Genomic DNA, 72,089 nt, shown 5'->3' with positions numbered 1-72,089 from the left:
ACGTGTCCATTCTGTTATCTGGTACCTTCAACCTTTGTCTGACTTCTTAAAAGTAGCAGTCTGTTTCTATGCAGATGGTGGAGGACCCTAATCCAGGAATTCTTCATTTCCTATTAGCTGATTCCTGTGGGGTCGGTCACCTGATCTGTTTGCTTGCTGTTTCTTCGTTCTGTCAAATTTCCTCTGCGACTAGTGGTCCTTTGCACACAAATGAAAGACTTGGTTGACTGGAACACCGAATGCCCTTTTCTCTACAGTCTGACCCCTCAGGTAGCTCTCTCAGGTACCAGGCTCTTGTCTGAGCCTCTCATCAGTAGGTCTTCAAGATCCTTCTGAGTCTGCGCAGAGATGAGTGTTCCCAGGTCCCACGCCTTCGCACTGTCTTTCCCTGCAGGACAGATCTTGCCTCTCTATTCTGTATGTCAGCATTTCACACACTGTTCCAGTTCAAATGTTTTTCTGGTCTCAGCCTTGTGACTTTGCGGCATTATTTTTGTTCGTGATCTCCTTCATGGACTGACTTTGAGATTTATGATAGGAGAGGCTTTAGCAGCCAGTGTTCTTATATTCCTCTTCCTCCTCCTCCTCCTCGTCTTTCCTGTCCCTTTCCTCTCCTAGGGGCTTTGTCATCAGTCTCTATCAGGAATCACACGGAGGAAGAGGCTCCTTATGACCCAGGACACTCCTCCCTCTAAGCCCTGGGGTTTCCTCCTCCAGCACAGTGTGTGAATGGCTCCAATGCGAATCCTGGAGACATGTTTGTGAACTTGACAGTGCTCTCTAAGAGGGAAGCTGACCGCTATTCGGCAGTTAAAGGATTAGCAGCTTTTGCAACTCATGTTCCCGGAGATTTCAGGAAGAAAAAGGACATAATAGTTATATCCAACGCCTACTATCTTCAACATTAGAAATATCGATCCGCATCAATTCCCAAATTCAGTTTGTGTTTCCATCATCCAGATGAAATACTCGCTAAACCAGATTCCCTGCAGAAAATTGCAGACTGTGTCTAGGCAAGACCTCATCAGCCCTGCTTAGGAAGCTGGCAAAGCTCGAACTCTCAGAAGACCGTGATGAAGTCTGTGGAAGCCATGCGCAGAGGAGTGCCTGACATTAATATCTGAGGTTAGGCTCGTCTCGCTTTCTATATAATAACAGCTGACATTGATTGAGTGCAAGCGAGGAGCCAGGTACCTGCTTCGAGTACTTTACAGTTAATCACTTTACAGTGACTGCTTTTGAAATCTGCACACTCATTCCCACAGGTCCAGTATTGTTTCCACTGTCTGATAAGAAAACCATGGTATGGAGACATTTGTCGAAAGCTGTCTGAACATCAAAGTAGTAGAGATTGCAGGAGGACTCGAACCCCAGAACCTTGGGCTGCTGTGCTTACCGTCTCCCATTATGCGCACCAGATATATGGTACACCAGAAAATCTTGATCTCTTAGTGCAAATGTGAGCACACTTACTAAGAGATAGCAACATGGCACTTTAAAACTAACTTGTGAGAAGAAACTGCTCATAGGGTTGAAAGCTATAACCGTGGATAGCTGTTGAATACAAAGCCCATGCAAAACACCTCTTTTGTTCATAGCCCAAATTCCTTACCAAAATAATAGTTAATGTTTGTTAGGCTCCGAAGTAACCAGTGTTCCACCGGGCACTCTGTGGGCATTCTTTCATGGAAGGCAGCAAGCATGAACTTCCTGTCATCACGCTGTTACTGCCGAGGACATCTGTTTAGCATGCCCCAGCTTCTGAGACAGTTAATACTCCTGTCAGCATTTGAAGCTCAGTCTATCTCTGGACTCCTGTGGCAGACAGATTTTTAGCTGGCCTCTGACCTTTGCCCTCTGGTGGTACTCCCAGGACTGTGATGCATCACATGGTGTGCTGGCCAGTTATTTTGTTAACTTGACACAAGCTAGAGTTATCAGGGAAGAAGGAGCCTTCCCCGAGGGGTGGCCTTTGTCAGATGGCCTGTAGGTAAGCCTGCGGCTGCATTTTCTTCATTAATGATTGATGTGGGAGGACCCAGCCCACTATGGGCGGTGACACCCTTGAACAGATGATGCTGAGAGGTTTAAGGAAGAAAGCTGAAAGCAAGCCCGTGAACAGCTCTCCTCCACGCCCCTGCCTCTGTTTCTGCTTGAGTTCCTGCCCCGACTTTCTTGAATGATGGATTATGATCTGAAAGTGGAAGGTAAATAAACCCATTCCTCCCAAGCTGTTTTGGCCGAGGCTTTTATCACAGCGACAGAGAAACAAACTAGAAAACGTAGAACAGAAACTTCATTTTCAATTTTGATTTACACAATATATGCTGATCATGTTCTTGTCCCTCTTCCAACTCATCCCGGATCATCCCCACTTCCCTTCCTACCCAACTTTGTGTTCTCTCCTTCTCTAAGAAAACAAAAGCAAACAAAAATGAAAGTCAAAACAAATGAAAATCCATAAGACAAAAATATGCAAAAATGAAACAAAAGCCCACAACAACAAAACATGGAGTCCATTTGCAAACAGGAACTTTCAGGGAGATAATCTGAGTGTGACAGCTATAATCACGTAAGCCGACACGGTCACAGAGACGCGGGGTAGGAGAAGAACTTCACCACAGGTGCTCTAAAAAATGGAGAGGGACACACCTGAAGGAAAGTGAGTAACAGAGAGGAGCTGATGCTGACAGCCAGCAGACAGGCAGCAGGGAGCTAACAATCGCGGGTCTATAATCCTCAGGAAACTGCCACTATGATTCTGGTCTTGTGAGACCCAGAGGACAGGCACCCCGGATAAGCTATCCTGGGCTTTGGGCATACAGACAAGTGAGCTGAAAATGGCAACTGTCTGCAGACATGGAGTCTTTGGTGAAGTCACGTGTTCATGCTACGAAGCTGAGGCATATATTGCTCATACTGGCACATACGGTATGTGCCCCTACGCGTGGAAGTCTGAGGTCAGCCTTGGATGTAGATCCCCAAGTGCTGTGTGCCTCAGTTTTAAGACAGGGTCTCTCACTAGTCCTGGCTGATTGTGCTAAGCCAAGAGGTCATGAGCCCCAGGGACCTGCTTGTCTTGGTCACATCAGTGCCGAGGCCACCACAAACACCAACACATACCAGGTTTGTGCAGGGGATTTAACTTGGGCCTCATGTTTGTGCAACAAGCACTTAGCACTTTACAGACTGTTTCCTCAGCACCCACAGAAGTCTGAAAGAAGAGAAAATTAGTTGACTAGGAACCAGGGTTATCACCCTGGACCGAATGTAGATTGTCCTCCAAAGGGGCCATGTGTCAAAAGCTTGATTCCCAGTGTGCCGTGTGGTAAACATGTGGAGATGGGACCCAGTGGAAGGTGCTTAGGTCACCGAGGACAGCAGGGGTCACAGATGACTTCCCAGGGTGACTTCCCAAAGAAGTTGTTTTGAAAGAACAAACCTTTGCCCCGGAATCTCTTCTCCTTGCGTGTGCAGTCCACTCTAGTGTGATAGAGCAGAGGTGGCCTTCCACAGAGGCCAGGTCAGTAAGTCACTTGACACTAAACTTTTGGTCTCTGGAACTGAATTAAATGAACTAAATAAATTTCCATGTATTTATTTCTTTGTTATTTACTTGTTTTTGTTAACCCAAAGTCTACTTATAGCCCAGACTGGCCTTGAACTCAGAATCCACCTGCCTCTACCTCGCCTCTAGTGCTAAAATGACAGAAATGGTCCTCCAAATCCTGCTACCTTCTTTCTTTATAAATATGTAAGCCTGGGGGTTTTGTCATTGCAATGGAAAGCAGACTAAAATAGAAACCAAAGGTCAGCCGAGCTGGGACCAGTATTCACTTCTTATTATCTATTTGTCCGGTTAGAGTTTGATAGTAGATGTATATGAAGGATGATATTTAATATCCCTAAATCATGCACCCATGACTGTTGAATTCTGCAATGAATTATTTTGGAGTTATTATCTCATGGAAGTGGTTTATGATTATTAAGATCTGTAAGATTCAGACTTTTTAATCATAGGGTAGGAAGGTACAATTTAGGTGGCATTTAGGTGAATTTTTATCCAATAGTGCTTTTCCTCTGTCTGCACCAGCAAATTGTCAGTAGGACTTATTAAGAATATTATCCTATTATAATATTAATGACAATACTATAATACTGATACACATTAAATGTGGTGAAATAAAAAAGAATAAATTGAAAAGTTAAAAACCATTATACTAATTTCATTATATTTAAACATGTGGATATTATGCGTGTATGTAGTCTGTGTACTGGTTCCTGCAGAGGCCAGAAGAGGTATCAGATCCCCTGGAACTGGAGTGATGGACAGTTGAGAGTGTGGAGCTGGGAACTGAACTCTGATCATCTGGAAGAGCAGCCAGTGTTCCTGACTGCTGAACTGTCTCTCTGGCCCCTTTTTAAAAATAAATTTATTGTATTTATGTTTATGCGTGTTTCTTGTGTGCAACATACATGCAGAATCCTGCAAGAGCCTGCAGAGGCATCGGAGACCGTGGAACTGGAGTTACAGGCAATTGTTAGACGCTAGGTGCTGAGAACTGAGCTCTGGTCCTCGGAGGGTGGTAAGCACTGTTAGACACGGAGTTATCTCTCCATCCCCCCCCCCATGTTTCTATATTAATGTTAAATGTACAGGGACTTTCATTTTTTGTGCTTCATCAGGTTGGCTCACCCTGTCCATCAGTTTTAAACTTCCTTTATCTATACTACCTTTTGCCAAAGCAATTCTCATTGTTTTCCTACTTCTTTCTTAAGTTTCTTTGCTCAGTTTCATCTAGGAACCCTGACCCAGTTGGAGCCTCTACTTTGTCGCGTCTTCAACAGACATTGATTGAGACTCTACTGTTTCCAAATAGGAGACAGACAAATCAGAAGGAGCTGCTTGTTTTCTTGGTTCCACAGACCCCTTCTGTGCAGTGTATTCTGAGACTGTGTCCTGATCTGATGTCTGACAATGACAAGGAAATGCACACACTTATGGACACTGTTGTCTTCCCAGCACTGACTGAGTTTCTGAAGGTTGGCAAGCTGGATGTTGGTTGAGCTGCTTGTTCGTTCCCTGCTGCCCGGCTAGCTTAGACCCGAAATAACCACACAGAAACTTTATTAATTAAATCACTGCTTGGCCCATTAGCTTTAGATTATTATTGACTAACTCTTACATATTAATTTAACCCATTTCTATTAATCTGTATATCACCACGAGGTTGTGGCCTACCAGCAAAGTTTCAGCACATCTATCTCCAGCAGTGGCTCCATGACGTCTCTCTGACTCTGCCCTTTTTTCTCCCAGCATTCAGCCTAGCTTTTCCTGCCTACCTAAGTTCTGCCTGGCTACACCTTGTTTACACCAATAGAAAGGGATTTATTAGAAGTACTTGGAATAGATGGCAAGAGCTAAGGGCAGATAGTAACATATAGCTTTGTTAGCAAAACATTCTCAGGCTGGCGTTGTCTTTTACACTAAAATTATAATCTTTGAACTATGGTATTCATCCCCGTGTCAGTCCAAGTTCTCGTACTTAGGTGGAGGCGGTTTCACAATAAAAACAGGTAAGTACTGGAAACCTTCTGGAGATCATAGAAAAACAAAAGGCAGAAGTGGGGAAATGCCTGCTTTTATGTCCGAGTTCAGTCCAGCAAGTGTGTTGGCTTCTGAATTTCCACAAAGGCAACAGCAAAAGCCAAGGAAGGCTGTGATCTGCATCCCATAGGAATCACTTGCTGCAAGGAGCACTCCTTCAAGGAATTGCTAATTGCAGACTAGGGCAGGCTCAGACTGCATTCCAATGCCTCTGCCCCACCCCCCACCTTGACAACTGTTGTTTCTCCTCCTCTTCCTCCTCCTCTTCCTCCTCCTCCTCTTCCTCCTCCTCCTCCTCTTCCTCTTCCTCCTCCTCTTCCTCCTCCTCTTCCTCCTCCTCCTCTTCCTCCTCCTCCTCTCCTCCTCCTCTTCCTTCTTCTTCTCCTTCTCCTTCTCCTCCTCCTCCTTCTTCTTCTTCCTCTTCCTCTTCCTCTTCCTCTTCTTCTTCCCTGTTGTTTTCTGTGTTATTCTTGCTTTTCTATTGATTCTGGAGGCATGGGCCTTTTGACGGCAGAACAAATACAAAAGAATATTTGAGGAGTAAAATGTTATGGCTTCCTAAGATGCCGCGACCATCTGACTGTAAGAAACACAAGAAGCTTCACTGGTGGCCAAGATTTGATTCACAGAGCGAGCTGAGCTGGTATGCAGGGCCCTGAAAGCTGGTGGGAAAGGAGAGCCCACAGGCACGCATGCACACATATCCCCAAGTCTCTTCTCTGCTAATACCAGCTCGACGCTGAGTTTCCATCCATGCCTGTACGTGAAGCTCTCTGTATTCACTTATGGGATAATTTAGGAGCGAAGCTGATAGCAACTGAGATAGGTCATAAATTGAATTAAATTTTAAAGATTCAGCCTTTCCTTTTATATTGGTTTGTTAATAAAATCAAAACTTGCCAATTAACAAGCAGCATTAATAAATCCAAACAGCTTCCCTTCATACACGATGGTGTCCCAAGAAGAGAGTGAACTTTGGTTTTTGGCTTGTCCCTTGGCCCCAACTAGCTGGACTACAGATCTTAAATCGTCTTTTAGAAATAATTGACTGTAAGCAAGACAGTTGGTGGCTAAATTTTTTCCCAAAGCCATTTTTCAAACTCCTAAGTATATACTTACAGAAGAGAAGGAGCTGGGGGAGTGGGGGGCTGCTGACAGTATAATTTACAAGTGGCCTTGGGGGCTTTGGGGACTACAGCACTGAACGGGAAACTGGAGATCCTGGCTTCTCACTCCTTTAGTAACCTCAGGGAAGTCATGGTTCCTTTCCTCTTGGCTTGTTTTTCCACTGGCATGGAGACAGAGGCAGGGTGTGTGTGTGTGTGTGTGTGTGTGTGCGCGCACACGCGCGTTGGGGGGCAAACTAACGAGATGGAAGGTGCTAGAAAGGTGCAGAATATCACAGTCCTTTTCCACAACTCTCTGGTTTTACTTTTCATGAAGATTGTTAACATTTGGCCAAGAATCGTTACTCAACAATTTATTATCCTGTTCAAATCCAGGTAGGTTAAAAGTTTAAACTTTTTATACTCAAAGTCGGGTCTCTTATGCTTTATAGAAACCCCAGATACCACAAAGTTAAAAAAAAATAGGAAGAAAAGCCCTCCTGAATTTCATTTGCAAAGCCTCTCTTCTGGCTCGCAGGCTCTGCATCAGAATGAAATATTCCATTGAAACGTCTGCTCTGGCACCGAGAACGGAGAAAAGTCTCGTGTTTGTGTACTCTGTGAAGTCGAACAACAATTTCCAACATATGTTAGGAGAGGCTGCCCTCTTTGGAGATGGGAAAACCGATCGCTCCGGAGGGGAAAGCAAACCGAGCGCTGAAAAGTTTTGTTAATCTTTCACTGGTGAAGCAGAGCTGGGAACACAGCAGCCCGTTGGCTGCGGAGAAGGCTCGAGCCAAAAGGCCCAGCCCACAGGAAATGAACGTTGTCCTCCTCAGCGAGGCTACTTAAGCAGAGAGAAAACATTTACAGTACTTGTAATTACGATGGTTTTCGGCACCTAAATTGTCATAAATCACATTTATAAAAGCCATCTTCGCACTAGTCAGAATTTGAAAGCTGCAAAATATATTCAGCTGGTGGGTAGTTTGAAATGGTGGTGCATATGTTTGGAATAAATACATGTTATAATTATGGTTTTTAATACTGGGAGGTTGCTTATGAGGATTTATGTTCACATACTGATGATAATGGAGTACACTGTGAACATAATAAAGTGGTGATGGGTGGCGTTTGTTCTCGCGTTTCTACAGAATTCTGCTTCCAGCTCCGAGGGATATGTTCCTTTGTAAATCCCCATACATCGAGATAAAAATACATTTCTCAGTGTAGCTCCTGGAGCAACTACCCGGAGAGAAAATACCTGCATTTTCACGACCAGTTCATGGATCTTAAAACATAATTACGTCTTATTGCGTTGTTGATCCCAGAGCAGTATTTGAATTAAAAAGGAGCGCCAATAGAATTGGTGGAAAGCAAAGAGCTCTATCTTATAGCCGAGTTCGTGGTGGAGTGAAATCTAGTTTTAATAAAAGAGTAGTTTCATAATAAGCAGACGAGTCTAACCGGTAATTAGAGTTTTTATTACATATGTATTACCTAACACTGAAGCCAATCCCACCAAGTAGAAAATAAAGGGGAGACACAGTGATGAATTAAAGAGCCTGGTGAAATCTGAATTAACTCTTTGCCCAGGTCTGATACATAAGGTAATTGTGTTTTGGTCAAGAGGGCAAGACCTGAGATGTCTGTCTCTATATGATTTTTTCATTCAAATATTTAATGAATCCTTGCTAAATACCTCTATGCCAACCACTAACCTAGAAGCTGGAAACAGAAATACAAATTAGAGTCCAGTCCTTAGGAACTCCTGTCTTGGAGAAAGCCAAATAATGAGAGCCCAGTGTATTATATGCATAAATAGCAGAATGAGTAACGACTTTGGTCTTGACATGAATTCCGTGGTAAACACTGCAATAAAGGACACGCTTTGTGGGGTTCTTGTTGCTGGCACTGGCCAGAGTTTACAGCTGTCTAGGTAAAGAGCTTGGTCAGCACACAGAGAGTGATATCCTGTAGCTCTTGGTATGGCTTTTTTCCATAAACATTTAAAAAATGGGGAGCTCTGTTTTTTGTGGATGTACATATCCACCGGATCCCTTTGCTCTTCTGAAAGTTTGTGTATTCAAGGAGAGACTGTGACTAGACTGTAGAGTTATCTGCCTTCCCTGGGGTTGCAGACCGTCCCCACAGGTTAAAAAGCGGTTGCAGGGTGAGTTAGTTGCGAGGCTTAAGTTGTTACCACATACTGCCTCCGCGTCAGAAAATTTTTTGGTAGAATCCTCCTATTGACATCTGTTTTTCATGCCTGCTCAGCTGTAGGTCTTTTATTCTTAGAATCATTAAGGTTAACATTTAATCCCAGCACTCAGAGGCAGATGCAGGCAGATCTCATAGTAAGATCTGTCTCAAAAAACAAAAGGAACAAAACAAAAACAAAATTTAGCTTCTTTCTTCAGAACAGATTGTCTGTGGAAACGAGAGGAAAATCATCAGACTGCAGGCTCTGGAGATATGCCTCTTCTTCATGATTGACAGACCCTCATTCCCCCCAGATGAGCAGGCCCAAGACACACTGCGATGCTGATGGCAACACTCTTTGTTTAGGGTAACACAACAGCTTCTTCTTTGCTTATTTCACAAAGGCGTGTGTGTATGTGTGTGTGCATGTGTGTGTGTATGTGTGTGTATGCATGTGCATGTGTCTGTGTGTTGTGTATGATTTAAGTGTGTGTATTTGGTGTGTATTTGTAAATAGAGGATAGAGGCCAATGTTGGGTGTTTTGTTCAATCACTATTGAATATGAATTTTTATTGATTCACGGTCTCTCACTGTCTCTTGCCTCTGGATCCCCAGCACTGGAGTTTCTGGCTCCTGCTATCATGCCCAGCTTTTTTTTTTTTTAATTTATTTACTAAGTATATAGCGTTTTGGGCGCCAGATCTCATTATAGATGGAGCCATCGTGTGGTTGCTGGGAATTGAACTCAGGACCTCCAGAACAGCAGTCAGTTCTCTTAACCTCTGAGCCATCTCTCCAGTCCCATGCCCAGCTTTTTACATGAGTTCTGGAGTTTGTGCTCAGATCCTCAGCTTATGTGACAAGCACCTTATGAACTGAACAATCTCCCCTGCCCCCTATACAAAGTTCATTAATAGATTATATGTTTAACTTAGAAGATCTTCGTCAGCTCAAATGACTCTCACTGAAGTCTAAGGCTCTTCCTCCCCTCCACTTCCTTCATCTCCCTCACAGGAGGCAGACCACCTACCATGACTAAAACCCTTGCTGTCATTTCTAGCTCTCTTCCCTTTCTTTGACAATGATCCCTTCACCCCCACTATTTCTGTTTCTGCTTCCCAGAGAACAGGAAGTATCTGTTGTCCTGAGTCACCTGACGAAGCAGCAGTGCGATGGGATGGAGTGTACACAGTCACCCTCTGACAGAAAGACAGCATCCTGAATAGTGGCTGGGATGCAGGTAATCCCTAGGCTAGTCGGTAGTTTCTTAGTGGCACAGTGAGGCACATCCTGGTGAACAATGTTGGGTTTGACAAATGTTCAGAAGAGAAAGGGAGTCGTGTTCAGATGCCCGATGGAGATGACTGCTTATCGCCCAGCTTTCCTGCACGGGGTTAACAGACTCCGAGGGCTGTTACTGGGGTTAAAGGCTAAGTCTGAGAGCCAGACTCTTTTAATAGCTAGCAGAGATGGCCTTATCTCCTTCAGAGGAATAGCTGTCATAACTGAGATAGGCAGATACTGATAGATAGGAGATCCAATAGATGGAGCTGCTCAGACACAGAGATGTTTGGTGTCTGAATGCCCAGCTGAGGCAGTGTGTTTGCTAAAGTCAAAGCTAGGATCAGGGTTTCTCAGGCCCCAGATACTGCATGGGAGCAACAGGCAGGGTCATCTTGGTAGATCCCTTCAGAACGTTAACTCTGGACCCTTCCCTGCACACTCAGGGACCAAGAGGTGCCTGCTTTCGCCTAGGAAAGAGGTGGAGCCTCTCCCCAACTAGAGCTCTGGGTAAGAGGCCGAGCCTCTTGGGCTGGAGCTGTTGCAAGAGCAAGACTTCTTCCCAGAAAGGCAAAAAGCATCTGTCTTGGAAGCGGCCTTCATCTCCTTGTCACATTCCCAGAAAATAACTGGAGTTCAATTTTTAGCATAATCAGCTAGAGATATGCTAGCCTGATAAAGGAAGAAAAAGCTTCCATACTGAAGCCTCTGTATGCACTAGCTAACGTAGACAGCAGGGGCTGGGGAAATTCTCCTGAGGTTTGATTGTGTAAACATTTAATCAAAGGGGCAGACTACATAACCAAAGAAGCAAGAATCTGTTGATTTCAGGACATAAGATTTAAGATGTTGACAAGAACTCCAGGAAGCAGGTATATTTGCCGCTAGTACGTTCTTCAGTGCATAGGAAAGGGACAGCAAGTGCTGAGCGAGTTGAGGATGCTAGTCTGTCCCCACTGCTGATGCAGGAAGGAGCAGAGCCCGAGAGGAATAGTCATGCTAGAGTGGGTATCTTATGTCCAGTAAAAGTCTTACCAGGAGATTATGTTCATGAGAGGGCCCAGAGGATGTGCTACTTGCCAAAATCATTAGGAATGAGCTGGGGGGCATGGAGGGAGGCATCACTAAATGTTTAGTGTGACAAGGCCCAGTGGGGAACTTGCATTTCAGGCCCCTGGGATCTGGAACAAGATTATAACAACCACAGCAGAGACTTATACAAGTTTTGATAAACCACCCCTGCAAGTAATGCCCTGCCAGAGAAGAAGAACTTCGCCATGAAAATCGATTGAGCATGCATCTAGAGCTGCTAGATACGAGCAGGTCCACCAGCTCACGACAGCAGACTGGCCAGGAGCTGTAGCTGCCTACTGTAAGATGGAAAGGGCACGCCAGCATGAGATGCATGGGCAGTGGCCCAGACCCCTTGCCACTCACAGGTGTTATAATAGCCCCAGTTTCTTGCTTCTCAAATCCATAGTTGCAACAGAGGAGAAAGTCCTACATAACCAGCTCAGGAGAAAGGAAAACACTCATTCAGTCTTTGAGAGCAAGCCAGAACAGGGGCAGCTGTTCATAGCCACGGCCAGTGACTTGACAGACAAGGAGAGGAAAATGCCTTCCAATAGGCAGAACTGTAACGAGTGTGCCTGTTTATCTGGATGCAGGAAATGCTTATTTGGTGCCCAGTGAATGAATGAATGGTAGCAGGGTACTGGAGGAACTGAACCCTATTGGTCATTTGTGGTAGCCCATGTGAACTGGCAAGGAGAGGACCATGGGAAAACAGAAGTTGAGGCTCCAGGTTGTCTACTCTCTAGCCGTCAGCTCACTTGAATAAGACAGAAGGAACCATTTGCCCAAGCTCTCTTCAGCTGATTCCCAAGAGAAAGGACTCCATGAGGACTCTCCGATGCTTCTTCCAACATGCAGCTGTTTCTGTCAGAATGAAATATGCAGAGGGGTCTTCCTGTGCTTCTGTGTATGAGGTAGATCAAGTTGGAGCAAAATAAAGGTACACTGAAAACCAGAGGAGGAAACACCTTTCGCGAGAATCTACTTCCGACAGTTCAGAGCAGAGTTCGAGACAACGATTGAAAGATGAAGGCGGGTTGTTTGGAATTTTAAAGTCTCCTGCCTCAGACTCTGTTCACAAAGTTAGTACAGGTAGGCAGAGTCAATGGCGCTTCAGGCTCTCTGACGCTTTAAAGGGGATTTCGGGTAAATTGGCACCATTCAAGCCAGTCCTCACTCAGTTATCAGACTCTCTGGCCTTCCTTTAAAGTAGACACTGCTGTGGGGAGAAGGGAACTGGGATGCTGGTTCCTGCATTTGCAAGGCAATGCACATGGCGCACGTGGGGGGTGGGGTGGGGGGAGCCTGCCTTTTAGGAAAGCATAGGTTCACACTTTCCAGTGCTGTGTCATGGAGTCCTGAGGGTCTCTCTTTCATTGCTGTGCACTTCACTCACCTATTAGAGAAAGACATCTGCTGTCAGTACATCCTGAAGAAAAGTAGCAAACAAATGTGGCAATATAAATTGCTAGTAACAAAACTAGTGATGTATCTGGTCAGAATATTGGCATAGATTTTTTTTAAAAACCATCGGTTAGACTATTCTTGAGCTCTGGATAAAAGTATCCCAGAGAGAACCAAGAAATATAATGCTAGTTGCAGAGTTATTTGTCAGCTGCTGCAGGAAGGCTCATTTTGAATATTTCAGGACTAGTGAGATGTAAGGAAATATTAACCAGCTGATGATTGAATCAGTTTTATTTTTAACGGCTGAGAGACAAGATTTACAGCCACCGATTCTTGTCTTATTTCACAGTACCTTTGCCACAAATGCAGCCAATAACCTGGTGCCATAAAACTCTAATGACTGCCTAAGATCCTTGGGGCATGCGCACGTGAAATGACTCCCTGGACCCAGCTCTTCACTTTGGTTTTCACGTTGCTTCCGCTCAAGGAAAGATGAGATGTAAGGACTGCCTTCTGTTTGACACTGTAAAGTCAAGATCTAATCGAAGGGGCAACCTTAAACTACTTGTGGTTCCAAGCTGATCCTATTTGCAGAAAAGAGTTCCAAATAGTTCCATCTGGCAAATGGCCCCGTCTGTCCCAAGCAGCAGAACCTTTGTCCATTCCATGGTGAATGACTAGGAAGAGCACCAGCCGCGAGGAGAGTGTGTGCTCATTTCTTGGTATACTGAATGATGCTCTGGTTCTCTTCCCAGAGCAGTGTCCTCAATGCCCGCTTAAAGCATGCCTTACAAGAATAAAGTAAAACACACAGGATTCAAAGACAGCTAGCTACTAAAATGTAAGTATCAAAATATCAAAAACGATTTTGTGACATTGTTACAACCATGCCTCTTTATGCATGTGTTAAACTGGGAGGTTTAGCAGCAGGTCCAGGAACTACCATCATTTCGGAATAGCAAAGAATGTAAGTAGCATTTGAAATATCTGTGATCGCCACGGTATATTAGGCGTGCTATAAAACACCAGTGATTTCTATTAGTGTCAACATCACAGGTTCTGTACATGCTAGCATTGCTTACACGCACAATTTAAGAAATACAACTTACCAGTTAAGGGTCAGTACCAACAGTGCTGTGACACCCATTCTGTGGAAGCCTCAGCCAGGCAGAGAGGGAGCTGAGCAATAAACAAGGCATGTGTTTACCAATGTTCGAAAGTGAATCTACGCACTTTGGGGAATGGCATGGGGTCTACTTGTGTGTTTATTTTGCTTTGAGACTCTCTCACAGGTAGCCCAGACTTGTTGCACACAATCCTCCCAAGTACTGGGATTATAAGTGTGCACTTCCATGTCTGGCTCCAGACCACAGATTTATTTTCTTCTTTTTCTACTTCTGGTTCTTATGTTGTCTAACAGAAATGACCTTTGACATTCACTCTTCCACCCAATAATGAAAATCCTTATGCTGTACCGACACAAATTGCTTTCATTCCATTCTCCTCTAATAACCGTCTCTCCCACTTAAAAGTAAATGGGGGGCTCTGCCCCAATAAAGACTACAACCATTCTCAAGTCAGACTTTGGCCTGATCCCCACATAGGCCTAATCTCAGCCTCGCCTGAGTCGAGTCTCCTCCGAGAGGTCAGTCTGCCCCCTAAGTTCACTGCAGATCTTTTTGATCAGAGGCTACCAGTTTCAAAGAACACCAAGTTATATGAGGGTTTCTTTCTTTCCTTTTTTTTTTGTTTTTTTTTTGTTTTTTGTACTGTGTACTACTGCCCACCAGGGATAGAGCTGAGACCACCTAAATAACTTAAATAACTCTATGTGATAACCTTGGTCTAACTCATATTTAAGAGAAATATTTGGATGCTGAATGTATTTTTGCTTTAGGCTGGAACTCTTAGCAATCCCCAGATGAAATAGTTTATGTTACTTAGAGGAATCTTAAACATGATAAATGTGTCAGACACACATCTCGATGTCAAGGATAGAATTTATCTAATATAAGAGCAGACAAGTTTAATAAACCACGTAAGCGTTACAAGGCGTGCTTCAAATGGCAATGAATTATGTCCCTATTTGTGGCTCAATGTATATGTTTTATCATTTTGAATATTGAATAAAAAATTCTTGTATAAATAATGTAAAAAGGCTGATTTAAAGCAACAGATGCTAATCAAGTCCCGCTAAGGGCTGACAGGCCCTGCGGAACACATAGATTCTTTGGAAAGGTGTAACGGAGCCGGTGCTGAAGATGGCTCAGGAGCCACTTTAATCAACCAGTCTAGCATCGTATGGAGGAGCCGAAATTTCCCAAAGACAAGCCCACTAAATCTGAGGACTTTACCCATCAACAATCTTATTTGGTTCACGGCATTTGTTTTTAATAACTAGGTTTTCCAGAAAATATGCCTGCTTAAAAGGCTCATCCTTTAGTCAGGTTTTTATCTGTCATCTCTGGAGACATTTCTTACTCTACGGTGCTTCATTTCTCCAGGAAGTTTCTCTAAGGTAAGGTTGTTTAATTCAAGCCTACCTGACTTCTTTTTCATAGTAGAACAATAACGCGGTTGTGCAATTCACCGGTGGGCAACTTGAAGCCCAGCTTCTCCTAACTCTCAGGTAAGGCTTCTTTCCTCTATAACTTCCTGCAAACAAGTAGTTAAGAAAACATCTAACTGCTGTTAAAAAACCAAAAACCAAAGAGCAAGAAAAAGAGCTTCCGTGGATCACAGGCAACGTTCAGACTATTTCAGAAAAACCTTGGATGGTTACATGAATTTTGGGAGAATTGATCAGTAATTTTGGTTTTGTTTCTGTCTTGCTCCTATCTTGAAGGACTCTGCCCGCAATTGTACCAGGGCTCCACTTTCTAGAAATGCCGCCCCAGCACCTATAGCGTCGGGGTCCATCCTAATTACAGGAATTGTCCCTACCTTTCGAATGCAGGAACCATGCTTTATTTGCAGTGAACTTTTCATCTTTTTGGTCCTTCAACACATATTTATCTGTTTCACTGTGTAGAAAAGCTTCAGCGCTCTGGCTCACATAGCTAGACTCCAAGCTGAAGCAGAGCACGATTTCACAAAACCCTAAATCTTTTCCATCGTAGCCTCAAATTGAGCAAAATCAAGCAACTTTATCTGAATGAATGGATAGCAAGCATCATTAACCCACTTTCAGTCATTCGGAGGACGGGGTCTAGTGAGTTCTGGTCTGTGCTAATGAGGCCAGTGTTTTCAAGAAACAGGCAGAAGGAACACATTTACTGAAGGGAGGCTTGCTATGTAAGGGGGTCCCTTTGGGAAGTCATATACTTAGTCAAATAGTGATTTTGTTTCCTAAAATATTTTCAGAACTTTTCTTTGGCTTTGAAAGAAAGAGAGATGGGGGGAGGGGGGGGGAGCGGGGCAGTGGTGGTGAACACAAACTGGTTGCAAAGGTAACCAGGTCTTATTTCTTTATAGCTGAGCACGTTTAGTTTGAACTGTAAAGCCAGCTGAGGAAAAACATAGCTATTTTTGCCTACCTGAACTTAATTTCAGTCATAGTCCGCGTGTGTTAATCTTTGGTCATTCATTTGTTGGGTCCATTTTCCTGGTTGGCCTCTTAGTTCTGGGGTCTTAAGCCAGATCCCAGAGTCCATGGGGAGCTGACCATTGGGACCTCCTATGGGGGCTTCTGCCTTGCTGATAACCTTGGCATGGCCTCTTTTCGGATCCTGATTCTAGCACACAAGTCTTTGCAAGACGGCTAGGCTGCACAGTCCATGGGCTTCCTTTCTCTCTCCTCTGAAGAGGGAGGGTGGGACCCAGGCAGAGCTGCATGCCCCCATGCTGTGGTGGGACTCTGGGCACTCCGCAGAGGCAGTCATTCCCACACGCCTTTGATATGTCTGGTAAGCTCTGTGTTTATTTACCCTGCTGTTGTGTCTGGAGCAATGAGAATCCTGCTGCCTCTTCAATCTCACTGGAGAGACAGAACGGGATTCTTTTAATCCAGCCCTACCCAACTTGAGGAATTTCTCTGTAGCTAAGACAAAAGTTCAGCGGGCAATAATCGCACGTAGCATCTCCTGGTTTCTAGGCCCTAGGCCTTGGACTTAGAGCTATACCATTGTCTCTTCTGAGTCTCCAGTTCATGGGCCTTCTTGGCCTCCATAATGGCATGAGGTATTTTATTAATATATATCTTTATCTATAGATAGCCATGCATCACGTAACAATGGAAATGATTTCTAAGAAATGTGGGGACTTTATTTTAGAGGTATAAGTTATACTTGTTTCTGTTCTTTTGAGTGATTTGGTCTGTTTCTCTGAAGGATCAGTCCTCCAGGGCTGCCATTCCTTTCCTCCTGTCTCAGATGACGAAGCAAAAGGATGCACTTTCAGGAAATGGGTATCTGTGTGGTCCAGGGAAGGCCATGGCTGGTCCCCGTAGCTTAGGGGTTGTCTTATCTTCGCATCATTGGCCTTTACAGTGCATCTTATTCTTTCCTGGTGTTTGGCGCATCATCCTTGTGTTGCCCTTGTTCCTCTGTGCTCTGTAGCCCTTTTGTACTGGACCCTGTACCTCTTCTGGTCTTCTCACAGCCTCTGTTTCTTCTCACTCAAGTGAGAGGGGTTTCTAGATTCCCACTGGCAGTAAGATACTTGTTAATATTTAATATATAGCCATGCTGAAAAATTCAACGTGGCTTATTGAGAAGAACACAGACAAAGAGTTCCAGAACCTGAGCCCAGCTGTGAGGATGGGAAATCATTGCTTAGCTCCCTGCACTGTCATTCTTCCATCTCGATTGAAGGAACCACACACTCGTTTTGAAGGGCTGATTGTTGATCAAAATGTTTTTTATAAAACTTCTTAATCAAAATCAGACTTCTTACCCAGTTTTAAATTAAATCGTATGATTGTCTTGAGTGTGTGTGTGTGTGTGTGTATTATGTGTATGCATGAATGCCAGTTTATGGGAGCAAGAACAGTTCTTGGAATCAGTTTTCCTTTTGCTATGGGAGCGGAGGATTGAATTTAGGTTGCTTTGCCCAGTAAGTACTGGATAAACTGGGCCACCTTGCCAGTCCTCTACTGTTTTTTAGCAGATATTTTTTTCAGTAGTTATGGTATGTACAAAGTTTAGGGAAAATAAAATATACTTGTCATTTAAAGAAATGTGTTGCTGGGCCATTCCCTCATTGTGCAAACTTCATAGAGTGCATTCAGAGACCTGGATTGCATAGGCTCCTGAACACCTGGTTGGTGTGGTATCAGCTATTGCTCCTAGGCACAAACTTGTACAACATGTTATTGTGTTGCATACTGCAGGAAATTGTAATACTATATTAAAAAGTATTTGCATATACAAACATATCTAAGCGTATCAAAGGCAAGGTAACACTGCAGTATAAAATAGTTTCTTAGGTGAGTTAGCAAGTAATAACCAAACATGAAGATCTGGGATGGTGCTGCATACCACTCTAACCTTTATACACACTACATACTTAAGCTACAACAATTTTGTTTTAAATACTCTTTTTCCTATTTTTTTAATATTTTCATTGTGCACACTCATTGTTCCTGTGCTATGCTACATAAGAACATTTTCATGCAAGGATATACTATACATTGAGAATATACCCCGCATCCCGACTGTCTTCACTTCCCCTGACTTTCTTTAGTCTTTCCTAGTTATCTTCAACAGTTTTGCTTCTATTTTGTGTGTATCGATAGTTGCTTGTATGTGTTCATTTGTGTGTATGTGTGTAGGCCAGAAGTTGATATCCTGTGTCTTCCTCAATCACTTCTATTGTGGGATAATGCTCTTGTACGTTCAACCTAAATTCAATCCTCTGTTCCCATAGCAAAATGAAAACTGATTCTAAGAACTGTTCTTGCTCCCATAGACTGGCATTCATGCATACACATAATACACACACACACACACACACTCAAGACAATCATACAATTTAATTTAAAACTGGGTAAGAAGTCTGATTTTGATTAAGAAGTTTTATAAAAAACATTTTGATCAACAATCAGCCCTTCAAAACGAGTGTGTGGTTCCTTCAATAGAGAAGGAAGAATGACAGTGCAGGGAGCTAAGCAATGATTTCCCATCCTCACAGCTGGGCTCAGGTTCTGGAACTCTTTGTCTGTGTTCTTCTCAATAAGCCACGTTGAATTTTTCAGCATGGCTATATATTAAATTTTAACAAGTATCTTACTGCCAGTGGGAATCTAGAAACCCCTCTCACTTGAGTGATAATGTTACTTGTATTAGTTTAATAAAACACTGATTAGCTAATAGCCAGGCAGGAAGTATAGGTGGGGCAACCAGAATAAGAGAATTCTGGAAAGAGGAAAGGCAGAGTCAGTCACCAGCCTGACGCAGAGGAAACAACATGAGAATGCTTTCCTGAGAAAAGGTACCAAGCCACATGGATGAACATAGACAAGAATTATAGGTGAATTTAAGTAAGTGCTAGTTAATAATAAGCCTGAGCTAATAGGCCAAACAGTTTATAATTAATATAAGCCTCTGTGTATTTCTTTGAGACTGAACAGCTGTGGGATTGGGCGAAACAGAAACTTCTATCTACAACTTTCTGTCTTTTTCTTGACATGAGGTCTCTTCCTGGTCATGGAGCTTTCTGGCTCATTTAGCCTGGCTGGCCAGCAAGTTCCAGGAATCTTCCAGTCACTGGCCTCCTATCATAAAGATTATTAGTGTATGCCACTTATTCCAAATTTTTATGTGGGTTCTGGAAATCAAACTGTTGGGTTATCTTTCTTGAGTGGAAAGTGCTTTACTGACTGAGCCATCTCCCCAGCCCCATAGATTTTAATTTCATGACATATATACATAAATAGTTTTATGTTTCTATATGAAATCTAGGAGGCACGAATGAGGAAAAACATGATATGTATCCTTTTTAGAGTAACTTAATCCACTTAATATGATTATCTCTACCTGTGTCTGTGTCTTTTCCTATAAACAACAGAGTTTTGTGCTTTTTGTGGCTGAAAACAATCTCATTGTACATACACACACACACGCACACACAAACATACACACCATGTTTTCTCTACTCATTTCCCTGTTGTTGGACACCTAGGTTGGTTCCATAATTTCCCAAATTTAATTTGGTTCATAATAGACTAATGATACAATAAAATTAATGTGCAGCACTCTGTGTGATACGTTGACTTTGTACTCTTTGGGTAAACACCCAGAGGAGGTATAGCTGAATCCAATGATAGATCCAATTTTAGTGTTTTCAAGGAAACTCTATATTGATTTCCATAGTGGCTGAAACAGAGATTGCATTCAACCAACAAGGTGTCTGCTCCTTTCCACCACTGTTGCTTCTTTTTACGACTGTCGTTCTGGCAAAGGTATGGTAGAATCCCAATGTGCTTTTGATTGACATTTCTCTAACAGCGCATGCATTAGCTACTTTTCTTGTTGCTTTAACCAAAGACTCAACAAGAAGCAACTTAAGGGAGAAAGGGCTTGTTCCAATTTACAGTTCAAGATGATCACCCCATCATGCCAGAGAAGATGTGGACACAGGATGGAGGCTGGCTGCTCACATCGTATCTGCACTCAGAAAGCAGAGAGTGAACAAGAATTGAGACTGGGTTGTAAAACCAAGATTCAGTCCTAGAGACCCACTTTCTTCAGCAAGTCTGTCCTTCCTGAAGACTTACACTACCTTCCCAAACAGACCATCTACCTGGGGACCAAATGCTCATATGGGCATTTCACATTCAACATTATCTAGTGAGGGTGACTATTTTTCTTATGTTTATTGGCCATTTGCACCTTATCTTTTGAGAACTTTCTGTTGATCAGCGCATTTATTGAAGTTGTTTGCTTGTTTTTGGTTTTGAGTTCTTTGCATCCACTAGAACACTGGTTCTCAAACTTCTAATGCTGCGACCCTTTAATACAGTTCCTCGTGTTGTGGTGACCCCCCCAACCATAAAATTACTTCCTTGCTACTATGTAACTGTAATTTCACTACTGTTATGAACCATAATGTAAATATATGATATGCAGGATATCTGATACTCAACCTCCAAGTTGAGAACCATTGCTCTAGATATTATCCTGAAAACTGTGACTATCCTTAGTTTAAAGCAGGGGCACAAAGGTCTGTGCCTATTTGGAACCACCCCTGTAACTCCAGGATAAGAACTGTTTATGTCAGGAACATGAAAATTTCTGGTTTTTTTTTTTGATGTGTGTGGGGGTGTAGGTGATTTATTTTCAGCAGAGACTTGAGATAAAGTATGTGATTTATTTAAGATAGACATTTATTATTGGCAATTTCATGATTGCTCAACATTAGAAGTCTCTGGTTTTTTTTTTTTTGAGATCCTATTTGTCAAATAGCATCTGCTATCTTGTATTTTTATCTTGCTTCTGTGATTTATAATGAGGACTGAAATGAAGAACCTGCTACGTCCTAATCCTTTCTTCGTGCTTTGTCTCCTTGTGGTTTTTGGCACGCCACTTCATCTCTTCTTGATTCAGAGTCTCCATCAGTAAAATGAAGCCATTAATACTGTTTGTCTCCTACAGAACTATCGTGGCGATTAGTCAATTACCGTTTGTAAGAAATCTTTTAACCACAGAAATAGCTATGTCACCATGGATGAGTAGAGCAGGTGCTGCTCCCATTATCCGTTTGTACAGTGGGCTATCTTTCAAACGCTTTCCCAGTGATCTTTGTAGAGAAACAAATTAAGTGTTTTGTGTGAGCTAAGTGGCTGATTTGGGGCGATTTCAGAATTTATGGAATTCTAGAGCATTGTTACATTCCTTCTTCATTTTCCCCACAATGCTTTTTAGATACATTTGGGTGCACATGTTCAGGCACACCTGTGCATTTATTTATCTGTATATTATTTGGTGAGGGGTTTTCCGATAGCTTTCATAATGGACAATATAGTTATCTGAAGATAATATTTTTAGTTATTCATCTTTCATGTGTGATGCCAGATTTTTTTCAGACTCTAATAAAGAAATGCTGATTTGTTTTTTAACTTTATTTAAAGAAAAGCAAAGACACATAGGAGTAAAATAAAATAAAACCTACATTTAGGCCTATGATTTAGCACAGGTGGGTGAGGTGTCAGCAATTGCCCTTCTGTTTCCCCCACAACTATTTAAAAGGAAAATATGGAAGAAATGGTCTAAGATGAGCTTTGCACTTGGGTTATTGAACACCTTAGGAAGAGGCTGCTGCATACCAGTGGGACCCATACCAGCCTGTCAACATCCTCATTTCACCCCGTTACGAGCGTTCCGAGTGAGACTGAGCCAACAAATAGGATGAAACTTTCCCCTAACTCCATTATCGACTGTTTTTCTAGCCCACTCCATCAAGGCATCCTGTGTACACATTTCCATCCGCTATCGCACTGAATTAGATCAAGAGGCAGGAGGACCCATGCTGTATTTCCCTAGCGACAAATGGTGCAACTGTCCAGTGTTTATTTGGAGGAAAATTTTCAATAAAATATCAAATAATACTTGCAACTGCTCACATCATTGGCTTCTAGAAATAACAAGCTCAGGATAGAAAAAGTTACTTAGGACCTAATTTATTGCTTGGATTTTTATTTCAAAGATGCCATTTATAGATGACTAATGAATAAAGATTAAAAAATGCCAAATGTCAGCTTAATATATACCTGTAATCATAAAATATCCATATGTAACAATAGACTATAATACAGGTTTTTTGTAGAATGTTCATCTGATATAAAAAAAATCTAGTAATTTTCACTTTTTATTTTGTTTTGCTTTTGTTGAGTTCTCTCACCCATGAATTTATAAAGGTATATCATATAGATCAGGACATATTAAACACCTACCCAATGTGACACTTTTAGCAAAGTAATTTTTCTGACCTTGAGTATATAGGTCATACATACTATATGAAAAAGTCATACAAGTGAGAATTTTACTAATAATTATAAATAATCATAAAAGTAATTATTTAAGCAATTCTTGGTTTTTGACATATAATCTTATCATTAAAGAAGCAACTTTGTAAATGAATGAGATGAACACACTTCTTATTTTTTAAATAAAAAGGTAAATTTTGTATAACTACTTTATGTTTTAAGATGTAGGGCACTTTGAATGTTTTGGGTAGATTGATATTTTGATTTTATAATTGTCAATGCTGAGAATGCTGAATCATATAAACACATGGTAGAAATGGTTGAAATATGTTTAGGGTGACTTCAGAAATCGCTGCAAATTTAATCTTATTTCCAAGACAAAACTCTTCAAAAATTTTCTTTTGAAACTCACGTCAACAATTCACACAGCAATTTTTAAAGTCAAACATTCAATACCATGAAATTCTGATGTGAGCCACAAGTATTATATGGTGAATGTACAGCTGACAGATTCACAGACAAACCCACAAGTGTACAACTTATGGGGAACCCAACTTGCAAAACTTGGGGAATACCTGTCCTTTGAATAGTTGCTGCCAAGTCTGTAGAAATCTTGTGAAATCGCGATGTTTCTCCCTTACATAATGGGATTCAGAAGTTGGGACATTTTTAAAGGCAGGTAAGAGGCATTTGGAGTTTAAAAGTAAACTCAAGCTGTTCCGGAAGACCCACCAGAGGGAACCTTCATGTGGCGATGGATGGAGATAGAGACAGAAACCCACATTGGAGCACTGGACTGAACTCCCAAGGTCCAAATGAGGAGCAGAAGGAGGGAGAACACGAGCGAGCAAGGAAGTCAGGACCCAGGACCGCGAGGGGTGCACCCACCCACTGAGACAGTGGGGCTGATCTAATGGGAGCTCACCAAGGCCAGCTGGACTGGAACTGAAAAAGCATGGGATAAAACCGGAATCTCTGAACAAGGCAGACAATGAGGGCTGCTGGCCAAGGACAATGGCACTGGGCTTTGATCCTACTGCATGTACTGGCTTTGTGGGAACCTAGCCTGTTTGGATGCTCACCTTACTAGACCTGGAAGGAGGGGGGAGGACCTTGGACTTCCCACAGGGCAGGGAACCCTGAGTGCTCTTTGGACTGGAGAGGGAGGGGGAGGGACTAGGGGGTGGGGAGTAGGGGGAGGGGGAGGGAAAAGGGAGGTGGGGAGGAGGCGGAAATTTTTTTTTAAAAAAAAGTAAACTCAAATAAAGCCTGGAAGATGTCCTGTGCTTTAAACCCTCCAGGTAGAGAGACACTTGGGATGTAGGTGGCAGGCAGAAGAAGCAGTAATAAGTGACATTATTTCCTGGGTGACTAGCAAAGGAGACATTACTCTCAGAGTGTAAGAGATCCTTCAGGATCATGGTTTGATATTTTCAGAGATGATCAAAACATAGTTATGTATGTATAGTATATAATTCCTCCTTTATCCAACTACGGAAATACAGGAAGAAACATGGAGAGGAGGAGGAAAATATTCAGACCCTTTGTTGTGCGGGAGACCAGGCTCATCAGCTCCACGCCCCAGAGCTCTCTCTTCTCTCAGTCTCCACGTTCAGCTGAGAGACCTGGGTACGGAGAGCCAAGGGAACAAGACCCTTATTCCTAATGGCCTCCCTGTCCCCCTCCCTTCATCCTTTTCTCTTTCTTTTTGCTAGGTTACAAAAGATTAGTTTGTGCAGCTATGTGCAAATATTCTAGTATCTTCCTAAAGTCAGCTTGAATGTGACCTAAAAAAACTTTAAAAAAACTTAGCAACTTAAATATTAATTTTATTTATAGGTTTTTTTTTTGTGTGTGTGTGTGTTAGCATATGCACACATTTGTTCATGTGTGGAAGTTTGAGTACCATGCTGTCATGGCTGATCTTGCTTGTCTACTTAGCACACCTGGGAAGATGGAACCTCCCTGAAGGTTGCGCCCATCAGACTGACCCATGGGCATGCCTGCGGGGCATTTTCTTGATTGCTAATTGGTGTAGGAGAGCCCAGTCCTCTGTGGGCAGTACCATTCCTCGGCAGGTGGGCTTGAGTTATATAAGAAAGACAGCAGCTCTAACCTGGGAGCAAGTCAGTAAGCAGAACTCCCCCGTGTCTCTGCTTCAGTTCCCGCTCCGGGTTCCTCCTTTGAGTCCCTGCTTTAGCTTCCCTTGAAGACCCATTCTCAACTGTTAATTGAAATGAACACTTTCTTCCCCAAGCCTTTGCTTGGTGTTTATCTCAACGACAGAAGGCAAACGGGGACGCATGCTCACTTGTGGAGGCCAGAGGATAAGGCTTGGTGCTCAGCCTTCCTTTCCACTTTGCTCAAGACAGGGTCTCTTTCCTGCTGCTGGAGCTAGGCTGGGGAGCCTGGGGGCATTCTCCCTGTGGTCCCGCTTACCTTACTGCCACTTGAGCTGCTACATCTAGCTCTAAATGACTTCTGTGAGTTTCAATTCAAGTGACCAGGGTTGTAAAGCATCTTTGATTCATTGATCCATACCTCCAGCTGTACCAGGCTTTTTCTCCTTAGGGTCTCAAACCAGCGCCCAAATCACGACACAGAAAATTCTTATTAGGAGCGCTCAGCCTACCTTCAGCTCATTTCTGACTAACTCTTTAACTTAAATTAACCTGTTTCCTTTCAGCCACGTTTTGCCTCTGGGCTTTTGACATATTCATTTCTGTGTATCTTACTTTCACTGTTTCTGATTGGAGGCTGCCTGGCTTCTGGTCCCTGGCATCTCCCTTATTCTCTTCTCTCTTCTTTTGTTCTAAATGTCTCCTCCTATTTATTTTCTCTGCCTGTCAGCCCTGTCTGTCCTTTCTCTGCCCAGCTATTGACTGTTCTGCCCCTTATTAGACCAATCAGGTGCCCTAGGCAGGCAAGGTGAAACAGATGCAACACTTCTTTACATAATTAAACACATGCAGCATAAACCAAACATAACACACCTTCACGGAGTTAAAGTAATATTCTGCAGCATAAGCAGACATAACACATCTTTACATAGTCAAAGTAATTTCTATAATACCCGGCCTTTTTCTTCAGGTTTTTAACCGTGACCTAGGAAATCCTAGTGCAACTTTAAGGACTCTAAAAACTTTAAAACCTATCCACAAAATTATGAAACACAAATATCCATGAGTTTGATCTAATTCATTTTTCCTTCTCCAACTGGGTACTACAGTTTTTGCTGATGGCAAAACTTCTTCTAGGTTGGGAGCTAATTTGGGAGTGTGTACTTTGTTAGACAGGTACTCAGCTCAGATGTCCATGGGCTTGGTGAAATGAACTGTCAGGAGACCTCAGAGTGACCGGGCAGCACTTCTTGCCAGCACGGATTCCATCAACTGCGAGTTCCTTCTTGAAAATTAACCCACTCTCTTTACCTGATGTTTTAAAACCATAAAATAAACAGCCGACCACACTCCCAGAAAAGAGGTACCCGACCCTGATTGTTGTTGCTTTCCTGAAACTCAAGTCTGCAGGAAAAAAAAGAGAACATTCTCCTAGAGAAAAATCTGCCTTGGCTAGGAATTTTGTAAGCTCAGCAGCCCCCAGGCCAGATGGAAACACGAAGCTTCATATGTTTCTTGAGCTGGCTTAGGTCTTAGCAGTCAAATAGGTCTCTGAGACGCAGAATAATTAGGAGCGAGTATTTTGAGGGCGCCTGCACATCTTTATTACATAGGGGAAAGCTAACTGTTCCTCCACCGAGCCCTGCATGATTTTTCTTCTCCCCAATATGGATCTGACCTTCATCAGGACAAGAAAGTTTGAAATGTGTTCCTGAATGAACAGTGCTTCAGAATTCAGATAGGGGGACAGGCTGCCTTCCCCAAGTATGTTGATTGTTCAGTTGTAAAATAGCGAGAACCATAGAATAGGGACATACACTGTTCAGTCCAACTCCTAGCGCGTGCCTCCCGGCTCCCTTAAAGAGCTCACATAGTTTGGCGCTGCAGAAGACCAACCCACAGCAAGGGACCGCAGGGGCAGCAAGGGGGATGCCAGGCTGAGAGGCGCTTGCTCCCTCTGCATAGCACCCAGGGGCAGTATCCAGGACTGTGCTGGGTAACCCCTGCCTGGGCTGCCCCAGCTGAGCCTGTTGGCACTTCTCAGAACCTGCCTGCTACAGACATCAGTTCCGGACACCCCTCTTTGTGAGAAGGCCCTGCTCTCCCTGGAATTTCCTGGCTTAGCACCTCTGTGCCCCTCCCAGCCGGGCCCCTCCTGGGACAGCGTGTGCTCTGTGTGGAATAACAAGGTTAACTGGACAAGGTTGAGCAGTCCTGAGATGGGAGTGACTTGAAGCCACGTGATAGGAATGAGATCGCAGTCCCAAGTGCCTGCAGGAGAAAGGGAGCCCTTTCTGCACAAAGCGTGGCAGCCTTGACCTGCCTCCTTCCTTCAGGTCCAAATGCAGAGAAGCATCCCAGTCCTTTCAGTGTGTAAAGGAAGGGGGGGGGGGGGTCTAAGGTGGAGCCATCTCCTCCAAGACCCTTTATCTCCCGGGATAAGTCTTTTGAGAAAAGTTGAATCATCCAACCCAAAGAAGGCCCCTAAGGAAGGATGAAGAAGTCTCGGAAATCCCCTGAGGAATAGTACCAAATAGCACTTGGGTTTGGTTTTTTTTTTTTTTTTTTTTTTTTTTTTTTTGTCTTTGCTGCCAAGTTTTCGGCTCTACTACAGCTGTGTTGACCTGAGAGGCTTCAGGCAGAAGGGAGTGGCTGGTGATTAGGAAATGGCAGGTTGGTGGGGAAAACCTCGTGTGTGGGAAAGGAGGGAGGCTGGTCCCAGGGAGCGTTCAGGTCTGGGAAATCAGGTCGGTGCTGAAATGGGAGGTATACCAAACCAACACAATGGAATCCATCTGCAGGCGGCCAGTAACAGCCCGGCTTCTAGCCTGTGCCCTGTGGAGCCTGGGGGTCTGGAGGCAAAAGTGGTAGTGCTCCAAGCATTGCTCCAGGAAGTTAATGCTGTTGGAGGGAAATAGTGTCGAAGTCAAGGGTCCTGCAAGCAGTGATAAGCTGGTGGTCCCAAAGCAAAGAAAAGCCAGGCTGTGAATAAAGAGCAGGTCCCAGGAGTGGTTGGGGAACCAGGCCTCAGACAAACAAGCTGCACACCTTGATAGTTCCTTCAAAGGAATGACCTCGATACCAAAGTGTCTCTCACGGATGCCAGAAAAACTCATAAATGAACAATCACTGTTTGGTTGTGGTTCTGCTTTTCTTGCCTTGTTCATTTTGGGAGCAGGCCACATGCATAAGGATTGGGAAATGAGAGATCATTCCATCAGTTCTCACCTGGAAGGTTGCATCAGTGTCTTATCTTGTCTCCTTGCCTTCCGTCTTCCTTCCTTCCGGCCAACCCATTCCTCAACTAGCTGCCAAAGCACTTCTTTGAAGCCACAAGTCTCATCACATCTGGCCTCTGTCTAAACCCTTCTACTAGCTGCCTATTGTTGAAGCAAGACTCCCTAAAGCATTTTGGTGAATAGTGGTTCCATGACTACTAACTCTGTGAGAGAATTAGTCAAAACAGGTGTGTAGTGAGGTAAGCAGGAAGTTTTGTAAGCAATAGTTCCTTTAAGAGGCTTCTCAATTGAGAGAAATTATAAAGGCTCTGAGAAGTCCTGTGACAGTTTCAGTGTTGATTATACCAATCATATCTAGAAAGCATTAACTCAATACTTCACAACTTTTAGCTCATGGAGCATGCGCACACAGTCTGTCCCTCCCTCCCACAGAATGTTTTGAGGAATGCTGTTGAGGAATGGGGCAGGAGAATCCATCTCGGTTATCACAGGCATTGATGGGTTGGGTCTTTGGGCCTGGACTATTCCTCTCTACCTCTGCTTCTAATTTCCAGCCATCCTCCTCCTGGGTTTGTGCTCTTACTAAACAAAGAATAGCATTGCTCTCCCAGAGATCACTACGCTATGTTGTAGACATCCATTTTGTTTAACAAAAACATTCTCTCTGTATCTCCTTTAACCTCGATCTGTAAAATGTTACTTATTTTTTTCAAATTCTGCTCAGATATCACCCCTGTAGAAAGCTGTTTCTTTACTTTAGAGCAAAAGTCAACAAATTTGTTCTGTAAATGGCCAGATGCTAACTGTTTTCAGTTTTGAAGCCCCAGCAGTCTCCTTAACATGCCCTAGAGTCCCCTGCAGGTAGAAGCAGCCAGGGACAATGGACAAGTGAATAGATGTGGCTGAGTTCTAATAAAACTTTATTTATAACAATGAGGACAGGCTAGACAGGTCATAGGGTGAGGATGCCATCCCCGCTTCAGAAAATGCATACAGTTTTTACTGAGAAGGAAATTCAGTCACTAGATGTAAAAAGCCAAGACCTCAAGGGAAAGCACCATGCAGACTTAGTCCAGTCAGTGGGAATGTATTAAGAGCAGGTGTTACCAATGAAACATAAGGCACCACTTCAGGTTACTTCAGAATCTTGTCACCTAGGTAACCACAAGGACTTTCTGTGTGAGAGAATAGACCATTGGCAAGTTCTCTGTGATATTTGTGTAGGAACCAGCCCTTGAAAGACACCACCAAAGGCAAAGGTGCCGAGATATTGGTGCTAAACCTCCATCAGCTGCTTAAATACGACTTATGTTCTTTTGAATGCTGTCTTAACAACAGAACAAACTGTCTAATACCGGAGAGGAGCATGGCGCACTCTCTGCTCAGGCTTTGTGTGGGCACTTTGCAGGTTTGTCTGATGGGAATGCTTTGTGCCAGGAAGCCAGGAGGAAAGCCATTTTCTCAGATGACAAGAGCTCTGAAACGCCCCTCTCCTGTCTGCAATGCTTCCACCTCTCCCGATCCAGCCTCACTAAGGTAAGACTCATGCGTGGCCTGCATCCATTGTGTTTATGGCCTAGAACTGTCACAGGACTTGATGTACCAGTCCTTTTGTTTGTAGATAGAAACATGAGACTGAGCTTAGGTTCACCGAAGGTGGGTAGAAAGAGTATTTATCACCCGAGGGCTTAATGCATAAACTCTTTCCCGGGCTTCTCCGCCTTGCTCTGCCCTACCTACTGGCATCTTTGGATGACGTCAGATCAGATGCTAAGTCCTACCTCACCAGTGCAGGCAGAAAATGAGCACTGCTGTAGGGAGGGGCGTTCCACCTCATGGAAGGTTCTAGAGAAGAATGTGGGGTCCACCGAGGGAGAAAAGCATACAGATGACACAGAAGTTCACAAATTAACCATTATTTTCAAAGTCTAATAAATGCTCATTTCAGTAGCAAACACACTTTTTGGATATTAATTACTTAAATTTACTAGAATGTACTGATTGTATAAAGCAATGGGTTTTACTGTGACATTTTCAGCCACTCAGATATAACACTTTGAGGATATTGGCTCTCTCTAAGACCCTCTCCTGTACCTCCTTGTCCCCCCCCCTGGTTTCCTTCCTCTTCCAAAATTCCTCTGTTTCTTTTCATGCCTTTTCCTTTATTCTGTTGTTATGGACTGAACCTAGGGCCTCATGACTTCTAGGCAAGTGCTTTCTCCTGAAGTTAAATCCATAACCTCATGTTGTCATTGTTTAACCTAGATCTTGCGTCTAAAAGAAAACCTATTTGTCTTTCTGAGTCTGGCTTATTTCTTTCAGTTCTATCTATTTTCCTATAAACAAGATGATTCCATTCTTTATGGCTAGATAATATTCCATTGCATCTTTATACCTCATTTTCTTTATCCATTCTGCTACTGCATACTTAGTGTGGTTCCATAGCAAAGGTGTCCAGATAGCCATTGTGTGCTAGCCTTGATTCTCTCGGCTATATCCATGAGTGAAAACCTCATTTCCTTTAGAAACCTTGGGAAACAAGCACCCAGATGAGTAAGTGTTAAAAACAAAACAGAAAAAGCAAACCAAACAAGAGTGATAAATAGTTTTTTGTTTTTTTCTTAAAAACAACGCCAAATGGAGACTGGAGAAGCGACTCAGCAGTTAAGAAGACATACTGCTCTTCCAGAGGACCCAAGCTGGATTCTCAACATACACGTCAGGCAGCTCCCAACTGTCTCTACCCCAGCTCCAGGGCACCCACAGCCTCTGACCTCTGAGGGCAGCTGCACTCACACGCGCGCGCGCGCGCACACACACACACACACAGTAGCACATACATACACAGCATTAAAAATAATATAAGCTTGGCACGGAGGGGAAAATCAGGAATAAACCAACTGAACAAGATGGAAAAAGAATTAACCACATCAGTTGTACAATCAAAAGCGACCAGTACCTACAAGTTGACCCACCAGTATCTACACTATTTACCTACCCCTCCCCAGTCACAATAGAACCCATTAAAGCAAGACTGAAAAGTTGGAGCACTGTCAGTTTTCATTTATATTTTTATTGATAAAGTTGTCATTGGAATATGATTTTTTTGTAGAGTAGTTTTCATAGATGAGAGTGTGTCTATATATTTATAACAAAAATCTTGAAGCACAGACTAGTTCATAGGCATTCCAGGTGACATAAAAGTCAGTCTGGTGATGAAAGACAACCAAGCATTTATAAACAATCAATCACAGTTTACTGAGCCACAGTGGAGAAGCATAACGGTGAAGTGTTCCAGATAAAGGTGTTAAAGACTCTTCTTGCTATGACAGACACTTAGAACAACCATCTTATCACAGAGCTGAAGGAGTCTGCTTTAGTAAAACACAGGCGCTATATCTGGTACCATTGAAGAAGCGATAGGGCAAGGCAGAGGAGGAAGAGAACAGAGAGCTATATTCAGGATGTAGAAAGATTTCTGTGAACCAGAGAGCAAAAGATAAACAGCCCAATACAAACTGGATGAAAGACTTGAACCAGATACTGACCCAGTGGTTCATTTCTAGTGTTGGAAATGTAGTCAAAAAACCACAGCACGACCACATTGTCCACACACATCGAGAGAGCCAAAAACAAAAGGGCAAACAATACCAAGTGTTGGCGGGAAATAGAATAACATTAATTCTCACGTAAGGGAAAAGGTCAACTGCTATAAACATTTTGAAAATTATTGATGTTTGTATCAAAATACAAAATGTATGAATATCGGCCCTCACAGTAGAATATGGAACCTTATACTGGGAAGCATTTGTCTTTCTCAACAATAGGGTGAATACATAGGTTATAGTGTAATTCTATATTAGAAAAATAACTATAGAGGATGTGAGAGCGTAAGTAAAATAATCATACAACGTGGTTGACTTTTAAGAGTTAACAGAGACATCATTAGATTGATGAAGCCAGATCCCCCAAAGAAAGCACTGTATGGTTTCATTTATCAAAAGGTGTATAAAGAGGTTAAAAAAAGCAAGACTGGTGGTATGAGTCAGGATAGTGGTTACCCGGGGTGGAGGGGGGAGTGACAAGTGACAGGGGCACAAAGATGGGGTTCTGTAGGGTGCTGGTCATGCTCGGTTTCTTCGCCAGGGTGGTAGTTTGCATGTTAGTTTATTCACAAAAATCTATGAAGGAAGCCGGCAGTGGTGGCGCACGCCTTTAATCCCAGCACTCGCGAGGCAGAGGCAGGCGGATCTCTGTGAGTTCGAGGCCAGCCTGGTCTACAAGAGCTAGTTCCAGGACAGGAACCAAAAGCTACGGAGAAACCCTGCCTCGAAAAATCCAAAAAAAAAAAGAAAAAAAAATCTATGAAGGAACCAAAGCACATAACATTTGAACTCTTTTCTTCCTCCTCCTCCTCCTCCTCCTCCTCCTCCTCCTCCTCCTCCTCCTCCTCCTCCTCCTCCTCATCCTCCTCTTCTTCTTCTTCTTTTGGTTTTTCAAGAAAGAGTTTCCCTATGTAACAGTCCTAGCTGTCCCGGAACTAGCTCTTGTAGACCCGGCTGGCCTCTAACTCCACAGGGATTTTCCTGCCTCTACCTCCTGAGTGCTGGGATTAAAGGCTTGCACCACCACCACTGCCTGCTGAATTCTTTTCCTCTGGTGCCCCTTCAGTAGAGCAGAAGGAGAGAGGAGACACTGATGTCTGACTGCCTGGTTTCAAGGGAGAACTTTATTCTTTGCTGCTTCTATCCTTAGTGACCCCTCAAATGTTTCTGCTTCAGTCCACTCATCCATAGAATGGGATTCTGGGCTTTCCCCCTTAGACACTGTTAGGATGTCAACTCTGACAGGGCACGGAAAGATCCTTGCACAAGGACGGGCCCAGAGTTAGCGTTCAATCAATACCAGCTGTTGCCATTATATCATTAATGCTTGGGAAGACAAGTTGGTAAATATTATCTTACAATGTCACTGGATTCAAGCAAGAATAATTAAAACAACACAAAAAAACCATCTGATATTTTTATTTTGCCTTATTATTATTTGACTCTTTAACCTTTAAACTAGGGAGTCTCTCAGAAAAATCAACACGGGCAACTCCCAAATCAAAAAGAAACCTTGCTTTAAAACCATGGTGCAGCCCAACTTATACAAATATTATTGCTTCGGAGGACATCTGTAAGTAGGTAAAGTGCCTTGGAAGAAAAATGTGATCAGGTTTCAATTATATAAGGCAGAACTTCTTGCTTAAGGAGGGCCTGCCATGCAGTGCTCACACCTCACAGTGGAAGGAATTCGTCATTTATCTCTGTGCACAATGGAGCATGGCTTTTTTAGACTTCAGATTTTTGTATTTATTAATAGTGTTTAGAGCATTTATCTTCCAGCTCTAAAGCTTCTTTTTCCACTCATAATCCAATATTGAAAATTGTCCCTGCTGCGCTTGTGTGTAACACTTGATCTCGTGGATACACAAATGCATCCTGTGTTTGCTTTTATATCAAATACTGGGTCAGAAACTCCAAACCTTCACCACCAAAATTAAGTTAGGAAATTTCAACCAGAACTTGGACTTTTTCCAAGGTTGGTACTTGATTTAGAGTTCTTCGCAGCAGCTCCAACCGTAGAGCTCCTGACAGGCTGTTTTCCATAGTTCATGCTAGGAAATTCCGTGGCCAGGCTACACTAAGCACAGAATCCACGGGAAGAAAAGCTCCTGTGTGTGCCGAGGAAAAGCCTTCAGATCTCACCATGTGCACTGAGGGGCCAACTGTGTTTGCTTCGAGAGAATACGCTCGGATCCCTTACGTTTTCCTTTTACTTCATTCTTGTTTTCTAAGCTGGAACCCTCGAGAGAGACGGGCTCGGTCTGTGTTGTTAATCATGCTATTACCAGTGTTTATGACAGTGCCCAGAATGTAGTAAGGATTGAATTGATGTTTCTCGCATAAATGAATGAGTGTCAGATTAGAAACCATCGGTTAAAAGTCTCAATCAACACATGACTCAAAAATATCCATTAAAAATAAAAAAAAAACAAAACGAAAATAATCAGAGTTTTCAGTTCAGATTTGTTTGTGTAGTCTGGAGGCTTTAATTGTAGAGGGGGAAAAAGCAAGAAAATCATTTAAACAGTTCACAGATGTGGGGTTTTCTTCATATTCTGATCTCTTGAATGGGACCCAAATGAGAGACTTGATGTGAAATAACCCACCTAAGGCAAATGATCCTGGTTCACCCAAAAGAAAAGTCTGGAAGCACCTTGGTCTGGTTGGTTTTCTGTGGCTGGAATAAAGCGTTCTGCTCAAGAGCAGCTCGGGAAGGAAAGGGTTCATTTCAGCTTATACTTGCAGGTTACTGACCATCATTGAGAGAAGACAGGGCAGGAGCTCAAGTAGGAACAGGGCAAGAACCGTGCAGGAAAGTTGCTTCTGGCATGCTTCCCTTTGGCTTGTGCTCAGCTACTTTCTTCTTTAGCCCTGGACCACATAGCCAGGGGTGGCACCACACAGGGCTAGGCCTTCCCACATCAATCAACAATCAAGACGATTTACCCATAGATATGGCTACAGGTGATCCCTGGCTGAAACTCCCCCTTCCCAGGTGACTTTTGGTTGAATTAAGTTGACAGAAAAAATGAACGAGGACACACCTTTTGCCTTCTATCCCAAGCATGGTATCTGTATGGACAGAAGTAGGAAGGGGCCGTGGTTCTATAGTGAGTTTGGAGGACATGGAGCAAGAACTGACCCTAATTGGGACTCCTTCAAAACCATGCATGCACATACCACGGGAAGACTATGTAGTCATATCTATCAGAGGGAAGTGTTTGCAGAACAAGGCCCATTAGGGACCTTAAGAAAATCAGAAGGTGTCAGTCATTTTGGTTGTGGGATCTTTGGTTTAATCAAAGATTTCTGCTATTGGACTTCTAAAAATGACACTATGTTAGTGATGGTGTCGGGGGAAAGGGAACCCTGATATACTGCTGGGGAGACTAGAAGTTAGTTTAGCCCCTATGAAAATCACTGTGAAGAATCTTCAAATGTCTAAAAATGGATCTTCCAGATGACAGAGCTATGCCACTCCTGGAAATACGTCACAAGGAACCTGAATCAGTAAACCCCAGAGATAATTCCTGTACATCCATGTTTATTGCAACTGTTTGGGGAAAGAAAGAGAGATCGTATAAGGAATGAGGTGAATATAGCCTAAGTACATGCTATGTATGAATGAGATGTGCTTATGAAACCTGATACTGTGTGCCATGGAGATGACAATAGAAAGGTTTCAAATCGTGAACTGTCTCATAGTATAGGCAGACAGTACAAGGAGAGGCCCTCAGCGAGATTAGGAACCAGGGAACGCTGAGAGCTCACCCTTGGGAATGGTGAGGGTGGATTGAAGATGGATATCTGTCTTTGTGTGTTTATTCATCCCTAGACTCTTGCCTGATAGTGGCTCACCACAACAGGAGGCACCATGGAGATCGGGAACTAGAGACGCTCTCTGAGGGACGCCCTCCAGAAAGATGGCCAGCAGGAAAGTAATAAAGAGGAGGCAGGAGGATGAATTGAAGGTCTCAACAAGAATGGAGAAAAAGAGTTAAGTTAAAAGAGACAAAGAATAGACAGTTAGATTAAAAGGAGCAAAGAAATAATAAGCCATGAAAGAATGGAATGTGTGCAGAGAAAAAGAGTAAGTTTCTAAAGAGACAGAGTATAAACAGTTAGATTAAAAGGAGTAAAAAAATAATAAGCCATGGAAAGATGGAATGTGTGCAGAGAATTTGGATTATGTATGTGTTTTTCATCCCCAAAGATGCTCTGAGGGACACTCTCCAGAAGACTGGCCAGTAGGAAAGGAATAAAGAGGAGGCGGGAGGGTGAATTGAGGACCTTGTAAAGATAGAATGTGTTCAGATGTGTACTGTTGTGTTTTCTTCCGCTTTTTTGACTAGAGAGACATTTATGCACCAAGACCCCCTGAAATGTCACTCTAAATACCTCCAAAGAAACTTCACCCAATAAACAGCAGAAAGTAGTATAGAGAACGATGCCCAAATTCCTAAAATTGTTTACTAGAGGTAACCAGTGCTGAGGTGGTAGAGAAATAGCCAAGTCAACAAGCTGCAGGTTCACTGATGGATATTCTTTCATTCTCTTTCTTTCTCTCTCTATATATAATGACCTGTGATATGGAAGTATGAGCCACATGCACACACACACACACACACACACACATCTAATAATGACCTGTGATATGGAAGTATAAACCACATGTGTGAACACACACACAGATACACACATATCTATATGACGACCTGTGATATGAAAGTATGAGCAACACACACACATATCTATATAATGACTTGTGATATGTAAGTGTGAATCACACCCTAAGATTTTTTTGGTCAGTTTTTATCACAGCAACAAAGAAGTACAGTTGGACAGTACTATAAAGCAAGTCTAAAACCCACTGTTACTGGATCATAAGCCTTGGGGTGGGAGGAATTAACTACTGTTGTTTAAATAAACTGACATTGTATCAAGCTTCTTTCTTAACGTTTATGTTTATGCCCATAGACAAATGGCCTTAATTCTCAACCTTAATCAGAGAATAAACAATCAGTAATTACTCAATGACAAACAACAGTGAATACAGAGACTCATGGGTTCTCAAGCTGCTGAGAATAAGATACTCAGCCCTAAGTGGGACATTGGTATCATCCTTTGTAAGACTCAGAGAATATCACAAACAAGTGGAAAGACTTGGAGAGGGGCTGCAAAATGTTCTCTCCTGGTCATGACACATAGCTATGGCCATCATGAGCTCACAACTGCTGGGACTGCTTGTGATGTGACCAATCAGTGATGGGTGGGGAGTGGCTAATGAGATCCTATCCCACCCACACTGAATTATCAGCTGCTGATGGATTGGGGAACAGGAAGGGAATCATTGTCTTTAGGTGCGCTAACAGGGCTCCAAATCCATGCTCACACAGATGGCCCTGGTTAAATGCGACAAGTGAAAAAACAAAATTAAAAAACATGGGTGAGGGAAAGGAACCTGGGGGGCAGCTGATGATGGTGGGAGGGAGATGGGAGAGGAGGTACATAATCAGAATGCATTGTATCTATGTAGGCATTAAATTGTCAGACAACATATTTATATATTCATTCATGTTTTTCTAGACAGGGTTTCTCTGTGTAACCTTGGCTGTCCTGGAACTTGCTCTGTAGAACAGGCTGGCCTCAAACTCAAAGACAAGCCTGCCTCTGCCTCCCAATTGCTATAATCAAAGGTGTGCATCTCTATACCCCAGCTTGTCAAACAACAAATTTAATAGATGACAATAAGAAAAAGAGTCATAGTGCATATTTCAGTCAGTGACTAGTCAAGAGTTCTCTTTGTCCCAGAATGGGTTCACATTGGTACCCCCACTGCTACCCGAGAAGCTTGGCCTCTGTGGAGCAGGAATCTCAGATGTTTGAGCCATCTGTCATTTTTTTTAAACAGATGGGATCCAGCTACTTCCTCTCTCTCTCTCTCTCTCTCTCTCTCTCTCTCTCTCTCTCTCTCTCTCTCTCTCTCTCTCCTCCTCCTCCTCCTCCTCCTCCTCCTCCTCCTTATTCTTCTTCTTCTTTTTCTTTCTTCCTTCCTTCCTTTCTTTTCCTTATTTTTTTTTTTCAACACAGGGTTCTTTGTATAGCCCTGGCTGTCCTGGAACTCACTTAGTAGATCACACTGACCTTTAACTCACAGAGATTCATAGACTCTGCCTTCCAAGTGCTGGGATTAAAGGCGTGCACCACCACTACTGAGCCCACTTCCTGTTTCTTAACCTTTCACTTAAAGTGTAATCAGTTGACAATCTTATTCTGTGATGTCACTAGTCCTTCCCTTTCTATAGATTTCCTATTCTTTTTCTTCATTTAGATTTCTAGTAGATAGTATTCTGTTTTACAAGTTCACATATTATGTAAAATAATAAACTACATGTTCTATATAAGTCTTTTCTCTCAGATTACTATCTTTGTATTCTTGCATATGGTATATTTATATTATTAAATAATTTTAATTTCATCACAGATGAATCTAATGTTGTTTTTCTTTCATAGCTTCTAGGTCATTTGGTTGACCTGAAACAGTTTCCCCAAACTCCTCATTCATGTAAAGATGCTCTTGTATATATTCTTCTAATAGTTTACAGCTCTGTTTATATTTGCATCCATAGTTCACGTGGATTTTTCTTGGTGTGTACACACAGTGAAGTGGGAATTTAAATACATTGTCTTCTAACTTGTAAAAGTATCATTACTTCCCATCACTTTGATATGCTTGATATGTTATCATTATCTTGTCTGAGATGCCTGGAAACCTTCATCTTTTATTTCATAGTCCACTGATTGGCCTCACTAGTGCATGAAGAGAACAAATCAGTCACACCATTCTGGGAAAACAAGCAACACCAACATGCCAGAGTGTTTATGAGAAACAACATGAACTTACCAAAGGTTCCTAGGAGATTGTCAGAGGTTTAATAGTTCCTGCATGTTAGGGGAGGGGAGGAGATTGCTTTCTGATGGCACTGTAAGTGATGATTTTTGTGTTAAAAGAATCTGGCTATTACCTTCCAGAAGGAGAGTGAAAAATAGTGCCAAGATGTACGGAATGACACAAGCTCTCAGCTAAGAAGAAAGGTTGATGGATTTGGCACTTAAAAAATGGACCAAGTCTAATAGTTGGGTTGCTTTATGAAAATACAAAAAAAAAAAAAAAAAAAACCAGTAAAAAAAAATTCCCTTAGCAGAGCAATGACCCGGTATCTAATCCCAGTTCCATTATCTTCTAGTCACATGGCTTTATGAAAACTAACCTTTTCTGAAACTCACTCCTAGTAGTCAATTATGATAAATATCAATGGAAAGTCATTGATTCTCATTGCTGTGAGGAAATCCATGACAAGAACAAGTCAAAGACAGAAGGATTTATTTTGGCTCACAGTTTAAGAGGCCCCAGTCACCACTGCATGAAGCACAGCAGCCATCATAACAGCAGGATCTTGCACCTAGATGCTTTACCTCTAGGAAGATAAGGAAGTAGGGAGTGGTGCATGCTGGTGTTCAAGTTGCATTTTCTCTCCCATTCTCCTTTTTATTTAGTCTGAACCCCTGGGCCATGGGATGGTGCTATCCAGACTTGGAAAGTTCTGCATCCTCAGGCAAACCTATTGTGAAACATCCTTCCAGAAAATACTGGAGTGGTGCCTTCCTAAACCCTTCTCCCTGGTCACAAAGGTCAACTATCATGACCTGTACAAAGTTTCATTGTCACTTATCACACCACTCTGTTTTGTTGAGCTCAGGATTGAAGCAGAGTTTCACTTTGTAGCCCACGTCATCCTAGCACCCACTAAGTAGCTCGAGCTGGCCTAGACTCCACAGTGATTCTCCTGCCTCAGCCTCTTGAGTGTTTTGATTACAGACACTTACCATCGCATGTGACTTCAAGTCTTTCATTATGCCCTCACTATAAGTTATTCTACAACAGTGAGCTAAGTTGTGTGTTTGCCTACTTCAGTGTTCAGAGGCCAGTAAATACTGTCCTATAGCACAGCAATAGTGTGTACGTGCCCAGTCTAAGAACAAGTTAGTCTCTAAGAATGTTCAGTTAAGTACATCTTGCTGGTGTGAGGGCTCACTTTTGGAAGTGTTGATTGCTTAATTGACCCAATATGGAGGAGCAGCCCTTTCGAGGCAATCCCTAGCAGTGAATTATTTTCTTAACTAATACAAAGTAATACTATCTTTTCAATGCCCAAGAGACATTTGGCAGAACAAACAATTGGAAGTGGTGGCCTGAAGAAGTGTGCAAGTCTCAGCATAATAGGACCTAGTCTAGGTATTAGAAGATAGCATGGCTGAAAATTGTTTCATAGGTGAGAATACAAATGTGTATGTCTATAACATATAAAACACAATATGTCCATATATATGCTTAATATATTGAAACTTGTGCCAGTCCAGTGGCTGGTGGGGCTCAAGCTTCCTCCTGAGATGGCACAACTGTTGAGTATCAACACTGTCCGGGACCCTAAGTTCTTCACTCGGAAGAAAACAAATCCCCTCCTCCCCGCCACTCCTTTTTCTTTGAGCATCAGAGCGATAAGTAATAGTGACCGTGACTGAACTTTTCCTGTGCTTTGCTCCCGGTTAGTAAGCTTTCGGTAGAAATGAAGTGATGGTAAATGGAGAACAAAACCCAGAAAAGGACCTTTTGGGGTGATGCTCCTCTGTGGTCTCTCACAAGAAAAAAACCTTTCCACGTTGTCTTACGTCGATGGCACTATCTCACGGGGATCACTTTTCATAGTTATTCTTTTCATTTTCGGTGTTACTAACAAAAGTTTTGAGGAGGAGATCATTTGTGGATGGGAACTCGGCTTTGTTTATGTAGCCGCCTCATTTTTAGGTAGAGCAAATGCATATTCCCGCCAATCATAACATTCTGCTCCCATCTCTTAAATGCTTTACAATTTTTCTATAAGCAGCTTCATATGTACCCTTATTTTGTGATTTAGCAAAAATTGCACAGCGATTACACTTGGCAGGCCCTGTTTGTGTAATAAGGTGTTACTTAGGGTTTGCAATAATATCAGAGGGTGGAAGAGAGGAGTGTGAAAACTAACCTCTGAAAAAAAGGAGGTCAGCAAAATATTTGAGAATTTTATTGTTAATATGTTTGGCTGCTTCTATATTTGCAGTAGAGGCTCCATTTGCACTTCTGGGTTTCCTAAAGTTTAAGGAAAGCACTGAGAACTCCGGGCATTCTCAGGTCTTCTGGTATTTTATTGAGGCAGGTCACTGATTGCGGAAAGGGTCAGCGACCCTGTTCTCGCGTTCAGAGGATGCGAGATGAGTTCATATGTGTTTTTCCTTTACTTCATGTCTGCCCTCAGTCACCACTTACACTCTTAAAACAGCATCAGAAAGAAGGCCATCTCAGGCATAGATGATCAACTTTCGTTTATGAGTCCCAGGCTCTGAGTAACTGGGCTGGGTCCTGGAAACCCCAGATGGAGAGCGACTGTTGATATGGCATTGGAAACAGAAGAACAATCGGGACATGACTAGTACAAAGAATGGAGCCTTCCATGTTTCTTTTAGTAAGTTTAGTTTTTAAGAATTTCATATATAAATAAGCACACTGTTCTTACTTCATTTTATTTCCTTTATCCCTCCATCATGTCCCCTTCTCTAGAATGCATAGCCCCTTCTATAATTATTACTGTTACACACACGTTCAACCTACCGAGTCCAATCTGCGTTGCCCTGATATACATGTGTTTAAGACAGACTGCACAGGACTGGAAAAATGTGAGGAGTCTTGTCTCCAGAGAAAACGATTCTCCCTCCCTCAGCAGCCCATGACTGCCCACGGCTCTTGATCTGGAACTGGGGCCTTGTGAAATGTGTTCCCATCTATGCTGGTACAGCAGCTAGTTGTGGTCTTTGCAAGGCTTTTGCAGGCAGCCACAATGCTGGGAGTTCATGGTTGCAGCATTCCCGGCTATGTCCAAACGATACTACCTCATAGCAGTCGTCTTCCATCCTCTGGCTCTTACAACCTTTGCATTCCCTCTTCCACAATGATTTCTGAGCCTTAGGTCTAAGTATTGCATAGAAGATGAATCAGTTGGGGAAGGCACCCTTTGCTTATTTATTCTCTGTGCTTTCCCAGGTATAGGTCGCTCCACTAGTCTCTCCATCTCCTTTATAAAGAAACTGCTTTGCTAAGGGATGATAGCCGCTTTTATCTATTGGAGAATACTGTTTTAACTATGCAGAGATGTGCTACATTTGTTTTTGCTGCAGACTATTACTTTAACCATGTAAAGGTCTGTTGCTTTTGTTTATTCTGCATTTGTTTAATTATTGTAAAGATGTGCTGTACTTCTTTCATCTTGCCTGCCTAAGGCACCTGATTGGTCTTGTAAAGAGCTTAATGGTCAACAGATTGGCAGAGAAAGGATAGGCAGGACTGTCAGGCAGAGAGGATACATAGGAGAAATCTAGGAGAGAGAGAGAGAGAGAGAGAGGAGAGAAGGAGGAGGAAGGTAGGTGGAGTTTCTCTGTATCATTATGAAAGCTCGGCCAATAGCCTAGGCTTGTTAAAACTGGCTCTTATTACGTAAAGTAACCCATTTCTATTAATCTATGTGCTGCCTGGGGCTTGTTTACCTCCTCTAAGTACTTTCCATGCTCCTTCTGCATCTGACTGGGGACTCTGTGGCTCCTCCCCTGCTTCCTTGAGTTCTTTTTTTGTCGACAAGTCCCACCTAACTTCTACCTGCCCATCTATTGGCCAGTTAGCTTCTTTATTAAACCAAACACAATGACATAAATTCACACAGTGTAAAGGAATATTCCACAGAGGAGAGAACAAGGGAAATACCAGAGCCAGAAGACAGGCAGAAGCCAGCCAACCAGACATAGAGAAGCAGTGAAAATAATATATACAGGGGCTGGAGAGATGGTTCAGTGGTTAAGAACACTGGCTGCTCTTCCAAAGGTCCTGAGTTCAATTCCCAGCAAACACATGGTGGCTCACAACCATCTGTAATGAGATCTGGCGCGCTCCTCTGTCCTGCAGACAGACATGGAGGCAGAAGTTGTATACATAATAAACAAATAAATAGATCTTTAAAAATAAATAAATAAAAATTCTAAAAAAATAGTAATATATACAAAAAAAAGAAAGATAATAAGACCCAAGGCAAAAGGTAGATAAAGAGAATCAGAATTTAAGTTAAAAGGATAGCCAGAAATGTGCCTACACTAGGCCTAACATTCAAAACTAATAATGCATCTCTGTGTCATGATTTGGGAGTTGATTGGTGGCCCTCCAAAAAGAAAAAGCTTGCTATACTTATCAATGAATATAAAGGTAGGTATTTAATACCATGATAGTGGTAGGTTCTCCTCTAGCATCTATTACTTTTCTGGCCATAGGCACTTGGCTGGGTTTACAATACAAGGTATGAATTGCCTCCTGTAGAGAAGGCCTTAGGTTCAATTAGACGGCTGTTGGTTACCCCAAGGTGTAAGTGCCACTACTGTTCCCTTGGTGATGTCTGCCCCACCTCATCATTGTTGTGCTTCATGGACTTTACAGCTGCCGAGGAGTTGAGTGCTTTTCTCCCTTGACATTTTGCATTGTCCCTAAGAGAGTTAGTCTTTGGAGAGCAGCCTTCCAGGTGAGGTCCAGCTTGGTTTCTCCAAATCCTGGAAGAGAAGGGTGTCGTATCTTCAGCAATAAAGTCTTTTCCTCATTTTCTGGTAGGCAATCAAGAGCAATTATAATAGGCTATAATATTCGGGGGCTCTCTTTAACCCTCCAACATATAATTCATTGGGAGGGGTTCCATGCCTGTTGGGGGCTGTGGACCCCCAGACCCTAAATTTCCTGTAAACAACTTGTTTTCCTCTGCTCTGAGTGGCCTGCAGCTGCTCTGAGCATGAGACCCTGATGGCAGGAGAGTGGTTTCTGGTGGACCTGCGACTGAAAGATCCCAAGAGCTGGGGAGTGGCCAGAGCCCTATATAAGCTGCCCCAAGCACAATAACCTTGGCACTCTTGTATCAAGGATGACCTGCGTCCCCGTGCCTCTGTCTGTCTGTGTGCATGTGTTTTTAAGTCTCCAGTTTAGTTCCTGACTTGTGTACCATCCTGTAGCACAGGCTCTACACCTGCCTGGACTTGGGTTTTTCTTTTGTAGTCTATGGCTTCTGGGGTAACATTACCTGAATGTGGGGAGTGACCTCCATTTAAACCACATATGTGTATGCTCATATGTAAATAAGCTTGTAAAACAACAGTGTATCTCCAGTTTTATTATTGTTATTGTTACTATTATTATTGAGGTGAGTTGCCCTTGGTAAAGGATACAATTCTGAGTTGTGCGAGTCCTTGAAAAATAAAGCACTTCTACTAGATACTTAATAACATTCCACAAAGGGAATGAATTGTATCTGATAATGCCAAGCAAAGTAAAATTTACTGAAAACTTCATACTGCATTGTTGTCTCTCTAAAGATAACTTGTCTTGGTGGCAGTTTGCTAACGCTCTTCCCTACCTTTCTTAGCTCCCTGGCTGCTACAGTCTGATTATTCTCTCTTTGTAAACTGTTCCGTCCTGGGGTGGCTTGATGTTCTCATGTATGTTGGTTTGCTAACCTGCTCTGACTTCTGGAGGTTTTCATTCTGCAGCTCTACCCATTCTACAATGGCTAAAGCAGAGGTGTAAGCCAGACAGTATGCCCTGAAGTCGGGAATATTTCATTCTCAGCGGGATGTAGTGGGCAGACACCTCTATATACTAATGGATTTCCTGGTCATATGTTGTTCTGGAATATAATGAAACCCACAGTGGATAGCTCTTGAAAGATATATTCTTTATACACACACACACACACACACACACACACACGCACACCCCACAAAGCTCATATCTAAATTTATACAGAAAAGCTAAGCTGAGACAAGTAGTTTGGTGCTCCAGAGGCTGAGGCTGAAGGATTGTCAAGATCTGCCTGGATACATAATGAGTTCTAGGACATTGTAGGCTACAGTGTGAGACTCTTGCTCAAAAAACTAAAACAAGAGAAAAAACAAAGTCTCTCAAATGAATAGCAAGTTAACGGAAACCCCTCATGTTATTTGGAAAGGTTTAAATCCATCCCACATTTTCAAACATATAATGAAAGAAAGACCGTAAAAAAGGAAAACTGTAGAGTTAGGTAGAAATGAGGCAATGATTGGAATTTTCACTTGGGTTTCGTTGGCTGCCAGTGGTCTGCCTGGTGCATGATGAGATCCATAAAGCATGCTGCCAAGTCTCTGGTCCGCTGAAACTGCTGCGCTTCATTCTTCTCTGGTCAAACGTCTTCATCTGGGCCGTGGGATATTATTTGTCTCATCTGGTTTCTTGGAGACTGAAGCTCTCTTGTTAACTCTATTAATAAACAGGGGAAGGAGCAAAGAAGGCTCAGGGGAACCATCCAGTGACAACGCCTACTGAGGTCACCATGGGAGTGATGATCAGCCGCTGGAGGCCTGGAAAGACAAATGGATGTGGAACCATAAAATCCAACCTGCAGCTGGCTGGGAAGGAGAGGAGGAGGTGTGAGGCAATAAAAAGGCTTCGGAATCCCCTGGCAGAGTGTCTGTAGGCATAGCTAATCATCTTCTATGAGCTGTTCTTCTCTTTAAACATACAGTTGTGAGTTCAGTCTCCCAGCATTTCTGTCTCTGTCTCTCTCTCTCATACACCCCTCATATCCATGCCTGATGGTATAGATCTGTAATCCCCCAGCCCCCTTCTCTCTCTCTCTCTCTCTCTCTCTCTCTCTCTCTCTCTCTCTCTCTCTCTCTCTCACACACACACACACACACACACACACACACACACACACACACACACCGTATCCATGCCTGGTGGCACAGATCTATAATCCCAGCTACTCAGGAGGCAGAGGCAAGACGATGCAAGTACAGCCTGCCTGGGCTACAGAGTTAGTTCAAGCCCAGCACAAGCCTTGAGTGAGAAACTGTCTCTATGCTGTGAATGCTATTCTTACAGAGGACAAGTGCTATATGGAAACAGCTGTCAGCATGAATTATGAGAAGGAAAACAGGCCCGAAATTCCAGCCCTGAAAAGTGCCATGGGAACACAGGAAAACATAAAGCAATCTGTTCCACTTGTGTTTCCTCCTCTCAGGTATGCAGAGCAGTGACATATAATCTCTAGAAAAGGTGTCAAGGACCGAGGGAACTTTTTTCAGAAGCATGGAATGAGCTTTGTATAAGTGCCAAGGAAGCAGAATTTCTATTTTGTTAGAACACTTTTGCTTAGTCTCCAAATATCTCCATGCCTTAATATAAAGTTGCCCTACAGCTTCCTAAAACTAAGAGGTGCTGTGTATTGTGGGATGAGTCAGGTTGATTCCATCGCTGCTAAAAGGAAAGAGTCCACTTGGGGAGTATTGTTCAGAATGAGATTAGTTTCAGAGAATCTTCAAAATGCAAATGTAAAAATTATAAACTTGTCAAGGAATTCTAATATGGTTTCTTGTACAAAGTATATACTCAATTAATAGCAATCATAGTTATTAATAATAAAAGTTGTAGCCATAATTCAGATGAGAGGTTTCATGGGTAATGGGTGAAGACTATACTCGTCTGTGGGTGTGAGGACAGATATTTAGAGTGTTGTCGTGGATGAAACTGTTCCAGTAAGTTGGTGCTTGTAGGTTCTCTTCCAAGATCTATGACTTCACTAGTCCTGAGCTAGGCTTTAAGTACCAGGCATGATTTCCCTTACTGAGTTGGTTTTAGGTCGCATTAGAGAGCTATTGGTGACCACCAAGGCATTTGTGGCACCATCCCACCTTTAGGATTATCCTGCCACGCGGGTAATTATGGTTCATAGGCTCTGTGGCTTCACTCCTCTGGAAGACTGCATGATGTTTTCTGGTACCATGAGAACTGATGCTCAGGGAGCAGGACTAAGGTCAGTTCCAACTCAGGGACTTCAGGCCTTGTCTGAAGTGCATGTGTCTTCTACCTTTGACCTCTAGAGGGCAACCAAGGGCAATAAGAGATGGTCTACATGTTTTGGGAGTCCTTTGGACTACCTTGACCAACAGCTCAAAGGGGGATTCTCATGTGTGGTGTTGGGGTTTTGGTCATGTGGTCCTTGGAATTTGGTGGGGAGCAAAAGCTCTTGGTCAGCCCAGTGATTTTGTTTAAACTATATGTGTATACTTACACTAGCTAGTTTGTTGTTGTTGTTTTGGTAGATAATAGTATGATTCCTTTATGACTTAAAATTTCAGAGCTAGTGGCAAATAAAGAATACAGTGAGGGTTTGTGTTAGTACTTAGGTGTATCTTCCCTCTCAATCAATTCAAACTGGAAACTCCCTCACAGACAAGTCCAGAGATTTGCCAGATTTTAGATTGTGTCAGGTTGGCACCCACTTTTACTATCCTGGTAACCTATTGTTACTGTGAAAGATGGAGCCACGAGCAGAAAGAGGGAAACAAGGAAAACATTTTTGGGTGAAAGCAAAAGCACCAGTCAGGGCACTGGCAGCCAGAACAAAGAAAGTGACCAACTCAAGAGATGGAGGAAGCAGAAACCAGGATAGCATGGCTACACATGGAATGTTCTAGAGAAGGAGGAGTTAAACTTAACTTTGCTGATTTTTAAAAGCCTGATAGATTAGGAGGAAAAATGAAACAGAAAGCATACAATAGGAATTATTTTTACTAGATTAGGGGTAGTTTGGGATGCCCTAATTATGGGGTTAGTTTTGGATAAATTGAGTTGTGAATATAGCAGATGGTCATGGTATCAGTGGAGTAGTTGGGGTGGATCTGCTTAGTAGGAATTAAAATAAATAGGTTTGTGTTTGAGAAGATTTGGGCTTCGTATTCTGCTCTAGTAGAGATACAACTTGCCTTTCTAGACTGGGATCTATAAAATCAGAGAGCATTACATTTTAATATCCTAAATTGGATCCAGCCCCATTGGCTCATTGCCCAACCACCCTATCTTGTTCTTTGTTCCTCAGAAGGCAGAGCTTGAAGCAAAAAAAAAACTTTGTGAGCTTTGTTTGCTGGGAACTACAGAAATGCTAGGAAGCCTGGGTGGAGTGGGCAATAGAGGTAAACGTCAGAATAAAGGTGCTCATGAGATTGCAACACTCTGGTACCAACGGTGAGATGGCTCAGTCTTCTAAGAGTCCATATAAATAATAAGTTCTTAGGGGAGCCCAATAGAATGAAGGAGAGTGGGGTTAATTCTCTGGATCCATCTCATATAGGCCAAAGGTTTGTACTATGAAATAAAAATTCTCTTACATTTCCAGGTGGCACGTGCATAGGTTCTGCAAGGGTTATATGGCTTCCAAAGCCATAGCATAAATAAGGAAGGTCTGAGGCAAGAGAAAATATTGGTGAATATGAGACAGAGTGGAAGACTGCGGAGTTTCATCTGGTTGACTCACCTGCTCACAATAGTAGTGTCTGGTAGCCACACATTGCCAGGTATGGAAATAAGGAAAGTCAAGAGAATGGAGATATAACACTCCCAACTAAGATTGCTTCAGTAAATCCCAGAAGCCCAGAAAAATGCCTGGTGCGGTCAACAAACCAGCCTGCCCACTTCAGGTAGCATCACCTTTAGCTTGGCTTCCATGGGTGCTCTGTATTACTCACAAAAGCACGCTGGGGAGGATCTTCAAGAATGAGTGATGCCAGAGCCAAGTCCATGGTTCACTCATGTTGCCAAAGCCACTATTTCTGGGGTATCAGAATTCCTTTAGGCAAATGTGGCGGTTGGGAAGGAGGAAAGGGAGAAAAATGAATTCTCCAACTTTTGTTCTACCATAGTTTGTTATCAGCCCTCTCCCCGCAAAATGGCTCTTACTCTTCCATAAAGCCCTTTAAAAAGGCACTTCAGATTTTCCCTTCCATCTTTCCTCTTTAAACCTTACCTCTCTGACGCATATCAACATCCCAGCTGTACTTCAGGAACAGCAACAGACGCCAGAATCTCAAGGCACACAAGCAAGAAAACACATTTCCCTTATCTCATCTGCAGTGCAACTGAACAAACAAAATAAAAATTATCCTAGACAAGAAGCTACTCACAAGGATGATTCTGGATATGTGTGTGTGTGAGTGTGTGTGTGTACTGTGTTTGTATAGTGTTTGTATAGTATGTGTGCACATATGTGGTGTACTTGTAGAGGTCAAAGGACAACCTCATGTGTCAATTTTCACCTTCCACTTTGGCTGAGACGAGGTCTATTTTGTTTTCCATGGCATATTCCAGACTAAGATCTCCAGATGTTGAATTAACGTGGATCAAATAATACCAGGCTAACTCCAAGATAGGTCAATTATATCTTTTTTTATTATAAGGGACAAACTCACAAAACAGGAATGAGAAGTCCAAGCTCAGCTGTGTAGCCCAGGAACTGCAAAGAGAGAGAGAGAAAAAAAAAATCTTGGCCCGCCTGGCATTTTTCTCCAGGTACCCAAAGGTTATGCCTTAACCTGATTCCACTCCTTAAAGATCATTGGCTGACAAACTCCCCATTATTTCCCCCTTTTGTCTAAATAAGAGCAATCCAAACCCAATACAAAACTATATACAATAGGAACAGATACCAGGTATAAATTGCAATCAACATAAACAATATTAAGCAAGGAATACATGCTAAATGCTTAATAAACATTATATTCTAAAGAATCTAAGTTTTGTATTGGAAATGGCTTGGCTAAATCATAAGAGAAAGGTAACTAAGACTACTTAATCTTCAACCCCATCGAAGGTCTGAGAAGGGAGAGAATATTATTTGAGTAGGAAGGAAATGCAATCAAACAGCTTCCAAAGCAAGCAGTATATGACAGAGACAATTGACTACCTGAGCAATCACCCAATTTGCAATGTTGAAGCAACCAACTTCGGCTAAGGCCTAGTGTAACCGACAGACCATTTTTAGAGGCAGGATATTTTTCAAAACCATCTTACCCTGTCCTGGCAAAGTTTGGCAGTATTTTGTGTGTGTGTGTGTGTGTGTGTCCCCTGCTTATCCATTCTGGATACCATGTACTTTGTCAGTAGTTGGAGCATGGGCAGTTCCTTGACCAAAGACCAGTTGTGCCAAAAAGAAAACAAATATCAAGTGGAGTGTCTTCGGTGCTCAACATTCTCTCAGGAATAGATTGGTGCTGTCAGGAGTAATCATGTCATCTCAACAGAACCTACGTTATTTAATGCCATGTTCTACAGATACTTGAAGTGGTTGAAGATTACCTCTCTAGGCAGAATACAATCTCTATGTATTTAAAGAACCTAATTAATCTGACCATATGTATAACAAACATGAATAACTATTGACCTATAATACTTAATACATATATAACTTAAAGACTAAGACTTCATATCAGAATATTAAATAATCTGTAAACAAATGTGCAGCAAATGAGGACAATGACCTCAAAATGTAAGTATATTGATCAGAGGTAGGACTAATATATAATGTAATATGAAAATATATCCTAAAATTGTATCAATGTATAAAATTCTTAAACAGAGATAGAAACATGCATGCATACAATATGACAAATAATTTTGCATAGGTGTATAAATATTGTAAACAGAAATAACAAATATAATTTGAACTTGTATCAATATACAAAAAACAATACCAATGTAAATTGTCCATAAATAATAGATCACAAGTATTTACTCTATTACCCACTATTATTATTAGTGCGAATAAGTTCACACTAATTTTTTCCAATAACATTTTTAAAGAAGGTGTGGTCCATTTTTCAGCACAACTGAGATTAATTGAAGCCAATCTTGTGAGGTTGTCTTGTTGCTTGAAGCCCATGTTTTGGCCATTTCTCTAATGAAGAATGAATGTATTTCATAAGAAACTATTCCTTGTTTAATTATCTTTAGATCAGTCACAAGTATGGGTTTCCATATATATTCTTTGACTACCTTAGGGTACTTGATGCCAGATGTTCTTTTCGAGGAGATCACTGGATAGGCAGTTAGAACTCTGGGTAAGCTATCCCAGAGTTTGGTATGTACTGATGAGGCTAGATTTTTGTCTTTGTATCTTTTGTCCCTGGTCATTAAATTTGACAAATTTTTTAATCCTTTTAAATATTTTTACCACTGCCTTTTGTAAAGTCTGGATCTCCTGTCTATCCTCACTGAGAATTTCAAGGTGTGAAGTCTGTCCAGTAAAGATAGTGTCTCATCCTTGGACATAATCTTTATAGTGTGCATATTACCTTTCTGGAGAGACATTCTATCTGTTAATCTATCATAACAGTCCAACAGAGTCCAGCTAATACATTTAACAACATGAATTTTTTCACACAATGTCTCAGCACCCTCTGTCATTGACTGGGTTTTGTTTGTCAAATTGGTCGTATCCTTCTCCAGAGTGCTGAATTTCCCTTTTAGTTGGTCATGATTAGACTGTATCATTTCTAAAAGTGCCTCATTCTTGGCCCTATTATCAAACCATGTTATTTTAGGAAAAAATGTAAAGGACAAAGCTAATCCCCAGAATCAAATAGAGGGATGTAGTAGGGAAATCACATAAACCTTGTATAATATCATACATGGTATAAGTAAAAAAAACTGTCACATTTTTGTATTGTTAAGTTATCTATTATCTTGCCCTTTTAAATTATAAATTATAAATTTGCCTTATAAATCTTACCTGTAACGAGTTGGAGTAGGTGCAATAACCATTACCGGACAGTAGGTGGCGGAGTAGTAGCCGCATGGCCGGCTTGAACAGTTCAAATTGGTTATAGCGATAGATACTGAAAAATATGCTCAAATTAAAAGCAGTTATTCAGTGTAAATCACAGATTGTGTGCTCCAAAGAGGTCCCTGACTAGTCAGTAGTCATGCGGGGGCAACAAACAGCAACGCCGACAGAGACACCCAGAGAAGCCCACATCCCACCTGAGCTTCTGTGGCACACCGGGAAAGCTGGACCTAGAAGGCACCCTGCCACAGCCAGCCGCACAGTCCATCGGTGGCACCCTGAGCAGCTCCGAGAGGCTACCAAGGCTAGCAGCTACTCCGGGCCGCAGTGGCGTTGGGCACCAAACTGTTGAATTAATGCAGGTCAAATAACACCAAGCTAACTCTTAATAAGTCAATTTTATCTTTATTATAAGGGGCAAACTCAGGAAACAGGAACGAGTAGTCCAAGTACTTCAGTGTAGCACAGGAACGAGAGAGAGAGAGAGAGAGAGAGAGAGAGAGAGAGAGAGAGAGAGAGAGAGAGAGAAAGTGAGAGCAAACCTTGGCTTGGCCTGTTTGGCATTTTTCTCTGGGTACCCAAAGGTCACACCTTAACCTGATCCCACCCCTTAAAGATCATTGGCTGACAGAGATTCCCTATCATCCATATATCTGGGGACTCTTGCGTTTTCCCCTGCCATCTTACAGCGAGAGTGCTAGGATTACAGCTGTAAGTTACCATGCCCAGCTTAACATGGGCTCTGGGGATTTGAACCCAGATCTATGTGCTTCTGCAGCAAGCACTTGGCTGATGGAGCTCTCTCTCCAGCCCCTAAGAGTCAACACACAATCCAGAGACAGGTAAAACTACCAAGTACATCTAAGCTCACATAAGGACTCTTTCTTCTTGCCTGGTAGCATGTGTGGCCACTTAGATTTATCTAATGGGGCTGGGTGCTTATTAAAGTTCCAACAAAGAACATCTTGAGTCAAGAAATAACAACTGTCTGGTTTAGAGAGGAAACTGCAGAATGGGAACTCTTGAAGTTAAGTAAGACTTGACTTATAGATGTAGGTCTCAGCCTGATTTCTCTCTAAAGCAACTTGAAACAAAGATTTGCGGTATGAGATTTGTCTGAAAATTTAATCCCAGGGAGTGGAAATTAAAAGAGAGTCAAATTATGGAAGGGGAGGAGCCAAAGAACACATGATTGACATGTTTGGCATTCTCCAACTTTCTACATCAGCACAGCTTGTGTTTTTGCTCTGGGTCCTTGTGTCAGGTGATCTCAATCAGCAGCTTGATGAGATGTAGACCACTTGGTGGTAGGCTTCTGCGCATACCTAGGGGATTATCTCCATAAGAATAGTTAAGGAGAAAAGACCTGCCCACTGTGGGATGTGACCCCAGACTGTAGAAAATGAAGAAAGCAAGTTGAGCGCTAGCATTCACCATTCTTTGCTTCCTGACTGTGGGTATAACTTGACCATCTTCCTCAAGCTCTTACTGCCATGAGTTCCCACCGTGATGGACTGGTGTGCCAAAATAACCTTTTCTCCCGAAAGCTTATTTTTGTCAGTGTGTTTTCTCACAGCAACAGGAATGTTTCTAGGACAATCCTTACAAGGATCTATGTGGCATTAGAGCTAGAGCTCAAGAGCAACAAAGGAAGGAGGAAATGTGGATTCATTGCCTCTCGTCTCCGTTTGTCAAGGATGACCTCCGGAGGAATTATCTGCCTGTTTCTACTGCGGAATTCTTACAAATGAATAGTATAGTAGAGAACCTGTGATAGGAAGAAAGAAAGAAGCACCTCTTTAGACCCCACTGTGAGGGCTTTTTCCTTCCTTTCTTTTTCCTTCCTTTCTTTTTCCTTCCTTTCTTTTTCCTTCCTTCCTTCCTTCCTTCCTTCCTTCCTTCCTTCCTTCCTTCCTTTCTCTTTCTCTCTCTCTCTCTCTCTCTCTCTCTCTCTCTCTCTCTCTCTCTCTCCCTCCCTCCCTCCCTCCCTCCCTCCCTCCCTCCCTCCCTCCCTCCCTTCCTTCTCTCCTTCTCCTTCTCCTTCTCCTTCTCCTTCTTCTTCTTTTGTTTGCAACTATGTGAAGCTGACTGCTGCAGCCAGGGTTATGATGTGTCTCCCAGGCTCACTGAAAACTTAGCCTTTGTTGGATCCTATTAGAAGATGATTAAACCACGCAAGCAATACCCTGGCATGAAGTCTATGTAGTTGTCACAGTCACAAAACTGAGTTAATCCTTACAAGGACAAGCCTAGTCTCCTTTATCCCTTGATTCCTTGCTCTACAAGAAGCGGGGCTTGAAAAGGTGAGCTCTGCTTACTAGGAGAAGACAACAAAGAGTAAGGATGGCTATTTGACTTGTAACCAAGACACAACTGGTCACTTTGGCAGTTTAAGCCTAATAATAAACCATATTATACCTCCCCCCCAAAATAAGACAGTGTGTGCACCTCAACTCATTTTGTGGAGACATTTACCATTTACTAAAATACCCTGATGTCCCAAATCTAAATTCCCCAATAGAAGAGAGAGATCTGAGAAAGGAGAAGTTGGTCAGATGACTAAATATTACTAAGTTTGAGTTCTCTGGGATACAGAAGGTGTACCCCAGGTGGTGGCCCTCAGACTAGATGTTTTCAAAGAAAGGTTAAGAAGCAACATGGGACCCCATAGGTGCTGAGCTCAGGAATAATGAGCAAATTCTCTTTCTTATTCCTTGCTATTTCTGACTTCCCACAAAATGGCGGGAAAGGACATGCTGCCTCGTCAGGCTTCTCCACGCCCTCCCCCGCCTCACTATCTGAGCCCAATCATTATGCTACATTTTCGGGGCCTTTGGAGAGAAAGGCGAGCTTTGCAAACCATAACATTGGCAGCAGTTTCCTTCCTACAGTTTGTTAAAAAATTAAGGCAAAAATCAAAAGAATATGAGCCAAACATGCCCCAGCCATTTGGATTTACATGAAAGGGGAGCCATCAACACCTCCCTGCTTTGGCCCATGACTGTAGCTGACGTCTCAGCCTATGTCTTGGTTCTCTCGTGACCACAAGACCAAAACTAATCAGTCCAATTAGACGAACTTCCAGATTAGAGCTCTGAAGTCAACTCAACAAGTAACGTATCCCAAGATATAATTTGCCAAGTGTAATTGGGGAGGATGCAGTGGGAATGGAGGGAGGGGTGCCGGGGAGGGGGACGTGGTTCCTGATTTATCAGAAACTCGAAGTCCTATTCCAGCCTGAATACAAACCCCAGAGTGAGAATAAAGTCAAAATTGGGGCACCAAAACTACTGGTCCTTTTTTTTTTTTTTCAATTAAAAAAAAAAGAAAGGGAAAAGAAAACAGGCTAAAAATAGCTTCCAATAAATGCCTTCAAATGAATTATAAATTAATTATAAAACATAGAAAGTATATTCTAAATGAATAACTAAAGGCAAATTGGATTTATAGGGTTATTTAGACACAAGGACAGAGAGTGACTGCTAAGTGCTTAGCCATAGGTGAGACTTTCATGGCACACCCCTGTACCCACGGACCTTTGTGGAAGAGGGTGCAGAAAGATTATAAGAACCAGAGGTCAGGAAATAGCAGAGCAAAACAGTGTCCCCTGAGAAGTACAGGACATTGCCTTCAGGAGCTCAGAGCAGATGTAGTTGCTCGCTTACATGAAACCTGCCTAAGACCAAGCCAGTCAGCATCCTAATATGAAGGTTTGGGGGGCTCACACCCCCACCCCTAACTGAAGAGCTATTAACAGTTGATAACTGCTGGGGAGGTAGAGGCATTTTCTTTAAGAATGAGGTCACTGGTAGGTCTACCAGACCCCAGTGGATTGCCCCTATATCTATGAATATATGAGCAGTACAAATTGTTGTTGGGAGGGACATGGAGGAGGTGAGGTGAATTTGTAAGTAGTTGAGGGAAAGGAAGTGTGAAAAGTGTGATCAAAATATACTATATACACATGTGAAATTCTTAAAGAAATAAAAATATTGTATTTTTTAAAGTACAATTTATCAGATTGAAATGGTAAAGGGGTCTTTTGTAGCACAGAAAGGAAAATAAGCAAATAGACTGAAACATTGCCACATGAGTACTTCAATTCTTCTGTATAAACATAAATAAAACCAAAAACTAATACAAATGGAAAAATATATTTGGAACATATATGATGGTCTGTATATATCCCAAGCTGTAGTTTTAGCTGGTTATTTTGGGGTATAAGTTATATATGCTTTTAAAATTTACACCTTAAAAATATAAAATTAATAGTTTTAAAACAGAATTGTGCAGTCATTTTTTAGGCTATCTTTACCACTTCAAAATATCTTCTGCACCACTAAAAGTCGCTCCCTAATTCCTTCAAGCTCCCCAGATTTTCGAGGTTTCCACTTCTGTCTTCATGCACTTACAGACTGAGGAAATTTCATACAATCGCATTATATAAATAGTGCTCTTTCAAGACTAGAGAAGTGTACAGCTTTTCCATGAGGTTTTTGGGAAAGATATATTAATAGCCTAAAGAAATTTATTGTGTTTATCCAATAATTTTCACTTAAAGAATTTATCCCAAGAAAATAATATGAGATGTATGAATTTATGTACAAAAAATTTATAAAACATCATTTGTGGAAGATAAAAAGGATTCAGTTGATTGCCAGCTGATAGTAAACAGACCCTCAACTGTACAACAGAATGTTTTAACATTATGTAGAGTTAATTGTTAGTGACAGGCAAACACTTATGACATGTTTTTAAGTAAAACAAGCCCACATACTACAATTCCAATTTTGTTCAGAATTTGTTTCTCTATACACAGACAGATCTTAGTGGTTTATTGTTAGGTGAGAGAATGTGAATCTAGATGATTTGTTTTCTTCTTTTATACTTTGTATCATAATGTGAAGGCAGTACTCCCCGCCCCAAGTTTTGCTGGAATAAACAGATTAATTTGAGAAAAGACACAATGTTATTATGTGAATAGGGGCAATCACACAACATAGTCAGCCCCTAGCCCAGCCTGATTCAAGAGTTTACAAGAGGGAAAATGGAGGATGTACACATTTTTAGGGTAATATTAAATGATTTTAGGGCTACTTCAGGGATTAAAGAATACTAAATGACCTCGGACAAAGTGACACACAGGATGGTTTTAAGTGAGTCTCTGGAATATTGGAAGGAGGTCAAAATAGAAGATTCTGGAGTATGACAAAGTCTGCTCAGGTGTGTGGTTAGAGTTTAACATTCCTTCCTGAGCTGAGTTTGTTTTCTGGTATAACTTGATTAGTATATCAAGTTAAAAGCAATTGGTGTACAGGTCAGGTAGACAAGGGAACTGAGGAAGGGGTTTATGTTAGTAGACAGGGAACTGTGAGGAAGGGGTCTATTTTAGTGACTTCTGTTGCTGTGATATAGCACCATGATCAGAATGAACTTAGAGGAGAAAGGGTTTATTTTGACCAATGATTCTGGAAAAAGAAGGTGACTCTAAGCCCTCGGAACCAGTCCCCTGTGACGTGCTTCCTCTGGCAAGGATCCATCTCATAAAGGTTTCATAAACTCCCCAAACAGTGCTAGTAACTGGGACCAAGTATGTAAGTGGAGACTGCTCTTTTGTTTTCTGGCTGCCAAGACCCGAAAAAAATCACACAGAAACTGTGTTAATTACAACACTGTTGGCCTATTGGCTCAGGCTTCTTATTAACTAACTCTTACATCTTAAATTATCCCTTTTCTATTAATCTATGTATCCCCACAAAGCTCTGGCTTACTGGTAAGATTCCAGGGCATCTGTCTCCTTCAGCAGCTACATGGCATCTCATTGACTCCGCCTATTTTCTGTCTATATCTCCATTCAGATTTCCCACCTGGCTTTATTCTGCTAAGACATTGGCTGAAACAGCTTTACTCATTAACCAATAAAAAGAACACATATACAGAAGGACTTCCCACATCACATGTACATGAGCCTATGAGGGACAGTTCTGAAACCACAGCAGGCCTCTTCCTGTGCATGGGAGTTGTGGAGCCCATCAGGGTCAGAGGGACCTTAATCTGAGTCTACTTCTAAGGCTCTTTGGCTTCTTTTATAATAGATCAATGAGTACTGGTGAATTCTACATTGGGGTATTCTTTGAGGCCCCCAACATTATTCTCCAATGTTCAAAATTGGTGAGCATTTTTACTTTTATGACTAGAATTCATAAGCTCATCAGAACTTACTTCTGGGGTTTGGATTCACTGAAGCTTCAAGAAAACTGAAGCAATGTCAGACCCAGGCTTGCCAGTGAGGGAAGCTGTGAATCCAGATGTTAACGGTGGTTCTGAACAAGGGGAGGTAAGAGACCAGGAGTTCTTTCCTTCCTTCCGTTTTCCCTTCCTCCCCTTTTCCTTTTCTTCTTCCCTTTTTTTCCTTTGTTTCTTCCTAAATAGTGAACATTTTATAACATTCCTTTGTTTTTACACACACACACACACACACACACACACACACACAGGGTCCATATACACAATTGCTAGGGATTTCACAGCTGCGTGCACTCTATTAGCTCTCTACCACAGAGCTACAATCCCTGTCCTATTTATATATTTTCAAAGCCAAAATACTACAACTGCTGGATACTTTTTTTGTATCTGGTCATATTTCCCTTCTTCAAAGGTAAGCATGCTTATAATTTTGATATGTATTTAGTTTCTAGTATGTGATTCTCAACTTTTACTGAGTCTATATTACTAAACATCTATTGTTACTATGTTTCTAAATTTTCATAAACAGTGTCTCAGCTTTAACAGTCAATTTGACACAGCCTAGAAGAATCACCTGAGAAGGGGATCTCAATCAGGGATTGTCGAGATCACATTGGCCCGGGGGATTATCTTTGGGAGATTGTGTTAATTATTAATTGAGCCAGGAGGCATGAGCCTATTGTGGATAGCATCATTTCCTTGGCAGGTAGTTCTGAATTATGTAAGAAAGCTAGCTAAGTGTGAGCCAGCAAGCGATACCCTCTATGGTTTAAGCTTCAAGTTCCTGCTTGAGTTCTGATCCTGACTTCCCTAGGAGATGAACTGTGATCTGAAAGTATAAGCCAAGTATACCCTCTCTTCCCTAAGTTACTTCTGGTCAGAATATTTTATCAGGACAACAGAAAGGAAAGTAGAAAATTGGTGTGTGGTACATACATCCTTCTGTAACTTGGCTGCTCTTCTTGTTACTTTGTTTTTGAGAGTTACCTGCATGTATTTAGTTTACACATTTAATTAATTTATTTGTTATAAGAAAGAGACTACAGACTTTCTCCCTGTGAGCATTCTGTATCCTACTTAGCCGCTCTCCTATGGCACAAACCCAAACACACAGTGTTCCCTAAGTTGTCAGCTTAGTTATCATCTGCAGGAAGCAGTTTCTTCACCTCCTTCTTTCCCATTATTAGACAATGTTAGATCTTGGTCCTGTGCACCCACATTGTAAAGTCAATCACATATAGTTGAGAATGTCCATACACCATAAGTGTATTAGTGTGTGAGTGTTTGCCGTACACAACAGACTTCTTAAGATTAGGGACCTCTAATCTCTCCACTGTATTGTCAATGAAGCCAAGGTCCGCACTGCATGTTCTTTTGATAAAGAACAAATTAGAAGATCCTGTGTCATGAAGTAACTTGTGTCTCTAATGTACTCCCTTAAAAAATCAAAGCCCTGGGTTTGGAGAGGAGGCTCTGTGGTCAAGAGCACATACTACACTTGCAGAGGACCCACGTTTGTTTCTTAATACCTACATCAGGTAGCTCACAACCTCAATTTCAGCTCCAGTGGGTCTTACTTCTCTGGCCTGCGTTCACATTCTTTTTTTTTTTTTTTTTTTTTTGGTTTTTCGAGACAGGGTTTCTCTGTGGCTTTGGAGCCTGTCCTGGAACTAGCTCTTGTAGACCAGGCTGCTGCGTTCACATTCTTATAGATACACACACACACACACACACTTAAAATTAAAAATAGATCTTTTAAAAAAATTAAATATCAAATGGCAACCTCAGCACTTCTGAAGCCACTGGGTCCCACCTGTTGAAGCTAACCGTCCCCTTCCAGTGAGTAAGGGCAATCTTTTAACATTGGAGGTCTAAACTTTGTTAAACCTTTGCTACTTAATGCTAATTGTGTACATTAAAATAAAGTATTATGAGGCAGGAGACATGATGACTCAGCAGTTGAAAGCACCTGTTGCTCTTGCAGAGGACTAGAATTTGGTTCCTGACACTCACATGATACTCCCAACTGTTGTAAAACAGCGCGAGTGGGACCCTCGCAAGAAGCCCCATGACCCGCGGGTGAAGGACAAACACAGTTAGGCAGATAGAATTTAAGTGGGAAATTTTATTGGGGGAAGGGAAGGGAGTAGGGAAAGGGAAGAGAGTGGGGGAAGAGAAAGGAAGAGAAAGAGAGAGACAGACAGAAAGAGAAGAGACAGGAAAAGCCCTGTCTGCACCTTCAGAAGACCCATGGGAAAGTGAGCAGGAGTAGGCAGGACTTGCCTCTTAAAGGGACCCTTGTACCTGCAGTACAATCTGGGTTACAATTTACCATGCACAATGGGGTGATGCACTATTCCAGGTTCTCAAGGGACAGGGCCATGGTATGCCTGGATGCTAACACCATCCATCCAAAACTCCAGTTCCACAGGATCTGATGCCCTATTCTGACCTCCACCAGCAGCATACTGTGTGGGACACATATATACATCCAGGCAAAACACTCATACACATAAAATTTAAAAAACCCTAAAATACTATTAAGTGATATCCGTTTTACTTCTAAATCACATACTTTAAGTTGAATACAAGCCTACTTCCCAATCACTTCCTTGTCCTTGTCTGTCCCTCACGAAGAAAGAGGAAGGAAGGAACTGGGAAGGCAGAGGTAGGGCAACTCCATAGAAGTGTGCAGAAGTCTTGTGGAGGGTGTTTCACCTCTCAAAGAGTCTGAGTAGAGATTTATGTCAATTAAAAAAATCCTTTTGGAGCCAAGTAACCCCAGCTGGTATGTATATCACACACACACACACACACACACACACACACACACACACATATATATATATAGCTTTTTTATGCCCCATAATATTCCTAAAATGTAGGTGTTATAATTATGCTTGTTTTATAGCCGAGAAAACTGAAGATAGGAAATTTAAGTTAGCTTTAATTTTTTTTATTCAAATACCCCCTTCCCCCGCCATGTCCGGAATTTTATTTGGGAGCGGGTTGGAGTTTAAACCGGGATAGGAGTTGTTCCAGGAGCACAAATTTGCAGGGGAGCCTTTCTGTAGGCACACACTTTAGTTCTCATTTGCACACGAATGAAAGAATTTTCTAGAGAAACCCAGAGAGCACTGATCAAAGGATGTGAGCTGAGCTTGAGGGCGGTAGGAAAGGCTGTGCCTTCCATGTGTGATTCATCTGTTAATGCATGTTCAAAACAGATTGAATATTCAGTTTATTCTATAAGCGCTGGATGAGGAAAGACGTCAGCTCTGCCTCTGAAGTTATTCACAGCCTGTGCTCAACTAACTTATCCAGTCCTGCAGATTTTCCTTGGAAGAAAGTGTACAGTGTCTATGGGGGTCAGGGAGTGGATGGCAGCTTTGGGGACTGTACAGTTCTCAGAGGACAATTTCTTTTCTTTTTCCCCAATTTCTTTCTTTTTAAAAGAAGTTTACTTTTTAAAATAAAAATTTCTTTCCTATTTTTTTAAAAAAAATACTTATTTTTATCTTAAGTGTAAGGGTGTTTTGTCTACACCTATGTCTGTGCACATGTGTGCGGCACCCACAGAGGTCAGGGCAAGACTCTTTGGAAGAAGCCCCGAAGAAGGTGATTTCTACTGACTGCTAATTTTATTGTATATGTATATGCCTATGATTGATTTAGGCAAATTTAAACGGAGTCATGCCTGAGGCCTTTTGTGCCTGAATTAGAACCTAGTGTCGGTGTCTTCTCCATGCTCAGTACAATTCTAATGCTGCAAGCTTATCTACTTACTAAATTTGGATAGCTCCTATATTAATTAATTTGTTGTCTCTGTGACGAAATACATCACAGAAACACGGCAAGACAGAAGAATTTTCTTTGGCTCACAGTTTCAAAAGGTTTAATTCATAATCAATTGGCTGAATATGTTGGGCCCATTGCAAGGAAGAACCATCATGCAGTGAGAATGTGAGGCCAAAAGGGAGACTCCTAGCTTCTTGGTCTACAGGAAGCAGGATGAAATTGCGATAGAAGGGGTGGGGCCAGGTATACCCTTCAAAGACAACACTCACTCCCATGGCCTTCTTCCTCAAACCAAACCCTATAAGTCTACTAGTTCCCAATTTGCTAAAGTTTTGAATCCCTTAATGGAGTGAACCATTCATTAGACCAGAGCCCCCAAGATATGTCTCTATAAGTGGCCACATAGACACCATCAGGGCTGTGCTTTCCTGAGCTCCTAGGCATTCTGCATCCCAAGCACAGTGACAAGATTACCAGCAGAACCTCTTTGCAGGCCAGCACTGCCATCTGGCCAATTTATTAATAGATGTGACGCGCAGTGACATGGGCCTCATGCTGCTGTTGGTAAGTGACAGAGCTGAGATTTGAACCCCAGCAATAGAAATGCAAAGTAAGTGTTCTAGTCACCATGCTTGCTTGAATATACAGAATAGGTCAGCTAACACCTGTACACATAGGATTTATGGATGAGAAATAAATTATATGTTGAGCCAAAAGTACCCTTCTGACCTATGCTCTAGGGCAGGAGGTTGTCATTGTATTACAAATAGATGTCTCTGTCTGAATCTTTCTGTGGGTGTCAAGAGCAGCCCTTCTCAACCTGTGGGTTACGACCTCTTTGATGGTTGCAAATCAGATATCCTGCCTATCAGATAGTTACAACTCATAACAGTAGCAAAATTACAGTTGTGAAACAATAATGAAAGAATTTTATGTTTTGGGGTCACCACAACATGAGGAACTGTGTTAAAAGGTCTCAGCTTTAGGAAGGTTGAGAACCGCTGCCCCAGTGTATAGAAGGAGAAGATTCTAAGCAGGGTCAAGATGTAACTGACTTGTTGAGGTTACTCCATAGCTGGCAGTTTTCTAGGATAATTCTTTGGTTGCAGCAATTTCCTGGTGCAATGTGAGGACATTTTCTCAACCCAGTTATTTTATTTATTTATTTTTTTGTTTTCATGACAGGGTTTCGCTGTAGTTTTAGAGCCTGTCCTGGAAGTAGCTCTTGTAGACCAGGCTGGCCTCGAACTCACAGAGATCCGCCCATTTAAAAGCAGGGAGGCAGAGGAAGAAAGGTAAAGAAGAGAGAGGTGGGTGGAGCAGGAGAGACCAGGAGCTGGAGGCAAAGGATAAGGAGTTAAGTTAGCAGGGAGACATGAGGACCAGGCACCGTGTTCTGCGCCTTTGACATTCTTTAAGGTGGGCATTCAGCCAACTGGAGGAGGTTGCTAACTGCCTGCCACTTCGTCAGTGTTCCTTAGAGTCCCCTGCGTCTTACTTGATCACGAACTAATGCCTTCTCATTTCCTTTCCAAATGGCTACCCGAACACATTAGCCCTGGCATAGGCCTGGCTCCTCAGAGTCGAATCCTATGTATTATACAGCAGGATGCTTCTTTAAGGTAACCATTAAGAAATAGAATTTTTAAAGAGTCATTTAGTTACCTGAAAAAAAAAAAAAGTGGCTTTGGGCTTCAGATATCGTACTTTTCAACAAACATATTATATTCTTAACTAGAGTTTTGTTTGGGGGAACTTTTAAAAATACAATCTGTAGGCTCAAATTACTCGACAGCAAGAGAATCCATCACAGAGAAGAAAGTGGGGGGGGGGGCACGATCATGTTCTCCCAATATCTGGCCGAGTTAGTTTGCCAGATATTGATTTAGTCTGGGATACAGTAGCAGTAAATCTCCCTCATTATGCAAGTCCTATATATCTTTTCAGCTTCCCTATCTGCGCGTTATCTCTGGATCCGACATTTGGCGCATCACACAGAACCCACTTTAACGCATGCTCTGTCACTGCAATGCGCGTTTATTTCCCAAGCTCGTCCCAGCACCATGAGTCATTTGGTTCGGAACGTCCAAATAATTAAAGCTTCGCCCCCGCCCCCGCCCTTCCCTCCCCATTCCTTCCGTGAAGTTACCTGGCTTGAAACTGAATGCTACATATGTATGAAGCCTACATTTTTGAAATCCTGTGACCTACACAACAACCCAGAGGAGAGTGATTCTTTCTCCTTGTTACTAGGTCCTTACTACTCAGAAATAGCCACAGACCTGCCGCGTCTAAAATGGAAGACCTCAGGCCCCACCCTAGGTGCCCCTGCCCAGCCTGACTCTGACAATCTTTGTTAAAGTCTCAGAGATGCTGGATGGAGCAGCTGGTACTGAAGGTCAATCGGCATTGTGAAGGGGATGCAGACAAGGGGAAAGGCAATCTCTCTTTAGTGTGTTCATGTGAAAACAAAAATAAAAATAAAATAAAATAAAAGAATTATGCTTGGTCTGGGCAGGTAGAATTCAGTAACCTTCAAGCAGATTGTATGCTCTAACTGCAATTGTGCTGGTTTCTGGGCAGCATGACATGGATAAACACATTAAGGAATATGAAGCGTTAAGTCTGCTTTAGGTGCAAGGACAGAACCCAGTCCTGCTTCAGCACCTGGTCTGCTGGCTGCGGCCCGTGTCACAGTCCCGTCTCAGTTTCTTAACTCGCATTGACGACTTGGGGATCAGCAGACAGGATTATCAGCTAATGGTTTTTTGGCAAGATGCTTGATCTCACCAGTTTGGTTGTTAGTAACGATGACCCAGGAAAAAGTTTTGTTTTGTCAATGTGCTTTCTCTGTCATGATCAAGAGAGGAGCATATGTGAATATTTTATAACTAGTTTGCATATGCTTCATGTGGGGAATTGGCTTGAAAATATTCAAGAAAAATAGTTGAAAGATTTATTTCCATTAATATTCTCATAGCATCCACTATGCTATATATGAATGTTGACGACATTGAGTCATGGCTCCAAAGTAGAATATTACATGGTCAACCACAAAATTTGGTAAATTTGATGAATAGGTCAATTATTGTTTATAAATACAATGATAAAACATTGTTTTGAGGTTATGTTTCTAAGCTTTCTGAAGATGGAGTAATGTGTGTTATAGCTTACAATTTTGAAGTAAAATATACATATAGACAGGAGTCTATTATCCTATGTTTACCACTTATGCATCTTTACAGAATGAGCACATTAATCCTGAGATGAAGTAGAGGGATTGGACCGTAATTAAGTGGTGGAAGATATGCTTAACATAGGCATGCCCACAGTTAAAACTCCTAGCATGGAAACCACAGCAAAGAAAATATCAGGATCGAATGAGAATGGCTGAAGCCTCTCAAGGACTTCCTTGCTGTTTCTCCCCCACCCAGGTAACCACTCTCTTGCGTTTGACCAATATATTTGATTTTTGCTTGGTTTTCTGTGAACTGACTTCTGCAGCAGCATATCCTCTTTTCTTTTCCTTCTGCCACTATATATGCATATATGTAGATATATAATTTGGATATATATGTACATAATTTGGATATACATACATATATTTTGGATGTATATCCAAATTATTTTGCGGATTTTTCATTTATTCTGATTGGTATGTAGACTCTTCCACTCTGTATCACATTTTGTCCCTTGCACTGTTGATGATCAATTAACTGTTTTTGGTTTTGAATTTTTCGATTAGTGTTGTCTGAACATTCTAGATGGACTTTTGCATGATCATAGACAAGTATTTGTGTTAGGTGTCTGCCTGAGAGTGGAGATGCTGGGTACACTATGCTTTGCTTTCTTCTGTTCAATCAGAGTGGCCATACCAACTCTAGTGTGTGAAAGACCAAGCTTTCTCACATTCTTTACAGAAATTATTAGTAATAATCGGATATATATATATATATATATATATATATATATTTAAGCCATTTGGGAGAAATGGTGATATAACATTTAGATTTTGATCACTTAAGTCAGTAGACATAAATCTCTAAGGTTCAGGGAGAGTATTTTATTGAATGTCTATTATAGGGGGTATAGCTCTGCAAACAATGATTGAGGAAAGTAAAGATAAGAGTGATTTGAAAAATCTAAAGGACTTATTTGGTGCGAAATATCTATTGCAAGAGGTTTCACTTGGATTTTTAAATTATTGACAGTTACTTTTAAGTAAACACCACTTTAAAGATTTTATCCTACTGTGGCCATATATCCAAATTATTGTGTAATTTCCAATTCCTTTATTTTTATTGATATGTAGACGTCCACTATGTGAGTGTGTCACACTTTGTCCTTTGTACTGATAATGGATATCTATTTATACAAAGAAAACAATGTGCCCTTCAGAAATGACTTCAGTAATACTGAATACATTTTATTTTGTTAACTTATCTCCATTATTTATCACCCAATAATGAGCAAAACACTGAAAAATAAAGCACATACTTTTATAGAAAAGGGTTAGTAAGTAGAAAATGCAAGATAGAGGTAAGACCCAGAAATGAAGCATGCAAGATACGGATGTTAAGTGCACAGCACTGAACGCATATGTAGCGACCACCAGGAGGCCTTAGAAGGCCAGGGAACCTCCTGCTGTTGAGAATAAAAAAATAATCCAACCAGGAATTATTGTTTTAGGAGTCTAGACCATAAACAAATTAGAGTTTTACCCATAATTGGCCCTGACTGTAACAGACAGGTGCAAATTCTTTTGTATAAAGAGAAAACAGCCTTATCTCCTAGACAGCAAATGTTCATCAACTTCAAATTACACCTCAAATGCTGCTGGTGTCTGGACCATTGATGGATGAGGTAGGTCTTTCCAGGTCTAATGCTGAGTAATGCAAATTAGATTCTCCTGAGTTATGCCTAGTGCAGCTGGAGGGCACAGAATACTTGCCAGGGCATATCTTCATGCCAAATTCTTGCCAGTGTTGTTAACAGTATTGGACCCTGTACATGTGCAAGCATTCTCTGTTTTATTAATGACAATACTCTCTATGCTTTTGCCCCTTTTTTCACCTTTTAAGTTTTGAATGGCGAGTGACTTTGGTTTTATCTTGACTTCAGAAGGCAAATGTTAAACTGTGAAGCATCTGTACATCTTAGCTTCCTATCATGAAGGGGCAAATAGAAGCCACTCAGCTCAATTTAAGCTATGCTGTCTCTCGTCACTTTGTGTATGAAGATGAATAGATGAATTGGAGAAGGGAGAGAAACACTAGACCGTTGGTTCTCAACTTTTCTAATGCTGCAACCTCTTACTACAGTTCCTCATGCTGTGGTGATCCCTCCAACGATAAAATTATTTTCACTGCACTTCGTAACTGTAATTTTGCTATTGTTATGAATCATAATGTAAGTATCTGTGTTTTCTGATGGTCTTAAGAAATGCCTGTGACAGGGGTCATGACCCACAGAATCTCCTGTGCTAGAGTATTCCAGCAAGAGCAGAAAGTGGCCCTGTGGGCAAGAGTTCCAATTCTGCCTATCCTCAGGCATACAGCTACTTATCCCTGATCCAGAAACGTGACTTTTACTCCTCTCTGGGAGTCATGCAGAGAGACGTGATAACTGAGGAGCCCATGCTAATCACTGGCCACAGGTGAGAAAGTGTTGGTTGGAAGGCAGAAGCTTCTTCTGTAGTAAGAACATGAAGAGAATGAAGAATGAAGATTGTGCTTGAGCCATGTGCTGTCATGCTATGACCACACTAACTTAAAAATTACATAGGGTCCATCGATAGTAAGGGAATTGAAGATTTTTATAACTCTCAGAACATTCCTCTAAAATTTCCTTTAACCACATGAATTCAATCCAACTGATTTTTGCACAGAGTATAGGCTTAGTAGAAAAGACAATCAAATACGGTGTTATAAGAATAAAACGAGTTTTCTCCCCTTGGATTACATTGCATATGCCTTATTAAAGTTTCTGTCACCATCTTCCTGTCAAAAAATGTCTGTCTCATAAATAGCTCAGGAATGGAATCTCGGGTATTCTGACTCACCTGGGCATGCTAACCACTAGAGGGCAACATTGGCCACACGCTATCTTGTGATTCTGAAAGCCCTTGGTGGGTGGAGTGGCTTTAGAATGAGTTTCTATACACATAATTAGTTTTTGTTGAACATCCAATGTAGATGGAAATATTGGGTTTTGTCATATCCATATATATGGATATAAGACTTCATTCTTAAGCTTGAGGTTTGCATATTAAAAATAAGTGATTATAATAACATGCCCACTATGACTCTACTATGAATTGTCTTTCAATTAGACTTGGATGGATATCAACTGATACATGATGAAACAATCTTATGCTGATAACATTATGCATAGGTACAAATATGGCCCTTGAGAACTGCCCAAGTATAAATGGAATTATCTGGGAGTCTGTTTGGCCCGTGAGTGTTGGAGGATAGACTAACCTAATTTTACTTTGTTTTAAGAGCATTTTATAAATTTTTATTATAAAAGGTCAATGATTTTTTTCCTATCATAAAAATTATCTCTAGTATCTTACTAAAACAATTTTTATTAGGGATAAAAAATTAAAAGTGGGCTTTTGTTGAATTATTTATCATTCATCTACAGGATTAAAATTATTTTTAATCTGCATAAAACATAAGATTAACTGATTTTTTGATATTTAAATAAGTGCTAAAATCATTCAGGAACTTACAAAATAATTGGTAATTTTATTGACTGACTTCTTCCATTTGCATAAAAAGGTATGTCATAAATATCACCTATTATTTATGTTACATTTTCTAGAGTTTGAAAAATTCCATCAAACAACCTTTTTTTTTTTTTAAAGAAATAACAAGCACAGTCTTGGCATATTAATGTGACACCAGAAAATCCAACCATTTATACTAAGACAACATTTGGTTTATGTGTTCTTTAAGCATCAAAGATAAAAAGATGAAGGTGCCATTATAACTGACGACTTTTCAGTCAGTGTTAATTCAATTAAAGCTCGGTTCGGAGAATAGGAAATGAAGAAACTAGAGTACATCAAATGAAAAAGTCTCAATTAAGGGCATTACAGTTGTGACATGTGGACAAAAGCCAGACGATGCAGATGCTATCATCAATTCATTTGTTGTCATGTTTGCAGTGTGGCGACTGGCTCCAGAGACAGAAGATGTTTGGAAGCAGAGCATTCTGGGATGGCACTTTTTTGTTTACTTCATAATTGATTATCAGTCATAATGATGCAGGGATACTGGTTGTCACACAAGGAACTGTCAAAACAGAAATCAAGGGAGACCAAAGCATCAAGGTTTTATTTCCTTTTTGAAAAACAGCAACAAACAAATTAATTAAACTTTTTCCTCCAATTTCCTAGATTCTTTTTTTTTCCTTAAAGGAAAAGAAAATTCTCCTTCTACTTCAAACATGAGTTACATGGTTTTAAAATATATTTAGAATTTTATTTATGACGCACATATCTTAGGTAGCTCAAGAGACCCGAATTCCATCAAGTAAAGAGATAAACATACATTACATGACTTCTTTATTTAATTATGAAATACAGAAGCCCATTAGCAGAATGGCCTGTTGGCCTGGAGAGAGGATGCTGGTCTGCCGTGTGGTAGACCTGCACTTTTCTCTCCTGCCCTAGCTTGCCAAGCTGACAGACTCTTGGAGGGCAGTCAGTGTATACAGAATCAACCTCAACAAGGAAATGAAGAGTGGTACTGAATTCTGACCTCTTCATTGTCATCACCTCAGAAAAATACACCCAGAAAACCCCTACAAAATGCGGATATATGGGCACTTTATAAATGCTTTACTTAGAGTTTAAATTTGAATCAAACATCTTTGAGGGAAAATATATAAAATTATAAACCTGATATCCAGTCTGTGTTCTGCTACCAGCTGTGTGATAGGGCAGAAATCATATTAAATCACTTAAAATGTCTGTTTATGGTGGTGATTACTAGCCTGGCTTAGTCATAGGAAGTTTCTATAGATCAACTAAATTGATGTTGGTGAACTTTTCCCCACACACAGCAGAAAGCAGAGGTCCCTGTTCCAATATCCATGGTTGGTTTGGGAGACTTCCCAGAAATGACTTTCAAAATCAGACCTAATTAGGAGAATGCCCACTTTGACCTCCAAAAGCTCAGAAGGAAAAGAACAACTGAAAATCTAAAATGAATGTAAGTTATTTTGATTGTCATTCTATATTAAATGACTTGTTTAAATCATTTTCATGTACTGTTCCTTCAGGCTTGCACGATCGTGTTCATCAAATTGTTAGCAGCTTCTTCCTGGACTCCCACCTACCCATCCTCCTAGGGAAAGGCTGAAGGTATAGTAAAGCTTTTTCTAGAGTTTCACACTTCTCCTCTTGAGAATGAAGAGGTGCTTTAGTTAGGAAAGTGGGTGTGTCCAAGAGGTGAGAGAAACACAGTCCAATCTTGTTCCTCTGAAGCAAAAAAATCATTACACTTTTTAAATGATATTATTTATTTATGCAGTTTTCTAGGAAATACAGATCTGCAAACATAAACTTTGTTAGGCAAACTTCAATCCCCTCAACCCTATTCCAAAATGGGAAGCAATTTGTAGCATATTTTGGGTGTTATTTATTCAGTGAATATTCATGGGACATCTGGTCCTGTTTTAGATCCAGTGTTAGAAAAAAAAAATGTCAAGATACTAACAAATATTGTCACCATAGTGATAGTCCTGTCCAGGGTGTGGAGGTAAACAGGCAAGGGTGGTGCTATATGCTATAAGTGATATTAGATAAAGGGCACTGTGGGAGGTTACAGAAAGGGTCACCGAGGAAGTATATCTCAAGGCTGAGATTTGGCGAAGGTGAGAGGGTCAGCGCTGCGGCTGCTGGAGGGATTGAGTTTCCTCACAGTAGATCACATGTGTGGCTTACTCAAGTGACATGTGATTTAGCAAATCTGATTTTGGAATCTTTATGTAAACATCTGTCCACTTCATTCAGTCATTGGTCGTCAGACATTTGCTTTTTGTAAACTTCTCTCCACACAGAATCCCTGTTCCAATCACCTGCAGGGGTTCCAGCCCTATCAAAGATCCTCGACTATTCCACCCCACCCCCACAGCCCACCCTTAAGCCAGAACTGAGAGAGATAGGAACAGAAGTATTCCCTTGCTGGGTCACAAGTTTCATATTCTGAGAATAGACTCCAGGTTCTGTTGTGGAATATTACTTTAACTATGTAAATGTGCGTTGCATTTGTTCATGCTGCATTTGTATTCGTGTTGCAAAGATGTGGTACTTGCCTGCCTAAGGTCCCTGATTGGTCTAATAAAAAACTGAACAGCCAATAGCCAGGCAGTAGACGGATAGGCGGGGCTCTCGGGCAGAGAGAATAAGTAAGAAGAGAAATCTAGGCTCAGGGGAGAATGAGAGAAAAGGGGATGAGAAAGAAAGAGTGAGATGTCCAGGGCCAGCCGTGCAGCCCCCAGCCAGCCCCCAGCCAGCCCCCAGCCAGCCCCCAGCCAGTCCCCAGCCAGTCCCCAGCCAGCCGCCAGCCAGCCAGACACAGAATGAAAGAGCGCCTTGGTGAGAACAGGATCAAGTATGAAGGAACCGGGCATCACTCCTTGTTCTGGATTTACACATCTTCTGGGTTTGATAGTTTAAGACGGTGCCTGGAGCGTTGGGAATATAGAGGAGAGGGTTTGGTTCTGCAGCAGCGGGATCAGTGTGGGGGCCATGGCTGAAGAATGGTGGGTGATCTGGAAAAGTGGCACAGAATCAGTGAGGAGGTTAAGGAATGGTCTTGGATGTTTCAGGGGAAGGAAGGGAGGCAGGATAGAAGGTGAAAAGCCTTCTTAAGGGAGGGTGAAGGGCAGCTAGAAGCAGTGACTGAGGAAGCAGGAGCCAAAGGGACAAACAAGCAAAGGCAGAAGATAGTGTCTTATTTAATTAAATGACTTGTGATGATGATAACAAAGAACTCAGAAAGGACAGGACTCAGAAGCTGGGGGAGCAGATAGGACTTTAGATATGACAGTTTGAGTGTTTAAAGTAAACTAGTTGGGGAGCAATTTACATTACCAGTGGAAGATGGGATGCAGTGCAAGTTATTAAATATTACAAAGTTATATAAGCAGTCTCACAAAATTTCTTATACAACAGATTTAAGTTGGCTAGAATAAGACTTTTTGTCACAAAAGTATTTAAAATTGGCTCCAGGACCGCAGCGATCAGTCATGATGAATGGCGATCTATCAGATATAGGCATTTCCTGACGGTCCGGCAGGGACAGAGGCTAGCCTCATTTAGCCACGTTATTAATGAGTAAGAAAAAGAAGGAAGCAGATGATACATAAGAAGGATTAGAAAAATAACGCTAATGGAAGGATGAGAATACTTCAGATTTATATTCAAAAGATGACTCTATTCATGCACAATTAATAAAAAACAGTCAGTTCCTGTGAGAGGGAGTCAGGGAAGAGCCACAGACAAAAGAGATGCGAGGTGCAGATAAGTACCAGGCTAATTTACCTCACAAAAATATAACAGAACTTATTTGAATAAATTACAAAAGAGGTGATTTTTCTAAAACAGTACTATAATAATATAATAGGCCCCTATGCTCCACAGAGTCTGGAAATCAGAGTCTAGGTAACACAGAACTCAAGAAATTGGTGAGGA

Source organism: Chionomys nivalis, chromosome 11, assembly GCF_950005125.1.
Source record: "Chionomys nivalis chromosome 11, mChiNiv1.1, whole genome shotgun sequence".
Lineage (NCBI taxonomy): Eukaryota > Metazoa > Chordata > Mammalia > Rodentia > Cricetidae > Chionomys > Chionomys nivalis.
Note: the sequence above shows the minus strand (reverse complement) of the source record.